This window comes from Hyla sarda, chromosome 2 (assembly GCF_029499605.1).
Source record: "Hyla sarda isolate aHylSar1 chromosome 2, aHylSar1.hap1, whole genome shotgun sequence".
NCBI classification, from domain to species: Eukaryota; Metazoa; Chordata; class Amphibia; order Anura; family Hylidae; genus Hyla; species Hyla sarda.
Genome location: NC_079190.1, coordinates 185,482,190 through 185,554,278, shown reverse-complemented (window position 1 = coordinate 185,554,278; position 72,089 = coordinate 185,482,190). Strand labels below are relative to the sequence as shown.

General features: G+C 45.1%; 2 long non-coding RNA genes across 2 annotated transcripts; one reads left to right on the top strand and one right to left on the bottom strand.

Annotated features, from left to right (window-relative positions):
• Positions 1-21,601: 21,601 nt before the first annotated feature.
• LOC130357770 (uncharacterized) lies at positions 21,602-55,858 on the bottom strand. The gene is made up of 3 exons (XR_008889254.1): positions 55,754-55,858; positions 50,495-50,541; positions 21,602-21,913 (listed from the first exon to the last, which is right to left on the bottom strand). It is a non-coding gene; the product is annotated as an uncharacterized LOC130357770 (long non-coding RNA).
• Positions 55,859-58,832: 2,974 nt separating this feature from the next.
• On the top strand, positions 58,833-71,850 carry LOC130357769 (uncharacterized). The gene is made up of 3 exons (XR_008889253.1): positions 58,833-58,907; positions 60,219-60,512; positions 71,556-71,850. It is a non-coding gene; the product is annotated as an uncharacterized LOC130357769 (long non-coding RNA).
• The last annotated feature ends 239 nt before the right edge of the window (positions 71,851-72,089 follow it).

The following is a 72,089-nucleotide window of genomic DNA, read 5'->3' as shown; positions in this document are numbered from 1 at the left end:
AGTTTTCTTTTCTAATCTAAGGCTATGTTCACATGGAGAAATGTCCCCACAGATATTTTTCATGCAGACATTTCACGGACAGTGGAACGGCGGCTGACCATGGCTTGGAAATGCACTCATAGATGGCAATGAATTTTCGAGTGCTGTGGAATTTCCATGCAGAATATTCATGTGGAATTCCGCACAGACATTCTGCTTTGCAAACATAGCTAGAGATGAGCAAATTTTCTGAAAAAATTCAGATAGATCCTAATTTATTCTCAGCGAATCACTATAAAAAAACAGCTATTTACGGGTTACAGAGAGCCTCAATAGGGGTGTAGAACACTTTGGCAGTGTCAGTGAAATAATACTGTTATTCAGTATGACATGCAGATAACAGGCGTTGCTATTAGAATCACTGAAGCAGAGCATCTGGATGTGGCGGCAGGGTTTTAATTTTTATTTAATTGAGTTGAATTTACATTTTTTAACATTTTTTAAAATCCTTTTCTGAGGATCCATTCTGGTGAGCATCGAGCTGGTGGTCTGCCACGAGGCGAGATACCACCTGTTCCAGCCCCTGCCTCAGTGCCAATCCGCCCCCTCACTGTGAAACTGCGAATGTTTCATGTAATCAGTTAGGGTTCATTGTTATCCCTCCAACCTGTTTCATTGGATTCTTGTGGTAATTCCAGAGATATAATATATGACCACGACTAGAGAGGAGTGAATTTAAAAAAAAATTGATTAGTCCGATTTGATTCGCTCATCTCTATTGAGGACCCATTGGAGGGCAAGTCTGGTGCCAGCAGCCGTGGCAATTCCAACTCCAATAGTGTATAAAGGCTGCAGTGAATAAGTTGCTGCAGTGAAAAAGCTCATTCAGCTTCTGTGCAGTTGGATAAGTGGGCTGCAGTGTATAAGTTGCTGCAGTGAAAAAGTTCGTACTTGTATCTTAAAATCAAGCTGGCGGTCCGCTGCGAGGCCAGCTACCGCCTGCCCCAGCCCCTGCCTCTCAGCGCACCCCCATGCTCATGACTGAGTGTCCACTTCAAAAAGGAGGGTCTGCAGCCCCAGCAACTTGAACAGGAGCACATTCAACTTCTGCGCCGTTGGATAAGTGGGCGCATACTGTTGTAAATTGCTGCAGTGAAAAAGCTCTACTTGTATCTTAAAATTGAGCCGGCGGTCCACCGCGAAGCGAGCTACCGCCTGTTCCAGCTCCTGCCTCTCTGCGCCCCAGGCCCCCCCCACTGTGAAACTGCAAATGTTTCCCCACAGGGCTCAAGTGGCCGTGAGATGTAGGTGCCACGTCTCCAGTGCCCTGACTGGCCATCGTTTCCACCATATGTTGTAGGAAATGAAGTAGTGGAATTACGTAGTTTATCTCATAATCCTGGCAACTGACTAATAATGTGGCTTCCTCAAAGGGCCTGAGCAAATGGCAGGTGTCACGTTTGAGCTTCCACTGGTTGACATTGAAGTTACACATGGGAGTCCCCCTATCCGCTTGGATCATCAAGAAATCATTAATGGCTTTTCTCTGTTCGTATAGTCGGTCCAACATATGGAGAGTGGAATTCCAACAGGTGGAAACGTTGAATATCAAACTATATTATGGGAATGCCGTTATGACGCTGCAGTTCAAGGAGGGTGTGTGTTGCAGTGTTCGAGTGGCTGAAGTGCATGCAAAGTTTCCTTCCCATTGTTAGGATGTCTTGCATATGTTTGGAACTCTTTAGGAACCGCTTGTCAACCAGATTGAACATGTGTGCCATGAAGTGCACATGTCTCAGGATTCTTTGTCACAGCGCAGACAAGATGTTGTTCCCATTGTTGGTCACCATGGTTCCCATTTCCAGTTTTCGTGGAGTAAGTCATGATTCGATTTCTTGATGAATCCCTTTTAGCAATCCCTCCCCTGTATGACTCCGTTTGCCAAGGCAAACCATGTGAAGAACAGCGTGACACTGCTGTGCCCTGCACACATGGTGTGCTGGGGGGGCACTGAGATTTGTCCATACAGTGGAGGCTTAGGACACGGTGGAGGAGACAGAGTCGCACACTGTCCCAGGACCAACAGCCTGAGAGCATGGCGGCGTAAGCGGCGTGACCTTTCCAAGTTGCTGTTTTGGCTGTGCAGGAACCATATTCACCCAGTGGGCTGTAAAGGACATGTATTGTTCTTGAACGCGAGTACAGTTCCACATGTCGGTGTGGCCGTACACACCGACAGGCTCAAGGACTGGCCCACCTTCTGTTCCACATAATTGTGCAGGGCTGGTACTGCCTTTTTTGCAAAGAAATTACAGCTTGGGACTCTCCAGCTTCTGAAGGACATCACGTAGGTGTACGTACAGTTTACAGTTATGAGAGGAGGACTATGCACTACACTACACTTAAAACTTTATTAGACTACAGAAACAAGTGGGTAGCTTTGGCTGGCTTTTCACAGTAACTAGGCCCAAAATAGCTTAACAGGAAAATATATAAAGGACACCACGTAGGTGTATGTACAGTTTACACTTATGAGAGGAGGACTATATGCTCCGTTACAAACTGTATAAGGCTACAAAAACAAGTGTGTAGCTTTGGCTGGCCTTTTACAGTAAATAGGCCCAAATTAGTTTAACAGTAAAAAACGTGCACCACGTAGGTTTATGTACAGTTTACACTTATGAGAGGTGGACAATAGTGTTGCTCGCGAATATTCGCAATACGAATTTTATTTGCGAATATCGCATATTCGCGAATTCACAAATATTCGCGAATTCGCGAATATTCGCGAATATAGCGCTATATATTCGTAATTACGAATGTTTTTTTTTATTTTTTTTTATTTTTTTTTTCACAGTACACATCACAGTGATCATCCCTCTCTGCTTCCAGCTTGTGTGGTGTGAAGAAGGCTCTAATACTACTGTGTGAGACTGGTGTGCGAATTTTCGCATAAGCAAATTTTTGCTTATGTTGATTTTGCATATGCTAATTTTGGCATACACAAATTTTTGCGTATGCGAAAATAAAACGAGAATGTTACGAATATGCGAATATTCGAATATGGCCTATGCCGCTCAACACTAGTGGACAATATGCTTTGCTTAAAACTGTATTTAACCCCTTAATGACCCAGCCAATTTTCACTGTAGGACACGGCCATTTTTTGCACATCTGACCACTGTCACTTTAAACATTAATAACTCTGGGATGCTTTTATCTTTCATTCTGATTCTGAGATTGGTTTTCCGTGACATATTCTGCTTTATGTTAGTGGTAAAATTTTGTCGATACTTGCATAATTTTTTGGGTGAAAAATTCCAAAATTTGATGAAAAAATTGAAAATTTTAAATTTTTTTTTACTTTGAAGCTCTCTGCTTATAAGGAAAATTAATATTCCAAATAAATTATATATTGATTCCCATATACAATATGTCTTATTTATGTTTCCATCATAAAGTTGACATGTTTTTACTTTTGGAAGAAATCAGAGGGCTTCAAAGTATAACAGCAATTTTCAATTTTTCACCAAATTTTTGAAATCGAAATTTTTCAGGGACCAGTTCTGTTTTGAAGTGGATTTGAAGCGCCTTCTTATTAGAAATACCCCACAAATGACCTAATTATAAAAACTGCACCCCCTCAAAGTATTCAAAATGACATTCAAAAGGTTTGTTAACCCTTTAGGTGTTTCACAGGAATAGCAGCAAATTAAAGGAGAAAATTCAAAATCTTCATTTTTTACACTTGCATGTTCTTGTAGACCCAGTTATTGAATTTTTACAAGGGGTAAAATGAGAGAAATCTTCCTAAAATGTGTAATCCAATTTCTCTCGAGTAAGAAAATACCTCATATGTGTATGTCAAGTGTTCGGCGGGCGCAGTAGAGGGCTCAAAAGGGAAGGAGCGACAGTGGGATTTTGGAGAGTGAGTTTTTCTGAAATGGTTTTTGGGGGGCATGTCCCATTTAGGAAGGCCCTATGGTGCCAGAACAGTAAAAAAAAAAAAAAAAAAACACATGGCATACTATTTTGGAAACTACACCCCTCAATGCACGTAACAAGGGGTCCAGTGAATCTTAACACCCCACAGGTGTTTGACGACTTTTCGTTAAAGTTGGATGTGTAAATTATTATTTTTTCCCACTAAATTGCTAGTTTTCCCTCAAATGTAAAATTTTTACAAGGGGTAATAGGACAAAATGACCCCCAAAATTTTAAACCCAGTCTCTTCTGAGTATGGAAATACCCCATGTGTGGACGTCAAGTGCTCTCCTGGCGCAATACAATGCTCAGAAGAGAAGGAGCGCCATTGAGCTTTTGGGAAAAAAATTGTTTGGAATGGAAGTCAGGGGCCATGTGCGTTTACAAAGCCCCCCGTGGTGCCAGAACAGTGGACCCCCCCACATGTGACCCTATTTTGGAAACTACACCCCTCACAGAATTTAATAAGGGGTGCAGAGAGTATTTACACCCCACTGGCGTTTGACCGATCTTTGGAGCAGTGGGCTGTGCAAATGAAAAATTACATTTTTCATTTTCACGTACCACTGTTCCAAAAATCGGTCAGACACTTGTGGGGCATAAATGCTCACTGTACCCCTTATTACATTCCGTGAGGGGTGTAGTTTCCAAAATGGGGTCACATGTGGGTATTTATTTTTTTGCGTTTAGGTCAGAACCGCTGTAAAATCGGCCACCCATGTGCAAATCACCAATTTAGGCCTCAAATGTACATGGTGCGCTCTCACTCCTGAGCCTTGTTGTGCATCCGCAGAGCATTTTACGACCACATATGGGGTATTTCCATACTTAGGAGAAATTGCGTTACAAATTTTGGGGGTCTTTTTTTCCTTTTAACGCTTGTGAAAATAAAAAGTATGGGGCAACACCAGCATGTTAGTGTAAATTTTTTTATTTTTTTACACTAACAAGCTGGTGTAGCCCCCAACTTTTCCTTTTCATAAGGGGTAAAAGGAGAAAAGCCCCCCAAAATTTGTAGTGCAATTTCTCCCGAGTACGGAGATACCCCATATGTGGCCCTATCCTGTTTCCTTGAAATACGACAGGGCTCTGAAGTGAGAGCACTATGCGCATTTGAGGACTAAATTGGGGATTGCATAGGGGTGGACATAGGGGTATTCTACATCAGTGATTCCCAAACAGGGTGCCTCCAGCTGTTGCTAAACTCCCAGCATGCCTGGACAGTCAGGAGCTGTCCAGAAATGCTGGGAGTTGTTGTTTTGCAACAGCTGGAGGCTCCGTTTTGGAAACACTGCCGTACAATACGTTTTTAATTTTTATTGGGGGGACAGTGTAAGGGGGTATATATGCAGTGTTTTACTCTTTATTATGTGTAAGTGTAGTGTTTTTAGGGTACATTTGCACTGGCGGGTTACAGTAAGTTTCCTGCTAGGAGTTTGCGCTGCAGCAAAAAATTTGCCGCAGCCCAAACTTGAAGCAAGAAACTTACTGTAAACCTGCCCGTGTGAATGTACCCTGTACGTTCACCTGGGGGGGCAAACCTCCAGCTGTTTCAAAACGACAACTCCCAGCATGTACTGACAGACCGTGCATGCTGGGAGTTGTAGTTTTGCAACAGCTGGAGGCACACTGGTTGGAAAACCTTCAGTTAGGTTCTGGTTTCTAACTCAGTATTTTCCAACCAGTGTGCCTCCAGCTGTTGCAAAACTACAACTCCCAGCATGTACTGATCACCAAAGGGCATGCTGGGAGTTATGCAACAGCTGGAGGTACGCAACTACAACTCCCAGCATGCCGAGACAGCTGTTTGGGCATTCTGGAATTTGCAGTTTTGCAACATCTGGAGGGCTACAGTTTTAGAGACCACTGCAAAGTGATCTCCAAACTGTGGTCCTCCAGCTGTTGCAAAACTACAAATCCCAGCATGCCCGGACAGCAAACAGCTGTTTGGGCATGCTAGGAGTTGTATTTTTGCAAGATCTGGAGGGCTACAGTCTAGGGACCACTATATAGTGGTCTCAAACTGTAGCCCTCCAGCTGTTGCTAAACTACATATTCCAGCATGCCCAAACAGCTGTCTGGACATGCTGGGAGTTGTAGTTTTGCAACATCTGGAGGGCTACAGTTAGAGACCACTATCTAGTGGTCTCATACTGTACCCTCCAGATGTCGTTAGGCTACTCACCGGCTTCCGTAGGATCCAGCCGCACGACGTCGCCGCCCGCCGATCTCCGTTGCCGCCCTCCGATCTCCGTCGCCCGCAGCCTCCAGATTGGTAAGTGGATCTTCGGCGCGGGTCCCTGTCGGGTTTCCCTGTCCTGCCCCGCCTATTGTGAGTGGGCAGGACGGGGAAAACGAAAGTAAACCCCTCCGCCCCCCGATCTGCTATTGGTGGTCGCATCTAAACCACCAATAGCAGGGATAGGAGGGGTGGCACTCCTGCCACCTCACTCCTGTCTCTTCAGGGGGGTTGTGGGTGTCATGGAAACCCGCGATCCCCCTTCTATTCCAGGTCACCATAGACCCGTAATGACCCGGAATCGCGCAAATCGCAAATGTGAATTCACTTGCGATTTGCCGCGATCGCCGACGTGGGGCGGTCTGATGACCCCCCTGGGCCTTTGCACGGGATGCCTGCTGAATGATTTCAGCAGGCATCCCGGTCCGATCCCCACCCGGTGCGCGGCAGGGGCCGGAATTGTCCATGACGTACGCGTACGTCATGGGTCCTTAAGTACCAGGGTGTCATGACGTACGCGTACGTCAAGGGTCGTTAAGGGGTACTCCGGTGAAAAACTTTTTTTTTTTTTTTTTTTTAGATCAACTGGTGCCAGAAAGTTAAACAGATTTGTAAATTACTTCTATTAAAAAATCTTAATCCTTCCTGTACTTATTGGCTGCTAAATACTACAGTGGAAATTCTTTTCCGTTTGAAGCAGAGAGCTGTCTGCTGACATCATGAGCACAGTGCTCTCTGCTGACATCTCTGTCCATTTTAGGAACTGTCCAGAGTAAAAGGAAATCCCCATAGCAAACATATGTTGTTCTGGACAGTTCCTAAAATGGACAGAGATGTCATCAGAAAGCCCTGTGCTCATGATGTCAGCAGACAGCTCTGTGTTTCAAAAATAAAATAATTTCTGCTGTTGTATTCAGTAGCTAATAAGTACGGGAAGGATTAAGATTTTTTAATAGAAGTAATTTACAAATCTGTTTAACTTTCTGGCACCAGTTGATTTAAAAAAAAAAAAAAAGTTTTTCACCGGAGTACCCCTTTAACCCCTTAAGGACCCGGGCTTTTTCCGTTTTTTCATTTTCAATTTTTCCTCCTTAACTTTAAAAAATCATAACTCTTAAAAATTTTCACCTAAAATTATATATAATGGCTTAATTTTTGCATCACTAATTCTACTTTGTAATGACATTAGTCATTTTACCCAAAAATCTACGGTGAAACAGGAAAAAAAATCAATGTGCGACAAAATTGATGAAAAAACACTATTTTGTAAGTTTTGGGGGCTTCTATTTTTACGCAGTACATTTTTTGTCAAAAATGATACCTTATCTTTATTCTGTAGGTCCATACGGTTAAAATGATACCCTACTTGTATAGGTTTGAATTTGTATCACTTCCGAAAAAAATCATGAATACATGCAGGAAAATTTATACGTTTAAAATGGTCATCTTTTGACCCCTATAACTTTTTTATTTTTCTGTGTTCAGGGCGCTTTGAGGACTCATTTTTTGCGCCGTCATCTGAAGTTTTTAGCAGTACCATTTTTGTTCTGATCAGAATTTTTGATCACTTTTTATTCACTTTTTTGTGGTATAAAAAGTGATCAAAAATGCGCTATTTTGGACTTTGGAATTTTTTTACGCGTACACCATTGAACGAGCGGTTTAAAAAGTGGTATATTTTTATAAATCGGACATTTCCGCACGCGGCGATACCACATATGTTTATTTTTATTATTATTTACATAATGTTTTTTTTATTTTTGGAAATGCCGGGTGATTTAAACTTTTATTAGGGGGAAGGGATAATTGAAAGGGTTAATGATTTTTTTACACTTTTTTAATGCAATATTATAGCTCCTATAGGGGGCTATAACATTGCATTTACTGATCTTTTACACTGATTGATCCATCTCCATAGGAATGGATCAATCAGTGTTTTCGGCGATTGAATGCTCAAGCCTGGATCTCAGGCTTGAAGCATTCATTCGGCGATCGGACAGCACAGGAGAAGGTAAGAAGACCTCCTCCTGTGCTACAGCTGTTCGGGATGCCGCGTTTATACCGCGGCGATCCCGAACAGCTCCCTGAGCTAGCCGGGCACTTTTACTTTCGTTTTTAGCCGCGCGGCTCAGCTTTGAGCACGCGGCTAAAGGGTTAATAGCGCGCGGCACAGTGATCAGTGCCGCGCGCTATTAGAGGCGGGTCCCGGCTTCACTATGACGCCGGGCCCGCCGCGATATGATGCGGGGTCACCGTGTGACCCCGCGTTATATCGCAGGACCGGGACCCATGACGTATGCATACGTCATGGGTCCTTAAGAGGTTAAGATACAAAAACAAGTGTGTAGCTTTTGCTGGCCTTTCACAGTAACTAGGCCCAAAACTTACCCACCTATGTACGCACAAGTTACAAATCAGCAGGTGACAATGGCTTTTATTGCTCAGCCTAACTGGCTCCTATGAGCTTTAGAGTTGTTGTACACCCCACTGCAGCAGTAGAGAGTCACTGTGTAGTACACCCAAAAATTTTCTATTTCTCTCTCTTTCTCTCTCTTTCTCTCTTTCTTTCTCTCTTTCTTTCTCTCTTTCTTTCTCTCTTTCTTTCTCTCTCTTTCTCTCTTCTCAGTGCTTTTATGCAGTGATTTGGGCTTTTGGCGAATCGCTGCTGTGAAGCTGTTTTTCTGTGCAACACACAGATGGCTGCCAATTATATAGGGTTGTGGCATCATTGGGCTGGCTGGCTGCATGCAGTATGTGATCCCGGGTCATCCTGCCTACGCACCATCCCAGAGTTCCTTGTCCCATGTCCTCACATGTGGATCTGCCATTTTAGATGCCCTGGAGCCTGGACCGCACTAAATGGAGTATAATGAAGCAATTAGTTTCATCGAATCCCAGCACTATTCGGATTTGCTATGAATCGAATTTTTCCTGAAGTTCGTAACAAATTCAGATTCGTTAGATTGGTTTTGCTTATCCATAAACATAGCCTTACAGCTATTCAACAAGGCTGTGGCTCTTACCAGAAAACACAGCTGACAGATTCACTTTAAATATTTTAAAGGGTTTATCATTTTCCCTGTTGCCCAAACTGATGACTTTTAAACTGAAATTGATTTAACATATCCATCCATCTCTGTCTGCAGGTATAAAATTATATACATTTGTCACGATGCCGGCTGGCAGGTAGTGGATCCTCTGTGCCAGAGAGGGATTGGCGTGGACCGTGCTAGTGGACCGGTTCTAAGCCACTACTGGTTTTCACCAGAGCCCGCCGCAAAGCGGGATGGTCTTGCTGCGGCGGTAGTGACCAGGTCGTATCCACTAGCAACGGCTCACCTCTCTGGCTGCTGAAGATAGGCGCGGTACAAGGGAGTAGGCAAAAGCAAGGTCGGACGTAGCAGAAGGTCGGGGCAGGCAGCAAGGATCGTAGTCAGGGGCAACGGCAGAAGGTCTGGAAACACAGGCAAGGAACACACAAGGAACGCTTTCACTGGCACTAAGGCAACAAGATCCGGCAAGGGAGTGCAGGGGAAGTGAGGTGATATAGGGAAGTGCACAGGTGAACACACTAATTGGGACCACTGCGCCAATCAGCGGCGCAGTGGCCCTTTAAATCGCAGAGACCCGGCGCGCGCGCGCCCTAGGGAGCGGGGCCGCGCGCGCCGGGACAGAACAGACGGAGAGCGAGTCAGGTAGGGGAGCCGGGGTGCGCATCGCGAGCGGGCGCTACCCGCATCGCGAATCGCATCCCGGCTGGCAGCGGAATCGCAGCGCCCCGGGTCAGAGGACGTGACCGGAGCGCTGCCGCGGGGAGAGTGAAGCGAGCGCTCCGGGGAGGAGCGGGGACCCGGAGCGCTCGGCGTAACAGTACCCCCCCCCTTGGGTCTCCCCCTCTTCTTAGAGCCTGAGAACCTGAGGAGCAGACTTTTGTCTAGGATGTTGTCCTCAGGTTCCCAGGATCTCTCTTCAGGACCACAACCCTCCCAGTCCACTAAAAAAAAATTTTTCCCTCTGACCTTTTTGGCAGCTAAAATTTCTTTGACCGAGAAGATGTCCGAGGAGCCAGAAACAGGAGTGGGAGGAACAGATTTGGGAGAAAAACGGTTGAGGATGAGTGGTTTGAGAAGAGAGACGTGAAAGGCATTAGGGATACGAAGAGAGGGAGGAAGAAGAAGTTTATAAGAGACAGGATTAATTTGACACAAAATTTTGAAAGGGCCAAGATAGCGTGGTCCCAACTTGTAGCTAGGGACACGGAAGCGGACATATTTAGCGGAGAGCCATACCTTGTCTCCAGGGGAAAAAACGGGGGGAGCTCTTCTTTTCTTATCCGCGAACTTCTTCATGCGTGATGAAGCCTGTAAGAGAGAATTTTGGGTCTCTCTCCATATGATGGAAAGGTCACGAGAAATTTCATCCACAGCGGGCAGACCAGAGGGCAAGGGAGTAGGGAGGGGGGGAAGGGGGTGACGGCCGTACACCACGAAAAATGGGGATTTGGAGGAAGACTCAGAGACCCTGAAGTTATACGAGAATTCGGCCCATGGGAGGAGATCTGCCCAGTCATCCTGGCGGGAGGAAACAAAATGTCGCAAATAATCACCCAAGATCTGGTTAATCCTTTCTACTTGTCCATTGGACTGGGGATGATATGCAGAAGAAAAATTTAATTTAATCTTGAGTTGTTTACAGAGAGCCCTCCAGAATTTAGACACGAATTGGACGCCTCTATCCGAGACAATCTGCGTAGGCAACCCGTGAAGACGAAAAATGTGTACAAAAAATTGTTTTGCCAACTGAGGCGCAGAAGGAAGACCAGGAAGAGGGATGAAATGTGCCATTTTGGAGAATCGATCAACGACCACCCAAATAACAGTGTTGCCACGGGAAGGGGGTAAATCAGTAATAAAATCCATACCAATCAGAGACCAAGGCTGTTCGGGGACAGGCAGAGGATGAAGAAAACCAGCGGGCTTCTGGCGAGGAGTCTTATCCCGGGCACAGATAGTGCAGGCTCGCACAAAGTCCACAACATCCGTCTCCAGTGTCGGCCACCAATAGAAGCGGGAGATGAGTTGCACAGATTTCTTGATACCCGCATGACCTGCGAGATGGGAGGAGTGACCCCATTTGAGGATTCCGAGGCGTTGGCGAGGAGAAACAAAGGTCTTTCCTGGAGGAGTCTGCCTGATGGAGGCAGGAGAAGTGGAGATCAGGCAGTCAGGTGGAATGATGTGTTGCGGAGAGAGTTCAACTTCTGAGGCATCCGAGGAACGAGAGAGAGCATCGGCCCTAATGTTCTTATCGGCAGGACGAAAGTGAATCTCAAAATTAAATCGGGCAAAGAACAGAGACCACCGGGCCTGGCGAGGATTCAGCCGTTGGGCAGACTGGAGGTAGGAGAGGTTCTTGTGGTCGGTGTAGATAATAACAGGAGAACTTGATCCCTCCAGCAGATGCCTCCATTCCTCAAGTGCTAATTTAATGGCTAGAAGCTCTCGATCCCCGATGGAGTAGTTCCTCTCCGCTGGAGAGAAGGTCCTAGAGAAAAAACCACAAGTGACAGCATGCCCGGAAGAATTTTTTTGTAGAAGAACAGCTCCAGCTCCCACTGAGGAGGCATCAACCTCCAATAGGAAGGGTTTGGAAGGGTCAGGTCTGGAGAGGACGGGAGCCGAAGAAAAGGCAGACTTGAGTCGTTTAAAGGCGTCTTCTGCTTGAGGAGGCCAGGACTTGGGATCAGCATTTTTTTTGGTTAAAGCCACGATAGGAGCCACAATGGTAGAAAAATGTGGAATAAATTGCCTGTAATAATTGGCGAACCCCAAAAAGCGTTGGATAGCACGGAGTCCGGAGGGGCGTGGCCAATCTAAGACGGCAGAGAGTTTGTCTGGATCCATCTGTAGTCCCTGGCCAGAGACCAAATATCCTAGAAAAGGAAGAGATTGGCATTCAAACAGACATTTCTCAATTTTGGCATAGAGTTGGTTGTCACGAAGTCTCTGAAGAACCATACGGACATGCTGGCGGTGTTCTTCTAGATTGGCAGAAAAAATTAGGATATCGTCCAGATAAACAACAACACAGGAGTATAACAGATCACGAAAAATTTCATTGACAAAGTCTTGGAAGACGGCAGGGGCGTTGCACAGTCCAAAGGGCATGACCAGATACTCAAAGTGTCCATCTCTGGTGTTAAATGCCGTTTTCCACTCGTCCCCCTCTCTGATGCGGATGAGGTTATAGGCGCCTCTTAAGTCCAATTTAGTGAAGATGTGGGCACCTTGGAGGCGATCAAAGAGTTCAGAGATGAGGGGTAAGGGGTAGCGGTTCTTAACCGTGATTTTATTAAGACCGCGGTAGTCAATGCAAGGACGTAGGGAGCCATCTTTTTTGGACACAAAGAAAAATCCGGCTCCGGCAGGAGAGGAGGATTTACGGATAAAGCCCTTTTTTAGATTCTCCTGGACGTATTCGGACATGGCAAGAGTCTCTGGGGCAGAGAGAGGATAAATTCTGCCCCGGGGTGGAGTAGTGCCCGGGAGGAGGTCGATAGGGCAATCATAAGGCCTGTGAGGAGGTAGAGTCTCAGCTTGTTTTTTGCAGAAAACATCCGCGAAGTCCATATAGGCCTTAGGGAGACCGGTTACTGGAGGAACCACAGAGTTACGGCAAGGGTTACTGGGAACCGGTTTTAGACAGTTCTTGGAACAAGAGGACCCCCAACTCTTGATCTCCCCAGTGGACCAATCCAGGGTAGGGGAATGAAGTTGAAGCCAGGGAAGTCCAAGGAGAATTTCCGAGGTGCAATTGGGGAGGACCAAAAGTTCAATCCTCTCATGATGAGATCCGATGCTCATAAGAAGGGGCTCCGTGCGGAAACGTATGGTACAGTCCAATCTTTCATTATTTACACAATTGATGTAGAGGGGTCTGGCGAGACTGGTCACCGGGATGTTGAACCTGTTGACGAGAGAGGCCAAAATAAAATTTCCTGCAGATCCTGAGTCCAAGAAGGCCACTGTAGAGAAGGAGAAGGCAGAGGCAGACATCCGCACAGGCACAGTAAGACGTGGAGAAGCAGAGTAGACATCAAGGACTGTCTCACCTTTGTGCGGAGTCAGCGTACGTCTTTCCAGGCGGGGAGGACGGATAGGACAATCTCTTAGGAAGTGTTCGGTACTAGCACAGTACAGGCAGAGGTTCTCCATACGGCGTCGTGTCCTCTCTTGAGGTGTCAGGCGAGACCGGTCGACCTGCATAGCCTCCACGGCGGGAGGCACAGGAACAGATTGCAGGGGACCAGAGGAGAGAGGAGCCGAGGAGGAGAAACGCCTCGTGCGAACAGAGTCCATATCTTGGCGGAGTTCCTGACGCCTTTCGGAAAAACGCATGTCAATGCGAGTGGCTAGGTGAATAAGTTCATGTAGATTAGCAGGAATTTCTCGTGCGGCCAGAACATCTTTAATGTTGCTGGATAGGCCTTTTTTGAAGGTCGCGCAGAGGGCCTCATTATTCCAGGACAATTCTGAAGCAAGAGTACGGAATTGTACGGCATACTCGCCAACGGAAGAATTACCCTGGACCAGGTTCAACAGGGCAGTCTCAGCAGAAGAGGCTCGGGCAGGTTCCTCAAAGACACTTCGGATTTCCGAGAAGAAGGAGTGTACAGAGGCAGTGACGGGGTCATTGCGGTCCCAGAGCGGTGTGGCCCATGACAGGGCTTTTCCGGACAGAAGGCTGACTACGAAAGCCACCTTAGACCTTTCAGTGGGAAACAGGTCCGACATCATCTCCAGATGCAGGGAACATTGGGAAAGAAAGCCACGGCAAAACTTAGAGTCCCCATCAAATTTATCCGGCAAGGATAAGCGTATCCCAGGAGCGGCCACTCGCTGCGGAGGAGGTGCAGGAGCTGGCGGAGGAGATGACTGCTGAAGCTGTGGTAGTAACTGTTGTAGCATAACGGTCAGTTGAGACAGCTGTTGGCCTTGTTGCGCTATCTGTTGTGACTGCTGGGCGACCACCGTGGTGAGGTCAGCGACAACTGGCAGAGGAACTTCAGCGGGATCCATGGCCGGATCTACTGTCACGATGCCGGCTGGCAGGTAGTGGATCCTCTGTGCCAGAGAGGGATTGGCGTGGACCGTGCTAGTGGACCGGTTCTAAGCCACTACTGGTTTTCACCAGAGCCCGCCGCAAAGCGGGATGGTCTTGCTGCGGCGGTAGTGACCAGGTCGTATCCACTAGCAATGGCTCACCTCTCTGGCTGCTGAAGATAGGCGCGGTACAAGGGAGTAGGCAAAAGCAAGGTCGGACGTAGCAGAAGGTCGGGGCAGGCAGCAAGGATCGTAGTCAGGGGCAACGGCAGAAGGTCTGGAAACACAGGCAAGGAACACACAAGGAACGCTTTCACTGGCACTAAGGCAACAAGATCCGGCAAGGGAGTGCAGGGGAAGTGAGGTGATATAGGGAAGTGCACAGGTGAACACACTAATTGGGACCACTGCGCCAATCAGCGGCGCAGTGGCCCTTTAAATCGCAGAGACCCGGCGCGCGCGCGCCCTAGGGAGCGGGGCCGCGCGCGCCGGGACAGAACAGACGGAGAGCGAGTCAGGTAGGGGAGCCGGGGTGCGCATCGCGAGCGGGCGCTACCCGCATCGCGAATCGCATCCCGGCTGGCAGCGGAATCGCAGCGCCCCGGGTCAGAGGACGTGACCGGAGCGCTGCCGCGGGGAGAGTGAAGCGAGCGCTCCGGGGAGGAGCGGGGACCCGGAGCGCTCGGCGTAACAACATTTATATATACTAACAACATATGGATAAAGCTGAGTTCAAACTGCAGATTTGTGTCTGTATCTTTGTTTCTGTTACATTTTGTTTAATGTTGATGTATGCAAAAATGTAGTTAATTATGTTATTGTGTTTGCCAAAAAACGTATATCTTAAAATCTGTTTATATTATCATTTATGTTAGTGGGAAATGGATAATACTTTTTGGCATACAGCAACATCCATTTTTAGCACTTGTTAAAGTATATGTTTTTACCTATAAAGCATACACTTCTCAAAAAAACATTAAAGGGAACACTAAGATAACACATCCTAGATCTGAATGAATAAACTAATCGTATGAAATACTTCCATCTTTACATTGTTAAATGTGCTGACAACAAAATCACACAAAAATTATCAATGGAAATCAAATTTATCAACCCATGGAGGTCTGGATTTGGAGTCACACTCAAAATCAAAGTGGAAAACCCCACTACAGGCTGATCCAACTTTGATGCAATGTCTTAAAACAAGTCAAAATGAGGCTCGGTAGTGTGTGTGGCCTCCACGTGTCCGTATGGCATCCCTACAATGCCCGGGCATGCTCCTGATGAGGTGGCGGATGGTCTCCTGAGGGATGTCCTCCCAGACCTGGACTAAAGCATCTGCCAACTCCTGGACAGTCTGTGGTGCAATGTGGCATTGGTGGATGGAGCGAGACATGATGTCCACAATGTGCTTCATTGGATTAAGGTCTGGGGAACGGGTGGGCCAGTCCATAACATGAATGCCTTCCTCTTGCAGGAACTGCTGACACTCCAGCCACATGAGGTCTAGCATTGTCTTGCATTAGGAGGAACCCAGGTCCAACCGCACCAGTATATGGACTCACAAGGGGTCTGAGGATCTCATCTCGGTACCTTATGGCAGTCAGGCTACCTCTGGCAAGCACATGGAGGGCTGTGCGGCCCCCCAAAGAAATGCCACCAACACCATTACTGACCCACCGCCAAACTGGTCATGCTGGAGGATGTTGCAGGCAGCAGAACATTCTCCACAGTGTCTCCAGACTCTGTCACGTCTGTCACATGTGCTCAGTGTGAACCTGCTTTCATCTGTGAAGAGCACAGGGAGCCAGTGGCGAATTTGCGATTCTTGGTGTTCTCTGACAAATGCCAAACGTCCTGCACGGTGTTGGGCTATAAGCACAACCCCCACCTGTGGATTTTGGGTCCTCATGGAGTCTGTTTCTGACCGTAGGAGTGAACACATGTGCATTTGTGGCCTGCTGGAGGTCATTTTGCAGGGTTCTGGCAGTGCTCCTCCTGCTTCTCCTTGCACAAAGGCAGAGGTAGCGGTCCTGCTGCTGGGTTGTTGCCCTCCCACGGCCTCCTCCCTGTCTTCTGATATACTGGCTTGTCTCCAGGTAGCGCCTCCATGCTATGGACACTACGCTGACAGACACAGCAAACCTTATTCCCACAGCTCGCATTCATGTGCCATCCTGGATGAGTTGCACTACCTGAGCCACTTGTGTGGATTGTAAATGTCGTCTCATGCTACCACTAGAGTGAAAGCACCGTCAGCATTCAAAAGTGACCAAAACATCAGCCAGGAAGCATAGGAACTGGCTGAGAACCACTTCTTTATTGGGGTGTCTTGCTAATTGCCTATAATTTCAACCTGTTGTCTGTTCCATTTGCACAACAGCATTTGAAATTGATTGTCAATCAGTGTCGCTTCCTGAGTGGACAGTGTGATTTCACAGAAATGTGATTGACTTGGAGTTACATTGTGTTGCTTAAGTGTTCCCCTTATTTTTTTGAGCAGTGTATATGTTAAATGGACAGCAAAAACACACAAAATGTATAATTTCCCTTGCTGCCCAAACTGATGAATTTTAAACTGAAATTGATTTAACACATTCATTCATCTCTGTCTGCAGGTATAAATTTATATATATTTATGTATACTAACCACATATGGATAAAACTGAGTTCAAACGGCGTATTTGTGTCTGTTTCTTTGTATTTGTTACATTATGTTTAATGTTGATGTATGCAAAATTGTAGTTAAGTACGTTTTGTGTTTGCCAAAAAGTTTATGTTAAAATCCATTTTTATTATAATTTAAGTTAGTAAGAACACTTCACAGCAGCATCCATTTTTTGCACTTGTTAAGTGATATGTTTTTACCTATAAAACATATGTTAAATGGAAAGCAAAAGCACAATGTAAACACACACTAAAAACATAGCCTATAGTAATGTAAAGAAGATATATATATATATATATATATATATATATATATATATACTTTTGTCTAGAACATACAAGGAAGCAAGAACTCATTTCCAACTTTCTGACGTTGTAATTTATTCATGATATCCTGGACTTTGCAGCATAATGATCTCGCTTTGTCACTGCTACGCAGAGCGGTTTTTAGTCTACACATTTTCAACATGATGAGAATTTTAAATGCCAAAAGTGAAGTGTAAAATACTGAAAAAAATGTTCTTTTAAAACATGACATAAGCAACTACACTAGAATAAAGCTTATTCATAACATACTGAATAATACATGAAATAAGTATTGTATGCAAATAAGTATCCTACTAGGTTTACTGGCAATGTTTACCCAAGTTGAGAAATTTTCCTAATATTGATAAAGTTGGGATATCTATATCTTGTAATTTAGATAGACACTTGGGTCCTTTACACATGGACCATGGGAATAACTGTGGATCTAAGATGTAACACAAAAAAGAAAAACCCACAACTGTAAGTTTTTACAGCAGTTAAAAGTTTTTTTTTTTTTTTTTTAAATAGTTCTGCAGTAGGTGAGATCTTTGCCATGAAAGTTGCATTTGTAGTAGGGCATATGACATTGATCTTATTCACCTTTGTATTTTTGCCAAACAGGACCCCTTATTGTTTTACAACATTGACATTCGAAAGAATCGTTAGAGGGTTTGTTCTTTGCAGGACCAATTGAACTTTTGAATAGCACCCTTCCTTCTTAAAAACAAATTTAGTCCCCTATTATGTTTACATTTTTTTTTCTCTAAGGACTAATTTTAGAGCAGTGATCTGTAATTTAAACCGGTACCATTTTGGGGTAGATGGGACTTTTTGGTCACTTTCTATTCCACGCTTTTGAGTTGAGCAAAGATTGGAATTCTGGCATTGAGTATCCTTTTTTTGTTTAAAACTTTCAGCATAAAGCAATACAAATAATGTAATTTGAATGTTTATTATAGAGCATTTTTATGTTTTTTTAATTACATGTACATATTTTATTTATTTAGTCTCTCTGTGGGACCTCACCCTGTGATTACATGAATACTTGTACAGTACACAGCAATACTTGTAATAATTATTTGGTGTGCTGTCATTTGGTGATCTTTTATTACATTTTCTCTATGGCAGCCAAAGAGGCCTTCTTTGCACTATGTTATCACATTTAGTTTATGTTTACATTTAGTCCACTAATTTTTTGATCACTTGTTCTTCTTTACATGCATTGAGGCATGTGATGGGTCATGTGATGAATTAATCTTTCTGTTTACTTGGACCATGTGACTTCACTGCGTATTAGGTTAAGCCATTAGAGAATATATTTTTTTTGTATTACAAACTGTATCATGATATAACTTATTTTATGCCATAAAGCTGTACACTAACATTTTATTATCCATGAAAATCACATTGGGTTGTGGGTGGGGGGATTGGAATTGACTGGCATGTGGCTTCTAACCACCTAGGTGACACTGGCACTATTGGTCATCTAGGTACCAGGGCCACCAGGGGAAGGAAGAATGGAGCATGTAAACACAGGAGAGTTCCATGCTATTATTTTACTTCTTGCTGGATGGAATTACAGTGAAGTCTCTTTGAGTCAACCTCCCACATTTGCGCAAAAAAAGTTGGCTTTTATGGGGGTAGTCCTCTCAAAGAAAAATGTATGCATAATGCTGGCTAAAGTGTAAGTCAGCAAACTAGTACTGTGCACAAATATAAATGCCCAAAACAAAAGAAAAAAAAAGTACACCCTATCATTTCTTGTCCCGCATGTCTTCCTGTCTTACTAATTGTCCACAGCAAGGTTACCTATCTCATTCCTGGCAACCAGTCTGTCTTGTTATCTCATTCTTAGTCCCCAGCATGGCTCCCCATCTTATTCCTAATCCCCAACATTGCTTCTTATGTTAAAGGGGCATTCCAGGCCAAAACTCTTTTTTTATATATCAACTGGCTCCGGAAAGTTAAACAGATTTGTAAATTACTTCTATTAAAAAATCTTAATCCTTCCAATAGTTATTAGCTTCTGAAGTTGAGTTGTTGTTTTCTGTCTAACTGCTCTCTGATGACTCACGTCTCGAGAGCTGTGCAGTTCCTATGGGGATATTCTCCCATCATGCACAGCTCCCGGGACGTGACATCATCATTGAGCAGTTAGACAGAAAACTTCAGAAGCTAATAACTATTGGAAGGATTAAGATTTTTTAATAGAAGTAATTTACAAATCTGTTTAACTTTCCAGAGCCAGTTGATATATATATAAAAAAAGGTTTTGCCTGGAATACCCCTTTAATCCTGGCCCCAGCATGGTTCTCCTCTTATCCCTCATTCACATCATGACTCTCTATCTTGTTTGTGGTCCTTTAGTATGTTTTCCTTTTTTTTTCTGGCCCCAGAATAGCTCCCTCACTTATTCACAGTTTACAGCATGGTTCCCTCTCCCATTCCTGGCCCCAATCATGGGTCTCCAGCATGAATTGGGCTGCACCTTCCCTTCCCCTGTCCAGTTGTGCTTGTTAGTGCTGGAAATGCTCTTCCTCAAACTTATGCTGGCAGGATCTCTCCCTTGATGTTTCTTGTTCCAGTTTGGTTATGTAGCACAGCACAAATTATCAAAAGTCAGATATGTGATCTTATCAAAGAAGTTTTCACAAAAAGAAATTGTTAAAAATGGTCTTTGGTTGCATAAGGAGGGGGGTTACTTATAAAGGAGCAGCTTCCATAGACTATAATATGAATCAATTCTGAAAAAAGTGGTCTAGATAGGAGGGGGTGCTCTCATGGTGAAAAAACCACTTGATCACATCTTAGAGTGCTGCCCTTTGCTATTTTAATAAAAAGCTTAGTGACTTCTATGAACACATTATCAGCATTTGCTATGAACTGCAAAACAATTGTTACAATCACAATAAGCTACACTGGCACCTCATGTTGTATTTTTTTTTACATTATGGATTCAAGCAAAAGTTTTCTATTTTTACAACTTTCATTGTACAATGTTACATGTAGTTAGCTGACTTTTAGGATTTGAGATAACAATGTAGCTTATACTAAAATTAACACAAAATCACAGCGGGAAAAACATCAAAGAATACTTCAAGCTAACACAACTGTCACGCTCTCGTCGTGCTCTTAGCTGCCACTGTGGCTTTTTGATCATTTACGAGTTTCTCCTGCTCTGACATTCTCTACTAATTTTCATCAAACTGCCTGACCTCACCCCCGACTCCTGGAAGAAGGACATAGTCCGAAACGGTCGCAGGGGTGGATGTCTCCTCACTGCACTTTTTGCTCTTACATGTGGGTATTCGGCTGATTGCACTTTGGTCTGTTGCCATGTAAGTTGTATATGTACACAATTCAACTAGCACTTTATTCATAGTGCAATGTGTGATCCGCCAATTATTTATTTACATAGCTATACTTTACCTGTGCTACTATAGCACTTTGGGTGTTTACATTTATGTGAGCACCATTTTGGTGTATATATTTTCTACTGTTGTTCTTGAGACGTCCAATTTGTCAGTCGCTACATCTCTGGTTTTTATCATGTGTGTTTCCTATGTGATATGTTTTTCAATCAATAATGATTGCTATTTTTGCATACCATGTGTGTCTGCCGCAGCATACGTTTCATATTGCATCAGAAGATTGGAATTTGTCCTTTCTTATATGCCCTTAGGGTAGAATTATATGTCCCCCTCCTATACTGGGCTTCTGTATCTGTGTATTCGGTGTATTCTGACCTGATTCTCTCATAAGATTATTCTTATTTTCTGTTTGACTGTTATGTTTGAAATCTTCAGTTGTCAACTGTTGCTTATGATGAGGGTAGTAACCTGGGGATTCCCTAAAGTTGAGTCCAGATCCCTATCAAAGGGTGAAAATCTGGAAATCTCTCAAACTCCACTATTCAGTTTAGCTTAAAACCAAGTCTAGTGTTGATAGCAAAACACTGAAAAAAATAAATAAAGAAAGAAAACTGCATGCTTAGATGGTCAATACTTAAAATGGGCTATAGGCATTAAACTAAGACATTTTCTCATTTAAAAAAAAGGCACTGTCATTCTAAAAAACATTTTATATTTTGCAGAACACGTGATAAAATATATATTTTTTTAATATAAAGTTATTAAAAAAAACAGTCTATTTTACCCAAATTAAAAAAATTAATTAAACAATGAATAAACAAGGTAACAAAGTTTTCAGTAAATCCCAGAACCAACAAAAAAATAAAGTCAACAATGTACAAAATCTATGGAACATATATTTTATGAATCGTTTTGGCAATGCCATTCAGAAATAGCTGCAAGGGTTAACTGCGATTTGCTTCATTGTTGAAAAAAAACACACACAAGAGGCACAAGTCATATAATAGCATATTTGTAGTACAGGATTTAGGATGCTTTGATCAAAGCTAAAGAAATCCAAGCTTGATCATCCATGAAGTAGAGCATACACCAGTTACTTTAACAGAGCAATGGGAGAGAGCCTTTAAGCCCTTATTATATAACAAAACCCATCTTGTACTAGGCACTTGACTGCCCATGCATCAGGTTTCTTTTGGACAAAACTAGCCTGAAGGCCACTTATACTCAGCTCTGTCCATGTTTGCAGTCAGTACTCTTCTTTTACTCTAAAAAAAAAAAAAAGCTATTTTATTCTGGGATCTTTGTTACAAACTGAAAAAACGAAAAACGAAATGATGTAGCATAAAAATAGCCAATATCAGTGTCAGCTATTGAAATCCTAATATATCACAAAATATAAAGAATATATGTTGCTTAATATAGGTTGTTTAGTATTTTTCTGAAGGTGGGATGTAAAGCTGTGTGTAAAGATGGTAGTGACAATAATAATTATAATAATTAGAGATGGGCGAATCGAAGCTGACAAAGTCAGATTAGTTCAGAATTTCATGAAAAATGTAATTCTGAACGATTCCGAACTTCCTTCCGCTTGTGGTAACGAATCCCTTCATTCACTACATTTTGTGTGGGCCGGGAGGCTAAAATGGCGGCTACACGTGTGAAGACATGGGGCAAGGAAGTCTGGGAAGGTGGGTAGGCAGGATTACCCTGAATCACATGGCGGCAGGCAGCCTATCAGCAGCCAGTCTGCCCTGTGATGTCATAGCCCATATATTCAGCAGTCATTGCCATAGACGTTTTGCTGAAAGAGCAGAGACTGTCTGTGCGCACTAATAACCTTTTACTGACAATACAGATATCTACAGTGTCGAATCCTTTCACCTCAAGCACGCATTCTTTCTGTCTAGAGAGAGAGCAGATACTGCGTGGTCACTAATCAGCGTTACTGACAATACAGATCAGCACAGGGGAAATCCATTGACCTCAAGCCTGCATCACTGCAGGCAGGCAGGGAGAGTTTAGAAGTTATTTCATAGTCTGCAAATGAGATCATAACAGGAAGCACTTCCCATTCAAAGACTGCAAGCAACCATAGTGCAGGCAGGGACAGTTCAGAAGTTGTTCCAGAGTCTGCCAATTGAGTTCAGAACTGGGAGCAATGCCCATTCAAAGACTACAAGCAACCATAGGGCAGACAGGGACAGTTCAGAGAGAGAGAGAGAGAGAGTACACTTTTTTTCTGTAAGAACCGTACTGGGGCATATTACTGTAAAAAAAGAGAAAAATATATGCACTCTGCAGTTCTATGTTTTTTTTTGTTAAAGCTAATAGGGGGTAGTAAGTGTAAAAGCTTTAAAAGACTTATGCACACCTAGGGGGGAATTTATCATTGCATATAGAGCTTTTTTTCCTATTTTTAAAGGAAAAATTTGCGCAAGAGTTTTTTTGCGTTTTTTTGGTGCAAAATCTGATATAATTCTTCATAGCTATGTCTATGGTTAAGTTTACCATAGAGCACACTCTACTCTAGAATCAAATTTATTAACTGAATGTTTTTTTTAAATGCAAAGAAAATGCGCAAAGGCAATTTTCTTGCACAAATATACACCACCTTGGAGGACACGTACCAAAGTGTTCTAAAGCATCTGATAATTAAATTAACTATTTTCAGACAGTTAGGACTACTACTCCCATCATGACAGACTCTGCCCATGATGGGAGTTGTAGTCCTGGGGCTAAGGTGCAGATCCCACCGGGTCATTTTCCAATCCGCATTTATTAACTGTAAAAGCCAGTGGCACATGCAGCTTCACTATGCTGCCTGCTGGCTCCTGTATACTGTATCACATTTCATAATCCTCGCCTGGGAGATGGGAGCTCTGATCGGTGAAAAGCTATTCCCCAATCAGAGCTCCTGTCTCCCGGGGGATTATGATTTATGAGCGGTGTATACAGGAGCCGGCACCCAGCACAGTGGAGCCGCATGTTCCTCCGGTTTTTACAGTTAATAAATGCGGATCACAGCGGGTCTCTGGAGAATGACCTGCTGCGATCTGCACCTCAGTCCCTGTACTATAACTCCCATCATGAATGTAGTCTGTCCATTATGGGAATAGTAGTCCTAAAAGTGCCGCAGGCGGGGGATGTGCAAGTGCCATCCCTCAGCGCTGCGGTACTACAACTACTCCCATCATGGGACAGACTCGGTCCCATGATGGGAGTAGTAGTCCAGGGGCTGAGGGGCAGATCGCACTGGGTCATTCTCCAGAGACCCATATTTATTAACTGTAAAAGCCGGCAGAACATGCGGCTACACTGCGCTGGCCGCCGGCTCCTTTATGCATCTCTTATAATTCATAATCCGTACTGCTGGGAGACAGGAGCACTCATTGGTGAATAGCTATTCACCAATCAGAGCTCCCTTCTCCCGAACGGGGATTATGAAATGTGATACAGTATACAGGAGCCGGGGGAAGCGCAGTGAAGCCGCATGTGCCGCCGGCTTTTACAGTTAATAAATGCAGATCGCAGCGGGTCTCTGGAGAATGACCTGGTGCGATCTGCCCCTCAGCCCCTGGACTATAACTCCCATCATGGACGGAGTCTTTCCATGATGGGAGTAGTAGTCCTAAAAGTCCTGCAGCCGGGGGATGTGCAAGTGCCATCCCTCAGCACTGCGGTACTACAACTACTCCCATCATGGGACAGACTCGGTCCCATGATGGGAGTAGTAGTCCAGGGGCTGAGGGGCAGATCGCACTGGGTCATTCTCCAGAGACCCATATTTATTAACTGTAAAAGCCGGCAGAACATGCGGCTACACTGCGCTGGCCGCCGGCTCCTTTATGCATCTCTCATGATTCATAATCCGTACTGCTGGGAGACAGGAGCACTCATTGGTGAATAGCTATTCACCAATCAGAGCTCCCTTCTCCCGAACGGGGATTATGAAATGTGATACAGTATACAGGAGCCGGGGGAAGCTCAGTGAAGCCGCATGTGCCGCCGGCTTTTACAGTTAATAAATTCAGATCGCAGCGGGTCTCTGGAGAATGACCTGGTGCTATCTGCCCCTCAGCCCCTGGACTATAACTCCCATCATGGACGGAGTCTTTCCATGATGGGAGTAGTAGTCCTAAAAGTCCTGCAGCCGGGGGATGTGCAAGTGCCATCCCTCAGCGCTGCGGTACTACAACTACTCACATCATGGGACAGACTCTGTCCCATGATGAGAGTAGTAGTCCAAGGGCAGAGGGACAGATAGAGCTACACAGTCCAGGCCTGACTCTGTTCTCATTATGCGTTTTTCATAATAGGAACAGAGCCTTTCGGGCAGTGTGTTCCCAAATATGGAGACTCCAGCTGTTGCTTAACTACAGCCCCAATGATGAGAGTAGTAGTTTAGCAATAATTGGAGGCTCCCTGTGGACTGCGACAATGACCAGTGTTTTTTTTAAATTTCAATTAAATTGTTAACGAGGGCTGTGGGGGAGTGTTTTTTATAATTGAATTTTCAGGCTTAGAAGTGGAAGCCGTCTTATACACGAAATCCGCTACTATGCCAGGGCTTAGCGTTAGCCCCAAATCAGCTAACGCTAACCTCTAATTATTGCCCCGATACCCACCGCCAAAGGGGTGTCGGGAAGAGCCGGTACCAACAGGCTCGGAGCATCAAAAATGGCGCTCCTGGGCCTAGGCGGTAACAGGCTTAAGTTATTTAGGCTGGGGAGGGCCAGTAACCTCACCCACCCTTGTAACGTCAGGCTGTTGCTGCTTGGTTTGTATCTGGTTGATGCTGAAAATAGGGGGAACCCTTTGTGTGTTTTTTTATTATTTAAAAAAAAAAGAAAAAAACGTGTGTTTCCCCATTTTTTCATTATCAGCCAGATACCAACCAAGCAGCAACAGCCTGAAGTTACCAGGGTGGGTGAGGACCAATGCTACTGCCCCTCCCCAGCCTAAATAAAGCAAGCCTGTTACCGCCTAGGCCCAGAAGCACCTTTTTTGATGCTCCTGGCCTGTTTGTACTGGCTCTTCCTGGCATCCCTGTGGCAGTGGGTAATGGGAAACAATAATTGGGGGTTAGCACTAACTGATTTTGGGGCTAAGGCTAAGCCCTGGCTTAGTAATGGATTTGGTCTACAAGAGGGTTTCCACTACTAAGCCTGAAAATTCAATTATAAAAAACACAACACATTGAAAAACATGCTTAAAAAAAAAACACTCCCCTACAGCCCTCGTTAACCCTTTTATTGACATTTTAAACAACACTGTTCATCATCGCAATCCGCGGAATCTGACATAGTCCTCCGCATTCACATACCTAAAATGAGAAGAAAACAAAAACAATAAAACTACAACCATTTCTGTGATTTCTACATCAAAAAGCTGGTGTGAAATTTTTGATGTAAACTGGATTCTCACCCCTTCGAAAATATCATGTAAAGCAGACAATATACGTGGACACGCTCACTTTTACAAAACTAACGTGAACAGTGTAAACCGCGGCACAAAGCTCTTTGAATATGTGGTCGATACTTTTCGTGCCAAAATAGATTTTTTTTTTGGTGCAAAGTTCTTTGAGAATCTCCCCCTCTGTGTACTTTATAAAGATTTATGATTTTACTATTGTGCAGAGTTTTGTTCGACACACACTGCTGCTCTAGCACTTCTAGCTATGTATGCCGTGTACAGCGGGAAAATGCCACAGCTCTGTGAAGTGTGAGGTAGAGAAGGAGTGCATGGTAGAGCGAGGGGGGTGTTTCTATATTTGCACAAAATTTATCAAAGGAGTGCACAACTTTAGTAAATCTTGAGCAAGTGTGTAAATTAGACAAGCAGTGTAAAGGGGTAGATCTGCGTCTACAATAGACACCTAAAGATAAATCTCCCCCTAGATGGTTACACTTATATCTGGTGCAACCATACTGGGGCGTAATACTCTAAAAAACAAGTCATACGCACTCCACAGTTCTACATTTTTTTTCTGGTTAAAGCTAATAGGGAGCAGTAAGTGTAAACGCACTAAAAGACTTACGCACTAGATTGTTAAACTTATTTCTGGGGCAACCGTATTGGGGCGCATTACTCAAAAAATTTTAAATATATAGGCACTCCGCTGTTGTATGTGTTTTCTGTTTCAAGTGTATAGTGGCCTGTTTGTGTAAAAGCAGGGATATATATACACACATTGTGTGTTCCACAAGTTTCTGTTGCAGCCATTTAGGGGCGTGTTGCTCTATAAAAAGTAAAATATATACGCACAACACTGTTCTGCAAGTATGTCAGGCAGAGAAGTGCCAGGCCGTGCACAGAGGAGTGGCAGAGGCCTAAATTTATCAGGCGCAGGCAGATGTCACAGCAGAGTAGGGGCGCATGGCAGCAGGAGTCGCAGCGAGAGGTCTGAGCTCCCGGTGTCAGCTGCCAGCAACCCAGCAGCCGTCATGAATTGGTTAACTCAGTAATCCACTTCATCCCAACTGACATCTGACACCCCTGTCAACAGTCGGTGGGTTCCTCAGACTCAACCCTCAATTGGCATGGCCCAGGAGCAGTCCCTGTCCTCCAACTGCCTCTGTCCTATGCTGTTTCCTCTCGCAGAGAAGTACTGTATGCTGTGGGCTCAGCTCCACTATACAGCGAGGATAATCAACTAAGGAGGACAGTCAGCAGCTACTGCCCAGCCAAGATGGGAAGGCGACATCCGCCGCTTTCTCTGCTAGGCGGGCAAGTAGAGATGAGGAGAGTGGTGTGGGAGGTGGTGTTGCGAGTGCTCAGGCTCCTGAAACAGACACAGTTGAGAAACTTGAGGATGACATCAGTAACGTGCAGACACACCTCGATGATGATTAAGCCGATCTCACTTGGGAGCTGGGTGCAGAAGGGGCTTCATCATCATCAGGAGAAGAGGATGGCAGGTTGCCCGTAAGGAAGCAGCTGAGCCAGCAAGGTGGTAGCATGGTTGGAAGTCAGCAGGGTGGCAGCAGTGGGAAGTCTCGAGCCAAACATGCCGGGGGTAGACCATCTAATTCGCGGCAGCCTATCTTCCCGGGAGGTAGTGGAGCAGGGGTTCCCAGAGTCGATGATGTGGCAGTTTTTCATAAAGCATCTGGAGGATGTTAACCTGGCCACATGCAAGATGTGTCTGCAGAAGGTGAAGCGTGGGCAGGGTCCCAATATTGGCACCACGGCCCTGCGTCAACATTTGCAGTGTCACCATAAAGCGGCCTGGGAGAACCATGGCTCTGAAGTGGTTGTCCAGCATGCTGCAGCAACCACTGCCTCACCCAGTGGCATGCCGCTCCCTGTTTCAGCCAAGGCTCCACCACCTCAGCCGAAGGGAGCTGTCTGTCATTCCCATCTTCTGTTGGTCCAGATGCTCCTGTTACTCTTATTTCTCATCAGTCATTCTGACAGCAATCCATCACTGAAGCGATTTCCAATAGATGGCAGAATGTGCTCCTGTCCAAGTTGCTGGTGCTGCAGTCCCTCCCTTTTCAAGTGGTGGACTTTGCACCTTTCAGAGAACTGATGGCTTGTGCCGAGCCGAGGTGGAGAGTCCAAAGCCCTCATTTCTTTTCAAAAAAGGCAGTACCTGTCCTGCACAAATATGTAGAACAGAAGGTGGGCCAGTCCTTGAGCCTGTCAGTGTGTACCAAAGTGCATGGCAGCGCCGAAGTGTGGAGCTGTAACAACGGTCAGGGACAATACACATCCTTTATGGCCCACTGGGTGAATGTGGTTCATGCACAGCCACAACAGAAACTTGGACAGGTCACGCCACTTCCGCCACCATGCTCTCATGCCGTTGGTCCTGTGACAGTGTGTGACTCAGCTTCCTCATCCTTCACCATGTCCTCAGCCTCAACTGCATGGACAAGTCACAGTGTCCTTTTAGCATACCAAGTGTGCAGGGCATGGCGGTGTCAGGCTGTTCTTCACCTGGTTTGCCTTGGTGAACAGGGTCACAAAGGGGAGGAACTGCTCAAAGTGATTCATCAAGAAATCAAATCATGGTTTTCTCTGCAACAACTGAAAATGGGAACCGTGGTGACCGACAACGGAAAGAACATCTTGTCTGCGCTGCTTCAAAGAAGCCTGAGCCATGCGCTCTGCAAGGCACACATATTCATTCTGGTTGTCAAGCGGTTCCTAAAGTGTTCCACCCATCTGCAAGACATCCTAACAATGGCCCGGAAACTTTGCATGCACTTCAGCCACTCGTACACCGCAAAGCACACCATCCTTGAGCTGCAGCGTCAGAACGGCATCCCGAAACATGATATGCAATATTTCCACACGTTGGAATTCCACCCTCCATTTATTGGACTAACTATATGAATAGAGAGAGGCCATCAACGATTACTTGATGATCCAATCGGATAGGGGTACTCCCCTGTGCAACTTTCAAGTCAACCAGTGGCAGCTCCTACGAGACACCTGTCATTTGCTTAGGCCCTTTGAGGAAGCCACATTATTTGTCAGTCGCCAGGATTACGCAATGAACGTCATTCCACTGCTTCATTTCCTTCAACAGATGGTGGAAACAATGGCTTGTCAGACTTGGCACCTACATATCAGCCACATGAGCCCCATGGGGGCTGAACTGGAAGAGGAGGAGGAGGAGGAGCGGGAGGGAGACAGTGGAGCACAGGCATTGTGTGGCAAAATGGGTGGTTTTTATACTCAACTGACAGGAGAGGAGAAGCAGGAGCAGCCAAAGGAGCTACAGGGGGATAAGGAAGACAAGACATAGGACCTAGACACACTGTGGCACTATGCAGTGGAGATGGAGGCAGGGGGTCCCTCCAAGTCACTTGCACAAATGGCACGAGGCATGCTCACTTGCTTGCGTATTGTCACCATTCGGTAGCAAGATGATTTTTGGCTCTCCACCTTGTTGGACCCTCGATACCGGCACAAAATGGGGGCATTTTTTACACCCACTGAGAGGGAGGACAAATTGACCTACTACAGAGACATCCTACTTAATCAGTTGACCGATTCCTATCTGTGCCATTGTCCATCCTCTCACATGTTCCACTGCCATGGCTGCTGGAGAGGGGTGGGATTGCAGGAGCAGTACCAGCTCCATTAGCAGCAGCTACAGTCGATGATGAGTTGCTTTCTTCTCCTGCATAGTGAAGCCACTAATGAGCAGCAGCCGGTAGATCTTGAGCCGGACCTGAACTAGCAGGTAGTGGCATATTTGGACATGACCCTCCCAACCCACATTGAACATCCGCTGGACTTCTGGGCAGCCAAACTGGATTTGTGGCCACAACTAGCAGAGTTTGCCCTGGAAAAGCTGTCCTGCCAGGCCAGTTGTGTGGCATCAGAGTGGGTGTTTAGTGTGATAGGGGCCATAGTAACTCCAAGGAGAACTCGCCAGTCAACCAAAAATGTAGAGAGACCTTTGTCAGGATGAATCAGGCTTGGATCAACCAGGATTTCCACCCACCAATGCCTGATGCATCAGACTTGATGTCACACCAACACTTTGAAAAACGAGACCGGTTTCTTCTACCTACCTGCCTCAGCTACTATTGTGATCCTGCCACCCGCCCGATACCACACATCTGATGCAAAGTGCTCCTTCTTTCACCTACCTTTGTCAACGGGTACTGGTATTGCCACCCACCGTCCCACTCTGTCTCCGGGTCACTTTCAGGACTCGTGATGCTGCTTCCACCTCCAAGCTCTGCAATTGTGCCGACCTATGGTCTCTTTATGCTTCTGCCACCTCCAGGCTCTGTCATTGTGCCGATCTTTGGCCTACATAGGCTTGAGCTACCTCCAGGCTGTGTCATTGTGCCGCCATGTGATCTCCTCATGTTTCTGGCACATTAAACTTGTTAAAATCTTCAATTGACATTTAAAAAATCTCTTTAATCTCTTCAATTGTGAGGCCCTATGGTCTCGTCAGGCTCCTGCCACATCCAGGCTCCAAGGAAATGGGTTGGAGCGATAAAAATAAACCATAACATGGCACACATGTTCAGTCTGGATGTCAAGCAGTTCCTTAAGTCTTCCACCCATTTGCAAGACATCCTAAAAATGGCCAGGAAACTTTGCATGCACTTCAGCAACTGGTACACTTCAAAGCACACCCTCCTTAAGCTGCTAGTCATCATATATTAGCTCTGGAATTACCACAAGAATCCAAGGAAACAGGTTGGAGTGATAAAAATAAATCATAATTGATTAAATGACACATTCACTGTTTCATATGCAGTTTTACAGTACCAGCCGTGTTTACTTACACATGTATGGCTTAACATTTTAGACAAGCAAATGATACTGGCAGGATCTACCCAGGAGCCCTCCTGGGTCAGGCCTGCACCACTGAGAGGGAGGACAAACTGACACTCTACTCTGTCATTGTGCCACTCTGCGGCCTACATAGGCTGCCACCACCTCCAGACTGTGTCATTGTGCCGCCATATGATCTCATGCTGCTGGTGGCACATTAAACTCATTAATCTCTTTAAACTCTTCAACTGACATCTCAAAAATCTATTCAATCTCTTCAAATGTGACGCCATATGGTCATCCAACCCTGCTGCCAAATCAAGACTCTATCATTGTGCCTTTCTGCTGCAGTAATTCTAATAGCAATAACTGTAATTTGCACATCATACTGAATAACAATATTATTTCAGTTACGTTATGCACTCCGGCCACACATGGTCCCGTTACCTGCTGCTGCTGGCAGGGCTGGGATTCGCATATCATGGGACACGCCCACATGCAAGTCCCAGTCCGTCACTCACCGGGTGCGTCTCCTGCCCCCGCCTCTGCCTCTGTGCTCTGGCGCGTGTGTCTCCGTCCCCTAGGGCGCGCACGCGCCAGGGCTTTAAGATTTAAAGGGCCAGTGCACCCATTAGTGTAGTACAAATGCGGCTCATTGATAAATTCCTCCTCCCACACTTCCCTGACGGATTTTTGTTGACTTGTGCCTGAGAGAAAGCATTCCTGAGAGGTCTGTTGCCTTGTATCTGATCATTTGCACTGTGACCTGACCTTGCTCCTCTGCCACCTGCCTACTGACCTCCTACTCTGTCCTGACGATGCTACTGTGCTGCCTGCCCTGACCTTCTGCTATCCTGACTAGGAGCTGCAATATCCCTCCTGTGCCTCGCATCTCCTCAGCCGCCAGTGTGGTTGAGCCGTGCCAGAGGTAGCGACCTTGGTGCCACCTGCCGGAGCAAGCCCATTGTCACGATGCCGGCTGGCAGGTAGTGGATCCTCTGTGCCAGAGAGGGATTGGCGTGGACCGTGCTAGTGGATCGGTTCTAAGTCACTACTGGTTTTCACCAGAGCCCGCCGCAAAGCGGGATGGTCTTGCTGCGGCGGTAGTGACCAGGTCGTATCCACTAGCAACGGCTCAACCTCTCTGGCTGCTGAAGATAGGCGCGGTACAAGGGAGTAGACAGAAGCAAGGTCGGACGTAGCAGAAGGTCGGGGCAGGCAGCAAGGATCGTAGTCAGGGGCAACGGCAGGAGGTCTGGAACACAGGCTAGGAACACACAAGGAACGCTTTCACTGGCACGATGGCAACAAGATCCGGCAAGGGAGTGCAGGGGAAGTGAGGTGATATAGGGAAGTGCACAGGTGAACACACTAATTGGAATCACTGCGCCAATCAGCGGCGCAGTGGCCCTTTAAATCGCAAAGACCCGGCGCGCGCGCGCCCTAGGGAGCGGGGCCGCGCGCGCCGGGACAGGACCGACGGAGAGCGAGTCAGGTACGGGAGCCGGGGTGCGCATCGCGAGCGGGCGCTACCCGCATCGCGAATCGCATCCCGGCTGGAGGCGGTATCGCAGCGCCCCGGGTCAGTGGATCTGACCGGAGCGCTGCAGTGAGGAGAGTGTAGCGAGCGCTCCGGGGAGGAGCGGGGACCCGGAGCGCTCGGCGTAACAGTACCCCCCCCCTTGGGTCTCCCCCTCTTCTTAGAGCCTGAGAACCTGAGGAGCAGACTTTTGTCTAGGATATTGTCCTCAGGTTCCCAGGATCTCTCTTCTGGACCACAACCCTCCCAATCAACTAAAAAAAAAATTTTCCCTCTGACCTTTTTAGATGCCAGAATCTCTTTGACGGAGAAGATGTCCGAGGAGCCGGAAACAGGAGTGGGGGGAACAGATTTGGGAGAGAAACGGTTGATGATAAGTGGTTTAAGAAGCGAAACGTGAAAGGCATTAGGAATACGAAGAGAAGGAGGAAGAAGAAGTTTGTAGGAGACAGGATTAATCTGGCACAAAATTTTGAAAGGACCAAGATAGCGTGGTCCCAACTTGTAGCTAGGGACACGGAAGCGGACATATTTAGCGGAGAGCCATACCTTGTCTCCAGGAGAAAAAATGGGAGGAGCTCTTCTTTTCTTATCCGCGAACCTCTTCATGCGTGATGAAGCCTGTAAGAGAGAATTTTGGGTCTCTCTCCATATGATGGAAAGATCACGAGAAATTTCATCCACAGCGGGCAGACCAGAGGGCAAGGGGGTAGGGAGGGGGGGAAGAGGGTGACGGCCGTACACCACAAAAAATGGGGATTTGGAGGAAGATTCAGAGACTCTGAAGTTATACGAGAATTCGGCCCATGGTAGAAGATCTGCCCAGTCATCCTGGCGGGAGGAAACAAAATGTCGTAAATAATCACCCAAGACCTGGTTAATTCTTTCTACTTGTCCATTGGATTGAGGATGATATGCAGAAGAAAAGTTTAATTTAATCTTGAGTTGTTTACAGAGAGCCCTCCAGAATTTAGACACGAATTGGACGCCTCTATCCGAGACGATCTGCGTAGGCAACCCGTGAAGACGAAAAATGTGTACAAAAAATTGTTTAGCCAACTGAGGCGCTGAAGGAAGACCAGGAAGAGGGATGAAATGTGCCATTTTGGAGAATCGATCAACGACCACCCAAATAACAGTGTTGCCACGGGAAGGGGGTAAGTCAGTAATAAAATCCATACCAATCAGAGACCAAGGCTGTTCGGGGACAGGCAGATGATGAAGAAAACCAGCGGGCTTCTGGCGAGGAGTCTTATCCCGGGCACAGATAGTGCAGGCTCGCACAAAGTCCACAACATCCGTCTCCAGAGTCGGCCACCAATAGAAGCGAGAGATGAGTTGTACAGATTTCTTGATGCCTGCATGACCTGCGAGATGGGAGGAGTGACCCCATTTGAGGATTCCGAGGCGTTGGCGTGGAGAAACGAAGGTCTTTCCTGGAGGAGTTTGCCTGATGGAGGCTGGAGAAGTGGAAATCAGGCAGTCAGGAGGAATGATGTGTTGCGGAGCAAGTTCAACTTCAGAAGCATCCGAGGAACGAGAGAGAGCATCGGCCCTAATGTTCTTATCGGCAGGCCGAAAGTGAATTTCAAAATTAAATCGGGCAAAGAACAGAGACCACCTGGCCTGGCGAGGATTCAGCCGTTGGGCAGACTGGAGGTAGGAGAGGTTCTTGTGATCGGTGTAAATAATAACTGGAAATCTTGATCCCTCCAGCAGATGCCTCCATTCCTCAAGTGCTAATTTAATGGCTAGAAGCTCTCGATCCCCGATGGAGTAGTTCCTCTCCGCCGGAGAGAAGGTCCTAGAAAAAAAACCACAAGTAACAGCATGCCCGGAAGAATTTTTTTGTAGAAGGACAGCTCCAGCTCCCACTGAGGAGGCATCAACCTCCAATAGAAAGGGTTTAGATGGGTCAGGTCTGGAGAGCACAGGAGCCGAAGAAAAGGCAGACTTGAGCCGTTTAAAGGCGTCTTCCGCTTGAGGAGGCCAAGACTTGGGATCGGCATTTTTTTTGGTTAAAGCCACGATAGGAGCCACAACGGTAGAAAAATGTGGAATAAATTGCCTGTAATAATTGGCGAACCCCAAAAAACGTTGGATAGCACGGAGTCCTGAGGGGCGTGGCCAATCTAGAACGGCAGAGAGTTTGTCTGGATCCATTTGTAGTCCCTGGCCAGAGACCAAGTATCCTAAGAAAGGAAGAGATTGGCATTCAAACAGACATTTCTCTATTTTGGCATAGAGTTGATTGTCACGAAGTCTCTGAAGAACCATACGGACATGGTGGCGGTGTTCTTCTAGATTGGCAGAAAAAATCAGAATATCGTCCAGGTATACAACAACACAGGAGTATAAGAGATCACGAAAAATTTCATTAACAAAGTCTTGGAAGACGGCAGGGGCGTTGCACAGGCCGAAGGGCATGACCAAATACTCAAAGTGTCCATCTCTAGTATTAAATGCCGTTTTCCATTCATCCCCCTCTCTGATGCGGATGAGATTATAAGCACCTCTTAAGTCCAGTTTGGTAAAGATGTGGGCACCTTGGAGGCGATCAAAGAGTTCAGAGATGAGGGGTAGGGGGTAGCGTTTTTTTACCGTGATTTTATTAAGACCGCGGTAGTCAATGCAAGGACGTAGAGAGCCATCTTTTTTGGACACAAAGAAAAATCCGGCTCCGGCAGGAGAGGAGGATTTACGGATAAAGCCCTTTTTTAAATTTTCCTGGACGTATTCAGACATGGCAAGAGTCTCTGGGGCGGATAGAGGATAAATTCTGCCCCGGGGTGGAGTAGTGCCCGGGAGGAGGTCAATAGGACAATCATAAGGCCTGTGGGGAGGTAGAGTCTCAGCTTGTTTTTTGCAAAAAACATCCGCAAAGTCCATATAGGCCTTAGGGAGACCGGTTACAGGAGGAACCACAGAGTCACGGCAAGGGTTACTGGGAACCGGTTTTAGGCAGTCCTTGGAACAAGAGGACCCCCAACTCTTGATCTCCCCAGTGGACCAATCCAGGGTTGGAGAATGAAGTTGAAGCCAGGGAAGTCCTAGGAGAATTTCGGAAGTGCAATTGGGGAGGACCAAAAGTTCAATGTTCTCGTGATGAGATCCGATGCACATTAGAAGGGGCTCCGTGCGGAAACGTATGGTACAGTCCAATCTTTCATTATTTACACAATTGATGTAGAGGGGTCTGGCGAGACTGGTCACCGGGATGTTGAACCTGTTGACGAGAGAGGCCAAAATAAAATTTCCTGCAGATCCGGAATCCAAGAAGGCCATAGTAGAGAAGGAGAAGGCAGAGGCAGATATCCGCACAGGCACAGTAAGACGTGGAGAAGCAGAGTAGACATCAAGGCCTGTCTCACCTTTGTGCGGAGTCAGCGTACGTCTTTCCAGGCGGGGAGGACGGATAGGACAATCCTTCAGGAAGTGTTCAGTACTGGCACAGTACAGGCAGAGATTCTCCATGCGGCGTCGTGTCCTCTCTTGAGGTGTCAGGCGAGACCGGTCGACCTGCATAGCCTCCACGGCGGGAGGCACAGGAACAGATTGCAGGGGACCAGAGGAGAGAGGAGCCGGGGAGAAAAAACGCCTCGTGCGAACAGAGTCCATATCCTGGCGGAGCTCCTGACGCCTTTCGGAAAAACGCATGTCAATGCGAGTGGCTAGGTGAATGAGTTCATGTAGGTTAGCAGGAATTTCTCGTGCGGCCAGAACATCTTTAATGTTGCTGGATAGGCCTTTTTTAAAGGTCGCGCAGAGGGCCTCATTATTCCAGGATAATTCTGAAGCAAGAGTACGGAATTGTACGGCATACTCGCCAACGGAAGAATTACCCTGGACCAGGTTCAACAGGGCAGACTCAGCAGAAGAGGCTCGGGCAGGTTCCTCAAAGACACTTCGAATTTCCGAGAAGAAGGAGTGTACAGAGGCAGTGACGGGGTCATTGCGGTCCCAGAGCGGTGTGGCCCAAGACAGGGCTTTTCCAGACAGAAGGCTGACTACGAAAGCCACCTTAGACCTTTCAGTGGGAAACTGGTCCGACATCATCTCCAAGTGCAGGGAACATTGGGAAAGAAAGCCACGGCAAAACTTAGAGTCCCCATCAAATTTATCCGGCAAGGATAGTCGAAGACCAGAAGCGGCCACTCGCTGCGGAGGAGGTGCAGGAGCTGGCGGAGGAGATGATTGCTGAAGCTGTGGTAGTAGCTGCTGTAGCATCACGGTCAGTTGAGACAGCTGTTGGCCTTGTTGCGCTATCTGTTGTGACTGCTGGGCGACCACCGTGGTGAGGTCAGCGACAACTGGCAGAGGAACTTCAGCGGGATCCATGGCCGGATCTACTGTCACGATGCCGGCTGGCAGGTAGTGGATCCTCTGTGCCAGAGAGGGATTGGCGTGGACCGTGCTAGTGGATCAGTTCTAAGTCACTACTGGTTTTCACCAGAGCCCGCCGCAAAGCGGGATGGTCTTGCTGCGGCAGTAGTGACCAGGTCGTATCCACTAGCAACGGCTCAACCTCTCTGGCTGCTGAAGATAGGCGCGGTACAAGGGAGTAGACAGAAGCAAGGTCGGACGTAGCAGAAGGTCGGGGCAGGCAGCAAGGATCGTAGTCAGGGGCAACGGCAGGAGGTCTGGAACACAGGCTAGGAACACACAAGGAACGCTTTCACTGGCACGATGGCAACAAGAGCCGGCAAGGGAGTGCAGGGGAAGTGAGGTGATATAGGGAAGTGCACAGGTGAACACACTAATTGGAATCACTGCGCCAATCAGCGGCGCAGTGGCCCTTTAAATCGCAAAGACCCGGCGCGCGCGCGCCCTAGGGAGCGGGGCCGCGCGCGCCGGGACAGGACTGACGGAGAGCGAGTCAGGTACGGGAGCCGGGGTGCGCATCGCGAGCGGGCGCTACCCGCATCGCGAATCGCATCCCGGCTGGAAGCGGAATCGCAGCACCCCGGGTCAGTGGATCTGACCGGAGCGCTGCAGTGAGGAGAGTGTAGCGAGCGCTCCGGGGAGGAGCGGGGACCCGGAGCGCTCGGCGTAACACCCATCTCTAATAATAATAATTGCCAGCTGCTTATTAGCATTTTTGGCATATTTATTTGTTGTTGATAACTATTTTTCTGTGGTATATCAGTACTTACATTGTTGAGCTGCAGCATCTGTTTACTAGTCTGTTTATTAAAAAAAAAATGTAGGTAAAGAAAATAAATATCCAGTGAAGGAAAAAAATTATTTGATCCCCTGCTGTTTTTGTATGTTTGTTCACTGACAAAGAAATGATCAGTCAATAATTTTATTGATAGGCTTATTTGAACAGTGAGAGACAGAATAACAACAAAAATCCAGAAAAAACAATTCAAACAAGTTTAATTGATTTGCAGTTTCCTCAGTGAAATAGGTGTTTAATGCCCTTTGGAGCCCTACTGTGTCACCATACAGGTGTTTATGTGAACATAGGCAAACCAGTATTGGTGCCTAAAAAAATACCCAAAGAAAAGGAGACCTGACCCCTGTGTCAAGTTAAACACTAGAGTCCCATATGGGTAAATTCTAAAAACTACAGAACCAACCAGGAAATTATTGAGATGTGCTTCCCTGTAGACACATTCGATGTTACAGTTTATGTGTGTGTTTGTTTTAAATCATCTGCAAAATTTTACATCCAAGTTAAACAGATTTGTTAATTAATTTTAAAAATCTTACTCCTTCCAGTACTTATCAGCTGCTGTATACTACAGAGGAAGTTGAGTTGTTCTTTTCTGTCTGGCCACAGTGCTCTCTGCTGACACCTCTTTCCATGTCAGGAACTGTCCAGAGCAGGAGAGATTTGCTATGGGGATTTTCTCCAACTTCGGACAGTTCATATTTAACTTTCTGGCACTAGTTGATTTTACAAAAATTGTTTTCCATCAAAGTATCCCTTTTAATACAAACTTTTAAAGTATTTACAAATAATATAGCGATGTGCGGTATTAACCCTTTAGAAGCGGTGGTCAAAGCTGATCGCCGCTTCGAAAGTGAAAGTATCCCGGCTAGTCAGTCGGGCTGTTCAGGACCGCCGCGGTGAAATCGCGACGTCCCGAACAGCTTGCAGGACACCGGGAGGGCCCTTACCTGCCTCCTCGGTGTCCGATCGACGAATGACTGCTCCGTGCCTGAGATCCAGGGAGGAGCAGTCAAGCGCCGATAACGCTGATCACAGGCGTGTTAATACACGCCAGTGATCAGCATAGGAGATCAGTTTGTGCAGTGTTATAGGTCCCTATGGGACCTATAACACTGCAAAAAAAAAGTAAAAAAATGTGTTAATAAAGATCATTTAACCCCTTCCCTAATAAAAGTTTGAATCACCCCCCTTTTCCCATAAAAAATAAATAAAACAGTGTAAATAAAAAAAAATAAACATATGTGGTATTGCCGCGTGCGTAAATGTCTGAACTATAAAAATATATTGTTAATTAAACCGCACAGTCAATTGCGTAAAAAATTCCCAAAAAATTCCAAAGTCCAAAAAAGCGTATTTTGGTCACTTTTTATACCATTAAAAAATGAATAAAAAGTGATCAAAAAGTCCGATCAAAACAAAAATCATACCAATAAAAACTTCAGATACCGGCGCAAAAAATGAGTCCTCATACCGCCCGGTTCATGGAAAAATAAAAAAGTTATAGGGGTCAGAAGATAACATTTTTAAACGTATAAATTTTCCTGCATGTAGTTATGATTTTTTCCAGAAGTACGACAAAATCCAACCTATATAAGTAGGGTATCATTTTAACCGTATGGACCTACAGAATAATGATAAGGTCTCATTTTTACCGAAATATGCACTTCGTAGAAACGGAAGCCCCCAAAATTTACAAAACGGCGTTTTTTCTTCGATTTTGTCGCACAATGATTTTTTTTTCCGTTTCATCATGAATTTTTGGGTGAAATGACTGATGTCACTGCAAAGTAGAATTGGTGACGCAAAAAATAAGCCATAATATGGATTTTTAGGTGGAAAATTGAAAGGGTTATGATTTTTAAAAGGTAAGGAGGAAAAAACGAAAGTGCAGAAACGGAAAAACCCTGAGTCCATAAGGGGTTAAACAGATATTTTAAAAATGAAAGAAGCAATCTGCTTGGTTGCTATGGGCAACTAGTCAACTTTTCCTCTGCACAGGTTTGAATTGCATATACTTTTACAGTAAAAAAATACTTACATTTCCTGGAAAGAAACATTGAGAGTAAAACTGAAGTAACATGGTAACTCTCATTAAAACTAAATTTTGCTATTGCACTCCTTATGGTAAATACAAAATATATCTAATATTCTTTTTTTTTTTTTTCTCGTGCTGCCTCGTGTAGGCCTATGCTATAGTTTGTTTGTATATAATTATCAGTAAACTGAGGAAATAAAGACCACTTTTGTTCATTCAATTTAAAAAATCATCCCCATCTTTGTGTCCGCTATACAATATATATGTATAGGCATTGGCTGTCTGGGCATGCTGGGAGTTGTAGTTTAGCAACATCTGGAGCACCACTGTTTGGAGACCACTGTGTAGTGGTAGCCAAACTGTGATCCTCCAGATGTTACAAAACTACAACTCCCAGCATGCCCAGACAGCCATGGGCATGCCGGGAGTTGTAGTTTTGCAAGATCTGGAAGATCACAGTTTGGAGACCACTACCCAGTGGTCTCCAAACAGTGGTTCTCCAGATGTTGCAAAACTACAACTCTCAGCATGCCTGGCTGCATACGGCTGTCTGGGCATGCTAGGAGTTGTAGTTGTGTGCCTCCAGCTGTTGCAAAACTACATCTCCCAGCATGCCCAGACAGCCAATTGCCAATTTTGCAACATCTGCAGGCCACAGTTTGGAGATCAGTGTGCAGTAGTCTCTAAACTGTAGCCCTCCAGATGTTGCAAAACTGCAAATCCCAGCATGCCAAAACAGCTGTCTCGGCATGCTGGGAGTTGTAGTTGCGTACCTCCAGCTGTTGCATAACTACATCTCCCAGCATGCCCTTCGGCAATCAGTACATGCTGGGAGTTGTAGTTTTGCAACAGCTGGAGGCACCCTGGTTGGAAAATACTGAATTAGGTAAAAGAACCTAACTGAAGGTTTTCCAACCAGTGTGCCTCCAGCTGTTGCAAAAGTAGTTTTGAAACAGCTGGAGGTTTGCACCCCCCCCCCATGTGAATGTACAGGGTAAGTTTCCTGCTTCAAGTTTGAGCTGCGGCAAATTTTCTGCCGCGGCGCAAACTCCTAGCGGGAAACTCACTGTAAACCCGTCAGTGTGAATGTACCCTAAAAACACTACAATACACTAACACATAATAAAGGGTAAAAACAACATATACACCCCTTACACTGTCCCCCCAATAAAAATTAAAAACATATCGTAAGGCAGTGTCTCCAAAACAGAGCCCCCAGCTGTTGCAAAACAACAACTCCCAGCATTTCTGGACAGCCACTGACTGTCCAGGCATGCTGGGAGTTTAGCAACAGCTGGAGGCACCCTGTTTGGGAATCACTGGCATAGAATACCCATATGTCCACCCCTATGCAATCCCTAATTTAGTCCTCAAATGCGCATGGCGCTCTCTCACTTCAGAGCCCTGTCGTATTTCAAGGTAACAGTTTAGGGACACATATGGGGTATTTCCGTACTCGGGAGAAATTGCACTACAAATTTTGGGGGGCTATTTCTCCTTTTACCCCTTATGAAAAGGAAAAGTTTGGAGCTACACCAGCTTGTTAGTGTAAAAAAATAAAAAATAAATTACACTAACATACTGGTGTTGCCCCTTTTTTTTTATTTTCACAAGAGGTAAAAGGAAAAAAAGACCCTGAAAATTTGTAACGCAATTTCTCCTGAGTAGGGAAATGCCCCATATGTGGATGTAAAATGCTCTGCGGGTGCACAACATGGCTCAGGAGTGAGAGCGCACTAAGTAGATTTGAGGCCTAAATTGGTGATTTGCACAGGGGTGGCTGATTTTACAGCAGTTCTGACAAACGCAAAAGAATAAATACCCACATGTGACCCCATTTTGGAAACTACACCCCTCACGGAACGTAACAAGGGGTATAGTGAGCTTTAACACCCCACAGGTGTTTTACGAATTTACGTTAAAGTTTGATGGGAAAATGAAGAAAAACCTTTTTTTTCACAAAAATGCTGGTGTTACCCTAAATTTTTCATTTTCACAAGGGAAAATAGGAAAAAAGCCCCCCAAAATGTGTAACCCCATTTCTTCTGAGTAAGAACATACCCCATATGTGGATGTTAAGTGCTCTGCGGGTGCACTACAATGCTTAGAAGAGAGGAAGCGCCATTGGGCTTTTGGAGAGAAAATTTGTCTGGAATTGAAGGCCACATGTGTTTACAAAGCTGCGTTAGTGCCAGAACAATGGACCCCCCCCCCCCACATGTGACCCCATTTTGGAAACTACACCCCTCACGGAATGTAAAAAGAGGTGCAGTGAGCTTTTACGCCACACAGGTGTCTGACAGATTTTTGGAACAGTGGTCCGTGAAAAGGAAAAAATTAATTTTTCATTTGCACAGCCCACTGTTCCAAGGATCTGTCAAAAGCCAGTGGAGTGTAAATGCTCACTGCACCCCTTATTAAATTCTGTGGGGGGTGTAGTTTCCAAAATGGGGTCACATGTGGCGGAGTCCACTGTTCTGGTCCCACGGTGGGCTGTTTAAATGCACAAGGCCCCCGACTTCTATTCCATCCAAATTCTATCTCCATTAGCTCAATGGCGCTCCTTCTCTTCTGAGCATTGTAATGCGCCAGCAGAGCACTTTTAGTCCACACATGGGGTATTTCCATACTCAGAAGAAACGGGGTTACAAATTTTGGGGGGCATTTTCCCCTATTACCCCTTGTAGAAATGTAAAATTTGGGGAAAAAACTGCATTTTAGCGAGAATAAAAAATAAATTCATGTACATGTCCAACTTTAACGAAAAGTCGTCAAACACCTGTGGGGTGTTAAGGCTCATTGGACCCCTTGTTATGTTCCCTGAGGGGTGTAGTTTCCAAAATAATATGCCATGTGGGGGTTTTCTTGCTGTTCTGGCACCATAGTGGCTTCCTAAATGTGACATGCCCCCCAAAAACCATTTCAGAAAAATTCACTCTCCAAAATCCTATTGTCGCTCCTTCCCTTCTGAGCCCTCTAGTGCACCCACAGAACACTTGACATACACATATGAGGTATTTCCTTACTCAAGAGAAATTGGGTTACAAATTTTAGGAAGATTTTTCTCCTTTTACCCCTTGTAAAAATTCAAAAACTGGGTCTACAAGAACATGCGAGTGGAAAAAAGGAAGATTTTGAATTTTCTCCTTCCCTTTGCTGCTATTCCTGGGAAACACCTAAAGGGTTAACACCCTTACTGAATATCATTTTGAATACTTTGATGGGTGCAGTTTTTATAATGGGGTCATTTGTGGGGTATTTCTAATATGAAGACCCCTCAAATCCACTTCAAATCTGAACTGGTCCCTTAAAAATTCCGATTTTGAAAATGTGAAAAATTGGAAAATTGGTGCTATAATTTGAAGCCCTCTGATGTCTTCCAAAAGTAACAACATGTCAACTTAATGATGCAACCACAAAGTAGACATATTGTATATGTGAATAAATATATAATTTATTTGGGATTTCCATTTTCCTTATAAGTAGAGAGTTTCAAAGTTAAAAAAAATGCAAAATTTTTCATGAAATTTTGGAATTTTTCACCAAGAAATTATGCAAGTATCGACGAAATTTTACCACTAACAAAGTAGAATATGTCACGAAAAAACTATCTCGGAATCAGAATGAAAGGTAAAAGTATCCCTGAGTTATTCATGTTTAAAGTGACAGTGGTCAGATTTACAAAAAAGGCCTGTGTCCTTAAGGTGAAAATGAGCTGTGTCCTTAAGGGGTTAAATCTGTTTGGCACTATCCATATTTGTAAAGTGTTGGTGTGGCACCATGGTCAATTTACTCTGATGCAACAGGCATTGGGGGTTGATAATCCTGCCTGATCCATGCCTGATTCATCTTCACAAAGGTCAGTCTCTCCCCATTTTTGGACAGTCGAGTTCTCCTTGGGGTGACTATGGCCCCCGCCATACTAAACCCCCGCTCTGATGGCACACTGCTTGCCGGGCAGGACAGCTTTTCTATTGCAAACTCTGCCAGTCACGGCCACAAATCAAGTTTGGCTGCCCAGAAGTCCAGCGGATCTTCAAGGTGTGTTGGCATGGGCATGTCAAGGTATGCCACCACCTGCTGATTCAGGTCCTGCTCCAGGTGTACCAGCTACTACTGATGAGTTGCCTCACTATGCGGATGAAGAAAGCTACTCATCAGTGACTGTTGACTCAGGCTGCTGCCGATGCAACTGGTACTGCTCCTGCTACTCTTCCCCTCCCCAGCAGCCATGGCATTGGAAGGTGAGCGCAGGGGGCCCCCAATTCAGGACCTGTGAGAGGAAGGACGATGGCGCCGATAGGCATCGGCCAACTGACTACATAGGATGCCTCTGTAGTAGGTCACTTTGTCCTCCATCTCAGTGGGTGTAAAAAAGGCCCCTATTTTGTGGCGGTAGCGAGGGTCCAATAAGGTGGAGATTCAGAAGTCATCCCGATGCCGAATGGTGACAATTCGGCTGTCACTACGCAAGCAAGTGTGCATGCATTGTGTCATTTGTGCAAGTGACTCGGAGGGACTCCCTGCCTTCATCTCCATTGCATACTGCCACGGTGCGTCTGGGTCCTCTGTCTCGCCTTTCTCATAATTATCTAGCTCCTCTGGCTGCTCCTGCTCCTCCTCTCCTGTCAGATGACTAGAAAAACTGCCCATTTGGCGAAACCTAAACTGTGCTCCATTGTGCCCCTCCCCTTCCTCCTCCTCCAGTTCAGTCCCCACTGGGCTAATGTGGCCATGAGATGTAGGCGCCACATCTCCAGTGCCCTGACCAGCAATCGTTTCCAACACGTGTTGTAAGAAATGAAGCAGTGGAATGACGTTGTTAATCCTGTAATCCTGGCGACTGACAAATAATGTGGCTTCCTCAAAGGGCCTGAGCAAACGGCAGGTGTCAAGTATGAGCTGCCACTGGTTCACATTGAAGTTACACAGGAAAGTACCCCTATCCACTTGGATCATCAAAAAATTGGTGATGGCTTTTCTCTGTCCGTACAGTCGGTCCAACATGTGGAGAGTGGAATTCCAACGTGTGGCAACGTCACAAATCCGACTATGTTGGGGGATACCATTCTGAAGCTGCAGCTCAAGGAGGGTGTGCTTTGTGGTGTACAAGTGGCTGAAGTGCATGCACAGTTTTATTGCCATTGTTAGGATGTCTTGCAAATGGGGGAAACACTTCAGAAACTGCTTCACAACCAGATTGAACATATGCACCATGCAGGGCACATGGCTCAGCCTTCCCAGTTGCAGCGCAGCCAAGATGTTCTTCCCGTTGTCGGTCACCATGGTTCACATTTCCAGTTTTTGTGAAGTAAGTCATGCTCTGATTTCTTTACAAAGGACTTTCAGCAGTTCCTCCCCTGTGTGACTCCGTGCACCAAGGCAAACCATGTGAAGAACAGCGTAATTATGGACCTGTAATTCTGCCAACATCATGTGACCAGTCACATGTTGGAACCTCTGCTGAGCAGGATAGAAGAAATGATGAAGGGCCTGTGTAATGCTGTGGAGGAGACGGTGCTGAGCTGCGTTGGAGTGGAGGTCGCATGTCACCCCAGTAGTATGTAGATTACATGAGGAGGGGATTTGTTACAGTGTGTCACCCCAGTAGTAAGACAATTATATGAGGAGGAGGTTTGTTACAGTGTGTCACCCCGGTAGTAAGGAGATTACATGAGGAGAATGTTTGTTACAGTGTGTCACCCCAGAAGTAAGGCGATTACATGAGAAGGATGTTTGTTACAGTGTGTCACCCCAGTAGTAAGGAGATTACATGAGGAGGGGGTTTGTTATAGTGTGTCACCCCAGCAGTAAGGTAATTACATGAGGAGGAGGTTTGTTACAGTGTGCCACCTCAGTAGTAAGGAGATCACATGAGGAGTAGGTTTGTTACAGTGTGTGACCCCAGTAGTAAAAGATTACATGAGGTGGAGGTTTGTTACAGTGTGTCAGTCCAGTAGTAAGGAGATTACATGAGGAGAGGTTTTGGTACAGGGTGTCACCCCAGTTGTAAGGTGATTACAGGAGGAGGTTTGTTACAGTGCATCACCCCAGTAATAAGGAGTTTACATGCGGAGGAGGTTTGTTACAGTGTGTTATGTCACCCCAGTAGTAAGGTAGGGCATGTTAAAGGGTGGAGCCAATAGGCAGAGTCAAGGGGGCGGCACAATTTGCCTAGGGTGGCAAAAACCCTTGCACCAGCCCTGTGTATGTGTGTGTGTATAGAGGTATGATATGTGTATGTATGATGTGTGTGTAATGATTGTATGTATAATGTGTGTCTCAAAGTAAGTTCAGCCATACACGCAGTGCAAAGTGAGTGTAGTCAAGAAGTTAAAGGGGTACTCCACAGGAAAACATTTTTGTAATCAACTGGTGCCAGAATTTAAACAGATTTGTAAATGATATACCAAGTGAGAAAAAGGTTTCCGGCACTGCTAGCTGGTAGCTAGTGAGATCAATAGGTCGGTATACACCGCACTGGTGTCCTGTGAGGCTGCGGTATCTGCAGTATACGGGGGTGCTGGTGAAGGTGCACAAATCGCTGTTTCCAATATAAGTATATGAGAAAAAAATGCACTCACCCGTAGTTCTTCGTGCAGGATACAAATTTATTCCAAAGAGGTGACAGAAATGTCCATGGAACACAGTGACTGCAGGTCGGCTAGGACTCTCAGGAGCGTTCCATTAGGTGTGACAGCTGTTTCACTGGTCTCAGCCCGCTTCATCAGACCACACCTTTCCGGTGGCGTCAGGTGTATTTTATACACACCTTTCACTGACGTCATCGGGAAGGGCGTTTACAAAGTGACGTTAAAAACATGTATAACAATAATGTGAATTAAAACCAATATTCTCTGCAAACTGTTAGATAAGATAGATTTATAAGAATACACTAAAGTCTAATTTGTCATTCATGCCGAGATTACCCTGCAGGATTAATTCGGCCTCTGTCCGAAGGAAGACTTTTTTTTCTGTCTTGTCCTTCTTTCGGCATGATTCTCTTTATGCCAAAAAACCGCAGTGCTGTGGGATCATTGTTATATGCTGTGTGCATATGTTCCAATATGCGGGGGCAGCCCTTTCCTGATTTGATTGAGTAGAGGTGTTCGCGGAATCTTATGTTGAGAGACCTGGTGGTGCTTCCAACATAATAACCTCCGCAATCACATACCATTCCGTATACAATATAAATAGATTTACAGTTTATTAATTCTCTTACTTTCATTTTCTCACCGCCGATGTTAAATTATTTCCCCTGTTTTAATTGTGGACACCACTTACAACTATTGCAGCGAAAATTGCCGCAAACACTAGGATCTCTCAGCCAGTCTGAATTGTTTCTTGAAGTCTATCTACTGTTGATAAGTATATCCGATACATTTTTCACTCTTTTGAAGGTGATAAGTGGTTTACCCTGTAATTGTTTATTTAATATTGGATCATGTTGGATAAGGTACCAGTTTTTATGTATACTACGTTTAATTATTTCTGACATTGGGCTGTGTTTGAAAGCGAAGCAAAAGCGGGTTATTTTATTGTTTTTATTATTTACCTTTTTTTTAGTAAACGTACTGCTATTTTTTAGTAATGATTTTCTATCTTGTTTATTGGCTCTATCAAATTCTGTTTTTAATACTGAGAGGGTGTAGCCTCTGTTTTGCAACCTAAGGGATAATTCGCTACATTGTTTTTCAAAACTTTCTTGTGTATCATTTATACGTCGTAGACGCAAAAATTGGCCATATGGTATGGCCGTTTTTACATGATGCTGGTGATAACTTGTACAGTGTAATAGAGAGTTTCCGGCAGTCAGTTTACGGAAACCTTCTGTCCGTAATCTTTCATCAGTGATGATAATTTTTACATCAAGAAGTGCAGCCAATTTATATTTTGGCATTCCCGCTTCTGCAAAGAAGTGCATGCCTGCTCTATACTGCTCTCCCACTATGCTAAACATGGAATATTAAGGAAAAAAAATATATATATATTGGCAATCCTAAGCAGATGGCAAGTTACAACTCTACAAATCAGGCTAAGCTGAAGTGTACAATAAAAGAATAGAAGCTTGCACTCCCCGCTCCTGTAGACTTATGCATACGGTCAGTCCGTTCTGGTGGGGAGACCTAATTGATGTGGGGTGCTCAGAGGCAAACATCCTAGTAAATACTTTCAAATGTTGGCAACTATGATGAGCAGCGATTACGTAGCCTCATTGGACTCATTGTATAGTTTGTACATTACAGTGTGATGATTATACTATATTTATACCTGCATTCAGTCGCATATCTGAGGCCTCCGCGGGGGGGGGGGGGTCTAGGTAGGGGCCCCCAGAAGTGGCGTTGCTAGGAGGGCTCGGCGCTGGCAACCGTCTTTCTTCTAGGTACAGCCCATGGGCACGTCTGTTACCAGGAAGGAGGGCATTAGTGTGGAGGCCCTGATTATTTATAAGGAGAAGTGGCAGCCAGACCTGCTGTGAATGTTTAAGTTACAGGTTAGTTACAGGTATATGAGTTGTAGTTTTGGTTCACCAGCATAGCCATAGGCTGCATCAGGGAATACTGGGTGTTGTAGTTTGTAACTACAACTCCCAGCATTCTTTGACACAGTATATGGCTCTGCAGATAACTCAAAACTGCAACTCCCAGCATGTTGCACAATATGGTAGTATAGGTTATGGTGCAACATGCTTGGAGTTGTAGTTTTGGGTCAGCCGCAGAGCCATAGGCTGTATCAGGGCATGCTGGGCATTATAGTCAGCCGTATTATATTGAGAGGGTGCAGTGTGTGGCTGTATTATATTCAGAGGGTGCAGTGTGTGGCTGTATTATATTCAGAGGGAGCAGCATCTTGCAGTTTTATATTCAGAGGGTGTAGTATCTTGCAGTATTATATTCAGAGGGTGCAGCGTGTGGCTGTTATTTTATCCAGATGGTGTGTGGCAGTCCTCACTTATTTATTCACTGAGGTTGTAAAACATAGATAATTGTCATATTTTATCTACGCTATATATTGTACACTACAGTGACATATAAAAAACAAATGTAAGTATTACTTACAAATGCTCTTCATATGTCCATAGAAAATGCCTATGGGTGGTGCATATCAGTATGGGTGGAGCAATTTGTGGGAGAGGAGCTTAGGGGCCTCCTCAGTAGGTCTCGCAGGGGGCCCCCAAATTTATTGTTACCCCACTAGGCACCAGGAGTGCTTTTCCTGCCTCAAAATTTTCAGCAAGTATATCATGTGTGCAAGTATATCATGTAGTGTTCTATGGCTAGGTCATATTCCTAGGGTAGATATTATATTTAACTAGCTTTGTATATATTCTTTATATGCTTTTTTTTTTTTTTTTTTTTACTGTAATTAATATGTTAAATATCATAATGATTATGTTAACTTAATGAAGTCAATGAACCGAATCTTATAACAAAGGACACTGTATATGTATCTTATACTTCACATTTTACACAGTTACTGTAAATTAGTCTACCAATCTTGGTTGATAATAAAAATGAGTAATGGTTTTCTAATTTCAGTCTTAGGATGAAGTAACAGTACAGTAGCTCTATTAACCTGATATTATTCTTCACATCATCTTTTATTCATAATCAAGGTTCACCTCAGAATTAGCATATGAAAATGAATGTTAAAGTTTTATACAATGGCCATTCCTAATACATGAATGGATTAATTTTTTATAGTTCATAAAATGTCATTAACTCATACTATGTAGTAGTACAGAGCAATAAGAGTAGTACGCATTTCTAATGCACTGTTGTTTGTAACATAATTTCTGTTGGTGCATTTTAATCATCTCTACTACCAAATGGTAACAAGCAAAAAAAAAAAATTGGTAGAAGGAAACATGTCTGCAGGACAAGACTATGCAAGTAGTGTTTGAGGTGTAGTCTGTAACTATGTAGACAAATAGTTCTGAATAGGTGCTCACACCTTCTAAATGGCGAGACATTTAAACTGGTGTCTGCTTGTCACAGACACCTTTGAATTCAGTATTTACCCTTAGTAGCTTAGTTTATTGTGTATCTGCATTCCTGGACCCTGATCAATGCCTGTTTCCTGACCTTGCTCCTGCCTACCATTTTGAACCTGATCCTGCTGTGACCCTTGCTTCTTATTCTTTGTTTCTGGTTCTAATTTGATGCTGCAGTGTCCTTCTGGTTCTGACCTTCTGGCTTATAACTGGTTTACCCTCTTTGTTTGCTGATTTTGTCATTCGTAATTGATCTGGTCTGCCTTACCCTCTCTTTAACACCCTGTGCACATAGTGAGTGTAGGGACTGCCACCTAGTTGAGGGCTGCTATTACGAGCGGTTCATTCAAGTAGGTCGAAACAGTGGCTGCAATGCAAGTAGGGCTGCACTGTTCCCTACCTATCATGAGACAGAACTCATTGGATTATTTTTTAAATGCTTATTTTTTATGCTAGAATAAAGGACAGCAATAGTATCATTAAATGAGTTATCCAGGAATAGAAAAACACAGGTAATTTCTTTCCAAAACCACTCCCTGTCTGACTCCAGGTTGGGTGTGGTTCTGCAGCTCAATTCCGTTGAAGTGAATGGAGCCAAGCAATAAAACAATACCCAAACTGGAAACAGACAGGGAGAGGTTTCGGAAAGAAATTGCCAGTATTTTTCTATTCCTGGATAACCCCTTTAACCACCTACTATTCTCAGCATAATCCAGACATCTGGCAAGTAAAATAAACTTAATAATTGAATAGTAGTTTATTTCTAAACATTGCATCAAAAAGTTAGTTTATATGTAAGATGAGTTGAGAATTTTGTATTTACTTATAAAAGTCAGGATGAATTCACCTGATACCATCTTTTGAAACTTTTTCTCCATTTTCTCATTGGGGAAACTGCAAAATAAAATCAATTTGTGATGGTTGGGTATCTTAAGATGAGGTACTTTTTCCCAGAATTGATACAATTTATGAAGGCCTTTCATTTATAAAGGTTCTCGAAATTCCTTGAATTTGTATTCTGCTACAGACATTATACAAAATAAATCACAGTCCTAACATTGCTTGAGATGTTTTTAATTCACTTGACTTATCTCTGACTGTTTATCACAAGGCAGTGTTATATATCACAAAAATACCATAGCATTTTATCAAAAACCATAGTAACAGAATCTGTGGGACAATATTTACAGCCATGCATCACTATAGAACAGTATAGCACCAGCTTGGAAATTGTAAAGTAATAGGCTCACATAGTGCTTGGTATCTTACAAGTATGGATGAGCGATTAGAATCTGACGAATCTGAATTCGTTATGAATTTCAGGAAAAATTTGATTCATAACGAATGCGAATATCGCCACAATATAACGCAAATCACTTCATGAAACTCCATTTAGTGCGGTCCAGGCTTCAGGGGACAGGCATCTTAAATGGTGGATCCACATGTGAGGACATGGGGCAAGGAATCCTGGGAAGGCAGGAACAAGGGTCGTCAGGATGACCCTGAATCACATCAGCAGCTAGCCACCCCTGTGATGTCACAGCCATATATAATCGGCAGCCATTTTGCAGCCAGTCACATCAGCATTTTATTAGCGAGAGAGGGGGACAGATAGCAATGGGTGTTGCACAGAAAAGCATTTTTACAGCAGCGATTCACCTCCCAGTCACATGAGCGTTCCATTGCAGAGAGGGACTGAGAGCAGTGTGTTGCACAGAAAAGCTTTTTTGCAGCAGAGATTCACCTCAACCCCACATCCAGCCTAGAAGAACTGAAAGGGAAGGGATTGAGATTGAGAGACAAAGTGCAATTTTAGGTGTAGTAGACAGCTACTGTGTGCTGCAGCACTGGTGTGTACAACAACTGAAAAGCTAAAAGTAGCCAGCCAGTTAGGTTGAGCAGAGCACTAAAAGCGTATTGTCCTTTCTTAAGTGTAACCTGTGTGTACATCTAAGTGTTGTATGATTTTGTTCCTGTTAAAGTCTTAAAGCCTAGATACTGTGAAAGGCCAGCCAAAAGTACACACATGCTGGTGTTGTAGACAAATACTGTTTGAAGCGTAGTGGAGCGTATTGTACTCCCCTCATATATGCACTAAGTATGTCAGGCAGAGAAGTGCCAGGACATGCACAGAGGAGTGGCAGAGGCCTAAATTTATCAGGCAGAGGTCGCAGAAGACTAGGGGCGAGTGGCAGCAGGAGGCCTGATCTCCCGGTATCAGCTAGCGGTCGTGTCTCGACCAGCAACCCATCTGCCATCATCAATTTGTTGACATGGTCATCCACTTCATCGCAAGTGACATCTGACACCCCCAGTACACAGTCAGTGGGTTACTCAGACACAACCCTCAGTTGCCATGGCCCGGTAGCAGTCCCTGTCTTCCCATTGCCTCTGTCCTATGCTGTTCCCTCCTCCACAGAAGTATCTTATGCTGTGGGTTCAGCTCCACTATTTAGTGTGGACAATCTACTAAAGGACAGTCAGCAGCTACTGCCTAGCCAAGAAGTGGAAGAGACATCTGCCACTTCCTCCGCTAGGCGGGCAAGTAGTGATGAGGAGAGTGGTATGGGAGGTGGTGTTGCGAGTGTTCAGGCTCCTGAAGCAGACACTGTTGAAGAATCTGAAGAGGACATCAGTGACGTGCAGACACAACTCATTCATGATGAAGCCAATCACACTTGGGAGCCGAGTGCAGAAGGGGCATAATCATCAGGAGAAGAGGGTTGCAGGTTACCCATGAGGCAGCATCTAAGCTAGCAAGGTGGTAGCATGGTTGGCAGTCAGCATGGTGGCAGAAGTGAAAAGTCTGGATCCAAACGTGCCCGGGGTAGACCACCTGCTTCGCAGCAGCCTACCTTCCCGGGAGGAAGTGGAGTCGGCAGCAGTAGAAGTCAACCAGTGCTGACTGTTGGTGGGAAAATCAGCTATTCGGCAGTGTGGCAGTTTTTCATAAGGCATCCAGAGGATGTTAACCTGGCCACATGTAAGATGTGTCAGCAGAAGGTAAAGCATGGGCAGGGTCCCAATGTTGGCGCAGTGACCCTGCATCAAATTATGCAGCGTCACCATAAAGCGGCCTGGGAGACCCGTGGTCCACCCTTCTGCATCACCCCGTAGCACGCCGCTCCCTGTTTCAGCCAGCCGAAGCTGCCCTGGAAAAGCTGTCCTGCCTGGCCAGTAGTGTGGCATCAGAGCAGGGGTTTAGTGCGGCGGGGGCCATAATAACCCCAAGGAGAACTCATCTTTCCACGAAAAATGTGGAGGGACTCACCTTTGTGAAGATGAATCAGGCATGGATCAGCCAGGATTTGCACCCACAAATGCCTGATGCATTAGAGTAGACTGACCATGGTGCCACACCAACACTTCCCAAATATTGATAGTGCAAAACATATTTAAGGTGCTACTCCCCAGTAACAGACATTCCTCCGCATCAGACCACAAGTAACTATTGAGGATATGCATTAGCTAAACTGTAACTTTTCTTAGGATAAAATATACTTACCCAATTTTTTTTTTAAATCAAACAAAAGGAAAATACACAAAAAACACCATGTATTGATGTGATACAAAGACCTCTAAAAGGTCAACGTATGGTCCATTGTACCCGGTGGGGGTAAAAACTTCCCCTGTAAGGCCCTACTCTTGCATTATTAATTCCCTTCTTGGCAAGTGTTACTCGCCCTAAAAAGGGCAGCCCGCACAGGAACCTCTCCCTATTTCCACCTACAAACACTGCAATTTCACAGGTTTTTTAGGTGGAAATAGGGAGAGTTTCCTGTGTGGGGCCGCGAGTAACACGTGCTAAGAAGAGAATTAATAGGGCGAGAGTAGGGCCTTACAGGATAATTTTTTACCCCTACCTGCTACAATGGACAATACGTTGTTCCCTTCCACCTTTTAAAGGAAAGTGTTACTTGTCTTAAAAAGGGTGGCCCCACACAGGAACCTAACCCTATTTCCACCAAAAAACCCTGGAAAATGGCAGTGTTTGTAGGAGGAAATAGGGAGAGGTTCCTGTGTGGGGCCACCCTTTTTAGGGCGAGTAACACTTGCCAAGAAGGGAATTAATAATGCGAGAGTAGGGCTCAGGCCCGTTGCTAAAGGACAGGCAAACCAAGCAATTGCTTGGGGCCCGAGCTGGCACGGGGCGCCAAGCAGAGCCAGTGCTTGTTGTGCTTCCTATAAGGCTGCAGCTGCCTGAGCTCTCTATAGAGAGCCTCAAGCGGCTGCATCACTCCTGGTCACCTCCCGAGTTCCTCCCCTTCCCAGTAGCGTGGTCCTCTTCCTCCTGGCTGTCAGTCCGGCCAGGTACCGCACGGTACAGGAGCAGGGCCAGACTGGGCATCGGGCACACCGGCGTTTGCCCAGTGGGCTGTCCTCCTGCCCCTATCTCAGTTCGGCAGCTCGCTCGCCCAGCCGGCCGGCCAGCAGTGCGAGAGTCTGGAGCGGGAGGCAGAGACTAAAGCTGCTCGGCCTCCAGCTCCTATTTTGTGCCGGGATCACCTGTAGTTGCCTCACTCAGGAGGTCCCTGCCCCCAGTTAAGTGCCTTACAGCTACACACGTCGGCCTAGTATTGACGTTCGCTCCCAAAATTCAAGGGCCAGAGTTACTACGTCCTGACGCCGGCCCTAGGTATTATGAGAGTGTGACGTGAGTGACCATCATTACCGAGCGTAGCTGTGCAAGCCCTTATCTGGGGATGGTTCTGCCCTGAATTCCCGGCAACAGCAGAGGTACCAGCTGGGGGGGTGTCTAATCTAGGGGTACTACCTGCCTACTGGGGGAGGGGGCTGATCTGGGGATACTACCTGCCTACTGGGGGGAGGGGGTTAATCTGGGGATATTTCCTGCCTACTGGGGGGGAGGGGGTTAATCTGGGGGTACTTCCTGCCAACTGGTGGGAGGGGCTTAATTTGGGGGTACTACCTGGTCTTATCTGGGTCTACGGGGGGTCTAATCTGGGATACTAGCTGTCTACTGGGGGGGGGGGGGTCTAATCTGGCGGTACTACCTGCCTACTGGGGGGGAGGGGGTTAAACTGGGGGTACATACACATTAAATGCAACAATGGTATTTGCACTGTAAACCTCCTTTTTTATTTATATAAAGTGTAGGTGAACTTAAACTGTGTGGCTATGCTGTGGTTCCTGTAGGCTTTGCGTGCGTAAGATGGGGAGGGGCCTCCATGTAGGGCTGGGCGGTATCACTGTTCATAACGAACACCGACATTTTTGTGCTGCACGATATGAATTTTAACCAATACCGCAATACCGGTTTGACCCCTCCCCCATGGAAATGAATGAATGAATAAATTAGCCCAGCGCTGCTCTGTCCCCACATCGGTGAACCAATCATATGTTGCCTGCGACCGCTATTCTGCCCCCCCCCCCCCCAATTAATTATCAGCCCAGCGCAGTCCCCATCGGGGTAAATACTCATATGTCACCTGCAAGTGCTGCCCTCTTCATCCTCCTGTTTGTTGCGGCCGCTGGCGCTGACCCTCTATACCAGTGGTCTTCAAACTGCTGACCTCCAGATGTTGCAAAACTACAACTTTCAGCATGCATGCTGGGAGTTGTAGTTCTGCAACATCTGCAGGTCCGCAGGTTGAAGAACACTGCTCTGTACTGTGCGGTATCCCTATGCCGGGGCTGCAAAAAATAAACACAATAAACTTTAACTCACCTCCCGTTAGTCCGGTACCAGCCTTACGCTCTTCCTGGGAACGGGAACGTTTGACAGCTGTCAGCCTATCACCGGTGATAGGCTGAGCCCACTGTCATGTAAGAAGCCGGCCATAGCTCCTTACATCCCCGGCCGAGGCGGAACATCACTGCGGGCATAGGGATACCGCACAGTATAGTGTCAGTGCCGGCAAAAAACAGCACGAGGAGGGCAGCGCATGCGGGTGACATGTGAGTATTTACCCAGATGGGGGCAGTGCTGGGCTGATAATTAATTGGGTGGGGGTCAGGACAGCGCAGCGCTGGACTGATAATTAATTGGGGGGGAGGAGGAGGAAATACCGTTATATACCGTGGAACCGCCAAAAGGTACAAAAGTACCATGATACACACATTTGGTAATACAGCCCAGCCCTACCTCCATGTTTTGCTTGGGGCCCCCAAATTCCTTCAAACGGTCCTGTGTCCGATATACACGAGTTAAGTTAACATATAGGGGGAGATTTCTCAAAACTTATGCAGAGGAAAAGCTGACTAGTTGCCTATAGCAACCAATCAGTGCTATGGTTGCTATGGGCAACTGGTCTGCTTATCCTCTGCACAGGTTTTGATAAATCTCCACCATAGTATGTATGTGTGTATGTATTTGTGTGTATAAATGCAGTGTGTATGTCAGTGTTTTGAAACCAGAGTGCCTTCAGCTGTTGCAAAACTACAACTCCCAGCATGCCTGGACAGACTTCTTGGGAGTAGTAGTTTTGCCAGAGCTGGAGGCATGCTGATTGAGAAATGCAGCTCTACAAAATCAGGGTCCAGTCTGATAGACCATTCAGGAGTCTAGGAGAGTTGGGTAGTAGCCGTCGGCTGTCCAGGCATGCTGGAATTTGTAGTTTTGAAACAGCTGGAGGCACCCTGGTTGGGAAACACTGACCTATATTCTATCTATTGCTGTATTCACCATTGCCACTGTGGAAGCCGGTCTGCAGGTTATTTGCAGAATATAGATAACCATATTAAAATATTCCTAATTTCTCCCATAAACCAGGTCATTGTGTAATAATAATCCGAGCTGTGCTCCCCTTCACATACATCATCACCCTGAAGGCTACAACATACTACAATATGTTGCTCACTAGAGGAACACTTTAAAGCTCTTAAATACATACAAAAGAAATCAAATCCAGACAGGTATTGTAAGTTTTGTTTAATGAAGAAAACCTCCAGCACAATTACTACTAGGTGTAAGGCAATCGACTGAAACCTTTCCTTGTAGCCACCAGCTGGTGTAGTCTACTGATCCAGTCGTCCATCAGCAGATTGGTCTTTTCTTCCACCTTCCGCTACAAGGTCTTCAAGCGTCTGGTTGTAAAAATTGTCGTCTATGTTAAATTGCATCATTTTTTTGCTCATTTGACTGAGGATGTTCAGGCATTGGGTCCAGAAGGCTTCCTGTGTGGTATCTTCTAGGAAGGGTTTTAGCGGGTAAGAGATACTGGGGGAGATTTATCAAAGTTGTCTATGTCCCGCATCAATATAGACCAAACTACAGAGGGTTAGTCTGGTCTATTGTCCACCTAATTTATCAAATGGCGCACAGCTCTTGATAAATTCTGTGCACAGACTGCATGATCTATGCTTTAGTCTATATTTAAACCTGCTCCAACATGGTCTGACATTTCGGCGTACTTTCAGCCTATGCGACTTGTCGCTGAAAAGTCGCACTTGATAAATTCAGCACCAATGCATTTTTCAATGCATTTCAGTCTAAAATAGACTAGCATGCATCATGTTCTAAAAATCCTCTAGAGCAAAAGTCGCAGAAAAGTCGTACAGATTTAGACTGCGACTTTCTGTGCGACAAATTTAGACAAGAAAAAACAGTCTAAATCCTTTGATAAAACTCCCCCACTGTGTCCTATGTAGCAGTAGGAGATGTACAGGCAGGATAACAAGATGGCCTTTAGTTCTGTTACACTGATGAGCTGGAAGGAATGATGTCTCTACATAACATAAATAGGAATCCCACGCTGCCAGATATTAGAAATTCTTCCCGCTGCCACCCTACCATTAGAATCTATCTGTCTATGCTGGTAATCCACATCACAGGTTCTATTGGGGAAAAGTCGAGTATGGAGCATCTCTGGCACAGGAAGTTCCCCAAGTAGATCAGCATTTCCTTTGTGGACGCCTGTCCGTCTTGAGTAGAGGAGGCCTGTCCCTCTTGAGTAGAGGAGGCCTGTCCGTCTTGAGTAGAGGAGGCCTGTCCCTCTTGAGTAGAGGAGGCCTGTCCCTCTTGAGTAGAGGAGGCCTGTCCATCTTGAGTAGAAGAGGCCTGTCCATCTTGAGTAGAGGAGGCCTGTCCGTCTTGAGTAGAGGAGGCCTGTCCGTCTTGAGTAGAGGAGGCCTGTCCCTCTTGAGTAGAGGAGGCCTGTCCGTCTTGAGTAGAGGAGGCCTGTCCCTCTTGAGTAGAGGAGGCCTGTCCCTCTTGAGTAGAGGAGGCCTGTCCATCTTGAGTAGAAGAGGCCTGTCCGTCTTGAGTAGAGGAGGCCTGTCTGTCTTGAGTAGAGGAGGCCTGTCCCTCTTGAGTAGGGGAGGCCTGTCCGTCTTCAGTAGAGAAGGCCTGTCCGTCTTCAGTAGAGGAGGCCTGTCCATCTTGAGTAGAGGAGGCCTGTCCCTCTTGAGTAGAGGAGGCCTGTTTGGTTCACTTAGGGTTAACATCTGCTCTCAGCATGTTTGACAGCCTGTGCTCTCCCGATTCTGAAACACTGCCTCGCACACAGTGTTGACAGTTGCCGGGACAACGGGTCATGTGACCAGACTGGTCTCATGACAGGGATCTCATATCTGGAAATGCTTTCAGCCTGCTCACGCAGGCGCAGTAACTAATTACCCACGCTTGCAGCACCATTACATGGATCAGGTGAATGCCTCCCCTTCATTGTTCAGTATGTATGTATTTCTATGAATCGTTTTGTGTACACATGTGTTGCATATCTTCTTGTTATATGTAATTTAACTATGAATTGTATTTTTCAAGCTGTGTTTTTAATATTTTTACTATTACTCTGCACAGTATGCACTAGCGCACTTTATATACCAGTATGCACTATTTTCTACATGAATTTATATTTGCACTTATGTAGTTCTTTATTTTATTTGTATTAATGATCACTTTATGAAATTGTTTGGCACTAATGATTTGTATGGGCATAAAAACCCTCATAGGTTTGTGTATCACTATGCTTGAAAAAGGCTCCAGGAGGAGCTGAAACGTTGTAATGCTGACATGAGATATTAAATCACTTTTTTGTTGGAGTGCTGCGCCTGTATCTGGTTCTTATATATATATATATATATATATATATATATATATATATATATACATATACACACATATATATATATATATATATATATATATATATATATATACTGTAAAAGTATTGGACATGTCAACATTTTTATATTTCAGAAGTTTCTATGGACATGAGATTTTCCCCAGATGTTGGTAACCTTCATTTCCTCTTCATTATCCTGGTAGATGGTCGCAGAGTTTAGTCCAGAATATCTTGGTAAATTTGCCCATTTATTCTTCCTTCATTAATGTGCAGTTTGCCAGAACCATTGGCATTGATGTGCGGGGCCATTTCAAACATGGTGTGTATTATGGCACCAAACAGTTCCATTTTGCTCTCATCTGACCGCACTATATTCTCCCAGTATTTCACTGGATTTTGCACGTTGTGCAGTGAACTTTATACGGCTTCACCATGCTTTATATCCACAATGGAGTCTTGTGTGGTGAGCGTGCATACAGTACAAGAACAAGTCTGATGCTGTGCGTAGCCAAAGATATTCCACGTTATGATGCCTATCTAGAGTCTGCAGGGTATTGTTAGATACATTTTGAGTGTATCTAATCAAAGTTCAAATATGGGGAAACCCTTTTTGTCTGGAATATGGCAAAAAAATAAACATAGCAAAGACTTGAGCAGACGGCAGGTCTATGTCCTCAACTAAATAAACCAAAATGACTTCTTTCTTGTTCTCAAACATTTCTGTTTAACTATTCTTTGTTTTATCCACAAAGATTCACATCGGTAGTACCATGGCTTTCACAGAATCATACTGATCCATTTATTTAGGGGCTATAAGCAGGGTACATAGAGGTGGTGGATCCTCCCTACATACAGGGACCCCCTTCTGGTACAGGCTGACACCACCTAACCCCCTGAGACAGGAGAACTTGGAGCTTATATGCCCCCTTCTTCTAACCAGGGACGTAGCTAAAGGTTCAATGCAAAATTACAGCTTGAGCCCCCATATACGTCCTGATCATGGGGAGAAAAGCTGATCTCGGAGGTGTCTGGCAGTAGCTTTTCCCTTCTGTCTCTCTCTCTCTTCTAATACCTGAACACTTCAGGTCCAGGAGGTGTAAATGTGTATATAACAAATAATTAAAAAATGATTCATTTTAACCCTTCTTTGTGAACAATCTAGGCAGATACTATATTTGGTAATAAGAAGGACAGGATTAAAAAAGAAGCTGATGGAGCTGCAGCTCCAGGTCCCTCCCTAAAATAGGCCCAGCCGGACTTTCATAAATATATATTTTTTCTCATGGGGATTCCAGGACACGTGAATTGTATGCGCACATACAGTTGACTGCTGCCTGTCAGTCAGAGGAGGCCGTGAACTGAATAAGTGAGGGCCTCTAGTGTGGAGGAGAAAGGACACGACCAGGCTAAACTGCGCAAGACAAGGTGAGTATGTCATTTTATTATTTTTAATTTATCCAGACACAATATTTATACCTGCTATTTAAAAAGGGGTCTCCCCGAAAAATTTCTAGCACTCTACCCTACCATATTAACCACCCATAGGATCCAATTCAAGTTATCCAGGCTTGCAACAGCTGGAACCCCCCGCAATAGGGACCACCATTTGAAACAAACCAGGCAGTCCTCACTCCACCAAGTGAACGCCGTCCATACACGGTATTTGGATCATCACTGCCTGCGTCTACTCACCACAGCTGCTTGCCACAAAACTCTCCACACCATCGAAGGAACCCTTAGACTTTACCGCACAGACGCACCGGGCCAGCCGCCGAGCAGAGCCAGTCCGTGCCACGGAGCCCAGCACATCAGGGGCTACCATCTCAGGGATACGGAGCGGTGAGTGGTGCAGAAGCACCAACAACTATCTACCTACAACTATTAACTTTTGTTGCAACTTAAGATAATAACTATGACACCATCTGTTACAATCATTGCGATCAGAACACTCGCTATACTAATCTGCCAAAAGCTATGGCCAATGTCTACTGACATACGTCAGTGCAGGGGACCATAGAAGAGCAGCCACATCTTTACATTATACAGAAGGATTGCAATGGGCGATCTGTCAATTAGTACAGGTACTACTACTCTCATCATGGAACAGTGTGTTCCATGCTGGGAGTAGTAGTACTACCTAAAAAAATTTAAAAAAATACAAAAATAAAATAAAGTGAAAAACACACACACTACATTTTTATTATTGTCTGCTACATTTTTAGGTCCCCGCCCGCCCACATAAATTGATCCCTGTTTAAAAATTAATAAAAATTTTGTAATAAAAAAAGATACATTTCATTAGATACAATTTTTTCCTTCACTAATGTATCTTTTTTTATTTTTAATGGTACCATACGAAATGTTATTAAAAAAGGTATCTCCATCACTTTTCTGGATCGCTTAAGTCCAAAAATGAATAAAAACAGCCTGCAAAAACTCCAAAGTTAAAATCCACATATCGTTTTTCTTGGGAGAAAAACGCCACAATTTTGACTAAAAAAACGTCAGTGGCTCAACATGTTGCGATTACCAACGATTTCAAAAACGCAAGAAAAGAGTGAAAAAACGCCAAAAAGATTTTAAAAAACGCCAAACTGAAAAACGCCAAGAATTTTGTGATTTACAGCTAACATCTGGCCGCAGCGTTTTGTTGGCCAAAAAAACACCATAACTAACGTTTTTCTTGTAGAAACTTAGCCTACTACTGGCAGGAAATACCAGTAGTCTCAGCATGCCCATAGAAAGAAATCTCTATTAGGCTAGGTTTCCACTTGTTTTTTTTTTTTTATCACCTAAAAAAATGCCAGCAAAAACGCCAGAAAAACTGCCACAGTTTTTCTGGTGTTTTTTCTGGCATTTTTCCTGGTGTGTGGAAACAGCCAAATTTGTACCTTGTGGCAGTTTTTTCACAGCCTTCTGGGTACCACTCTGTGGGTCGGATGCTGAGCGCCACAGAGTGTAAGGAGATGAGGAGTAATGTATAACATCACTATTCACTTCCCCTGACCGTATAGTTTACGGGGGGGGGGGGGGGGTGGATATAGTGTACCAGTGTATGCTATACAGGAGCTGGGAATCCAGTCAGCATACTTCCAGGACTCCCTGCTCCTATAGCCCCTTTGGGCAGTATACAGTATATACAGCTATCTATAGATAGCTGTATATAGTGTATGCAGAAGAGGAGGTCCACTCACCTTCCTCGCTCCTTGTCCCCGCCAGGTCCGTGTAGCCCCGCCCCTAGTGATGACATCATTAGGGGGAAGAGCTAAAAAGGGAGACTAGTAAGGCTCTGTGAGGCTTTGTTCACATTGTCCGTTTTGTATAATGTGAACAGACCCTTCTTAATAAAATAGTTAACAAGGGCTGTTTTTTTTATTGAATTTTCAGGCTTAGTAGTGGAAGATGTCTTATTGAAGGAATCCATTCCTAAGCCAGGGCTTAGCGCTAGCCCCAAAAACAGCTAGCGCTAACCCCCAATTATTACCCCGGTACCCACCGTCACAGGGGTGCCGGGAAGAGCCAGAGCCAACAGGCCCGGAGCATCAAACATGGCGCTCCTGGGCCTAGGCAGTAACAGGCTGGTGTTATTTAGGCTGGGGAGGGCCAGTAACTATGGTCCTCGCCCACCCTGGTAACATCAGGCTGTTGCTGCTTGGTTGGTATCTGGCTGGTTCTGAAAATACGTTTTTTTTAAATTAATTTATATTAAAAAAAATGCATAGGGTTCCCCGTATTTTCAGTACCAGCAAGATACCAACCAAGCAGCAACAGCCTGACGTTACCAGGGTGGGCGAGGACCATTGTTACTGGCCCTCCCCAGCCTAAATAACACCAGCCTGTTACCGCCTAGACCCAGGAGCTCCATTTTAGACGCTTCGGGCCTGTTGGTACCGATTCTTCCTGGCACCCCTGTGGTGGTGGGTACTGGGGTAATAATTGGGGGTTAGTGCTAGCTGTTTTGGGGGCTAACGCTAAGCCCTGGCTTAGTAATGGATTGCATCAATAGGACAGCTTTCACTACTTGGCCTTAAAATTAAATAAAAAAAAAAAACACATTGGAATTTTTATTTTATTTTAAACAACACTCCCCCACAAGCCCTCGTCAACCATTTTATTAAAAGAAAAAAAATCTAGCTCATCCGCCATAATCCGCCGTAATCCTCTGCATGCACGGATCTGAAACGAGAAGAAGAAAAAAACAGAAAATATTGGTTAGTACATTTTTGGCGCTGTCTGCTGGGAAGAGCACCCATAATGCAATGTCTTTCCAAACAGGGAGCCTCCAATGGTGCAAAACTACAACTCCCAGCATGCCCAGACAGCCTTTGGCTGTCTGGGCATGCTGGTAGTTGTAGTTTAGCAACAGCTGCAGTCTTTCTATCTGGGAAGACACTGCCAGAAGGGTCTGTTCACATTATACAAAACGTACAATGTGAACAGAGCCTCACAGATCCTTACTAGCCTGTCTCCCATCTGAAGCTCTGCCCCATAATGATGTCATCACTAGGGGGCGGAGCAACACGGACCTGTCCGGGACTGGAGGGAAGTATGCATACTTTGTATTCTGTATATACTATATACAGCTATCTATAGATAGCTGTATATAGTGTATACCACCCAAAGGGTTAACATACACTGTCCAGCAGTGTAAATTAACTCTTTCCTTGCTGGGCTTGCACATAGCGCACAGCTCAGCATGGGGTTAAGTGAGCCAGCAATGTGCATACTGTACACACAATGCAGGCTCACTGTAAGTTCTTGCTGGGCAATGGATATACGATGTATATCTACTGCTCAGCATTAGCTGTTCTCCCGGCTCTGTAGCCCTGAGTACAGCTGATCCCGACATTCACATCAGGAGGATCGCAGCGGGTGTCAGGAGGAGTGACATCCGCTGTGATTTGTCCTTAACAGCAGGTACTACTACTCCAAACATGGAGCACACTCGGCTCACTGCTGGGAGCTGTAGTACCTGCATTAATAGGCCGATCACAGCAAGTGTCACTTCTCCTGACACCTGCTGTGGTCCTCCTGTATAATGTATAGATGTAGGTGGCTGCTCTTCTATGATCCCCTGCACTGACGTATATATACACATATTCATATTTCCCACAGAGAGTTGTGATTGGCTGGAACCATCTGGCCAATCACAGCTCTGCGGGAAATCTGAATAGGTGTATATATACGTCAGTGCAGGGGACCATAGAAGAGCAGCCGCCCGCATCTATACATTATACAGAAGGATCGCAAGGAACCCCGGCGATCTTTCAATTAGTACAGGTACTACTACTCCCATCATGGAACAGTGTGTAAAAAATGTGTGGTGTCCCGGTACTGTATTGCATACTGTACCTTGTGTCAGGGGTCCCCAAAGTCAGAGTTCCTAGGTACTGTTGGGGTCTGCCTGCTGAGCAAGTCCCCAGTCACCTCTTCGTTCTCTAATTTTGTGTGAAATATATGTAAATAATATATATAAATTGAATTACCTGTATAGTGTCACAGGACCTTCGGTCATGTGACCAGTGTTAATTCTTTAGGGTAGGTTGAAGGACATTCCGAGGTCACATGGTGTGGTAACATGTCAGACCATAATCTTTTGTAAGGAGAATTGACAGATGGTATCGACCAATCAGCTTAAGGCCAGCCCCTGCCCATATAAGGGAGCTGCTAGCTAATCCTTGCTCTCTTGGGTTCCGAATCATCAGAGAGGAGAGATCTGCGCAACTTACAAAGACAAGACCAGGCCTGAAGCCTGAGAATACCGCAACTTGCAAAACCGTGAGTTTGATTCTAATCCCCGCTAAAGCTAGAGTGACTGCTGGACCTAAACTAAATCCCCTAAATCCAGCGGAACAGCGCATATCAGTCTCTGGACTTTAAACTGCTCAAGGTCCCAATCAACTGTCAAAATCCTAAAAGACTTTGCTTGTAAAAAGTCTGTTCCTGTTTTAACTCTGCATAAAACCTGCAGTTAAAGTTCCCACAGTTTTCTGAGAATCTCCGGTTGTGGACAATCATTTATTTAATATCTTCCTATCGCTCTTGGGATGGGTGGCGGTAGGACAAGCATACAGAGGAGCTCTCACCCTGGTGTCACGAATAGTAAGGGTTAACCAAGCACCCTTTAGTTACCGCACAGCTACACCCCATCTACCCTACGCCACCAAGCTACCACAAATGTAAAAAAAAAAAAAAAAACACACACACTACATTTTTATTATTGTTGGCTACATTTTTAGTGCCCTACCCACACACATTAATTGATCCCTGTTTAAAAATGAATTAAAATTTTATTATAAAAAAGGAAAATGTCATTAAATACAATTTTTTCCATCACTACTGTATCTTTTCTATTATTATTTTTTAATGGTACCCTACGAAATTTTAATAAAAAAAAGGTATCTCCATCCCTTTTTGGATCGCTAAAGTCCAAAAAAGAATAAAAACCGCCTGCAAAAAACGCCAAAGTTAAAACCCACATGGCATTTTTCTTGACATTTTTTCACTCCCATAGGAAAACGCCAAGATATTCCCGAAAAAACGTCAAAGTCTCAACAAGAGGTTGTTATTTTAAAAACTACCAAGGAGTCCAAAAACACCAAAAGGATAAAAAAAAATGCCAAACTGAAAAATAACAAGTGGATGTCGCATTTTGCAGTTAACTATTGACTTGCAGCTAACATCTGGCCGCAGCGTTTTTTCACCCAAAAAATGCAATGCGGCAGAATGGGCGTTTTTATTGTTGTTTTTGCACAAAAAAAAAAAAAACAAGTGGAAACCTAGCCTTAAGGACTTCTAACTACTGCACTCCCAGACTGGTGAGTCTCTGAACTTTGACAACACATTATAGACATTAGGACATTATTACAGATGGCAGCGCAATCCTCCTTACAGAGTGGAAGCAAACCTAATAAATAAGAACTGCTATATATTATAGGTCACATTGACTGTGGATACTTTTATTTATATTTTTATATCCTTTGATATGGACTGCATATAACCTAGTGCGTGGTTTATTTTAACTAATATATTAATTTTTACTGACCTATTTGGCACACAAGGACCCTGTGGAACGCAGGTCACATCATATTATGGTTATATTATTTTATGGTGATTTTATTGTTTTGCTATGTTGTATATTGAGGAGAATAAATATTCAACAACAATGACCTTGAGCCCCGAATTTTACATTATATTCATCCTATTTTTAGACACCATGGGTATAGGTGTCCGTCTGGCAGCTCAGGGGTTTATTGGTGCTTAGTTTGATAAGAGCCTCTTCAATTTTTTTTGTATTTATTGCTTCTTACTGATGTGTGTATAGTTAAAAGCAGTTTGACAGAGAGAAGAACCATTGTCTCCTCAACTCTGTTAATCCCTGTTGTAGCTCCCCACATGCTGCCGATCGCCGCCGGTAAGTGACCATCTGTCACACCACAGTTCCGCCATTCTGCTCGGACCACCATGGGTGGGCAAATTGGGGGAACCAAACTTTAACCTCCCCGCCCCCGATCTGCTATTGGTCGGTCGCTTCTGACTACCCCGATCCACCTTATTTTCTGGGTCACCGGAGACCTGTATGACCCGGAATTAATTGATCGGCGATTTGCATCTCAGGACCCAACCCCCCCAGGGGTTTTGCTTGGGGTATCTGCTGAATGATTTCAGCAGGCATCCCTGTCCGGTCCCTGCCTGGCGCGTGGCAGGGACCGGAATTCCCATGGAATTCCCATGGAATTCCCATGGTGTACCCATCCCTGGGTACTTAAGTGGTTAATAGCGGCATCAGCCCAATCACTGATGTCCGCGATTATCAGTGGATCCCTGGCTGCTCGTAGCAGCCGGGACCTGCCATGCATGAGGCGAGCACAGCTCCTGTGCTCGCTTTACGTACAGGACGTAAATGTGCATCCCAGTGAGTTAAAGGGGTACTCCTGTGGAAATTTTTTTTTCAAAATCAACTGGTGCTCGAAAGTTATATAGATTTAGAAATTACTATTAACATTACTATTTAAAAATCTTAATCCTTCAATGAACTTATCAGCTGCTGTATGTTCCAGAGGAATTTATTTTCTGCCTGACCACAGTGCTTTCTGCTGACACCTCTGTCCATGTCAGGAACTGTCCAGAGCAGGAGCAAATCCCCATAGCAAACCTCTCCTGCTCTGGACAGTTCCTGATACGGACAGAGGTGTCAGCAGAGAGCACTGTGGTCAGGGAGAAAGAATATTAAAAAAATAAAAGAACTTCCTCTGTAGTATACAGCAGCTGATAAGTACTGGAAGGATTAAGATTTTTAAATAGAAGTTATTTACAAATCTGTTTCACTTTCTGGCACCAGATGATTTAAAATATTGTTTTCCACCGGTGTACCCCTTTAAGTTCCAGGGCACGAGGACGTACATTTATGTCTTATGTTAATAGCATCCTTCCTTTTATGACAAACTGCTCTGTTCTAGAACTAGAAGAAAACTATTTGTGGGGTGAAATTCTGCAGTTATTGTTAGTTTTGTGTTCGCCAAAGGTTTATCGGGGGCGCTGACACCTGGCGGCTCCCATTGGAGTATATAGGAGCTGCGCTGCAATAACCCAGCTACACCGCTACAGCTGCTCAGGCTGTGCAGGTAGCCAATGGCGTTGCTAGGGGGGTTTGACCCACACCGCGTGACGCCCTCAGGTGGGGTAACACCACCAAGCATGGGCAGTTTCCTGTTGGACCGTTCTATTAGCTCCCTCAGTGTTGGCAGCAGCAGAAGGTGAGATACCAAGCTCAGGGGTGTGGAAATTTTGTAAAAAACTACTTGTCCATGGGACTAAAACGGAGCAAAATCTACTTGTCCCTCATGATGATCCACTTGTCCTGGCCAATGTTTGCTCTTACACTCTCGTTTTTTCATCCTCGTCCTATAATAGCCATAACTACCTACTACAGTATAATGATACCTTTTAATTGTTCCATAACATATGCTCCGAACCAAAAACAAAAACATATTGGTGAAGTGAAATTGAAACAGTAAAAGATAATTTAGCAAATTTGATGATTTTCTTTTTTTACACCATTTACCTTGTGTTTGAGATAACATGTTATTTTGATACTTTAGGTTGTGCTGATTACAGCAATATCAGATTTGCATAGTTTCTGTCATGTTTTACTAATTAAAAAATATTCAGAACTTTTTTGAAATTTTTTTTTTTGCCATTTTCTGACCCCTGTAGCTTGACCCCACCCCCCACCCCCCGCATACCAGGCTGTATGAGGACTAATTTTTTGCGGTGATCTAAAGGGTTAATAGCCAGCCGCAGCGGCCCCCGGCTACTGAAAACAGCCGGGGGCTGCAGAGTACGGAGCGGGCAGGAGTCGCGAGCCCGCTCCATACTCCCCTGTGAGCGCCGCTGTGAGGTGCACGGCTGTGCTTATCGGTAGCTTTCAGGTCCGGCCCTGCTTGCCTGAAGCAGGACTAAGGTCCTAAAAAATTCACATGCCCGGCGCCCGGAACTGCATGTCCCGGGTGTCGGGCGATAGGAATTCCACATCCCTGCAGGCTTATGTAAGTAACAACTTAAAGGAGAGCAACTGTGTCGTGTGTGTGTGCAGGTTTTACTGTGTTGCTATGGAAAACTGGTCACCTCTTCCTCTACACAGGTTTTGATAAATCTCCCCCTATGTGTGTGTGGTGTCCCGGTACTGGACTTGGTCCCGTACCTTTGTCGTAAGTCCCCACAGTCAGAGTTTCTCCATGCTGTCAGGGCTCTCCTGGTGGGTTAACCGCTAGTCGCCTCATGATGCTATTGAAAAATGTATATATTTAAAATATTTTGTTGTAATGTAATTAATGTATAGGACCTTAGGTCATGTGATCACTAGAGAATTGGGTTATGCCAGGTTTAAGGACCTTTGGGTTATGTGATTGGGTCATGTGATGTGACCATAATGCTTTGGATCAGGACCGACAGGTTTGGGAACCAATAAGCTTTGATCCTGCCCCTTCAGTATATAAGGGCGCTGTAGCCAATAATCGCTCTCTTAGTTCCGGACTACCAAACTTAGCAGATCTGTGATTACAGCTACCAGACAATCAGGCCTGAAGCCTTCCACTTCAGCCGCTTTCTAAACCGTGAGTTAATCCAACTCCAATCCTACCAATCCTACGTGCCTACTGAACCTAAACATACCCCTAAATTCAGTGGAACAGCGTACAGCAAAATCAAGGGTTAATGCTACACCCTTCATCACTACTCTGCAACACCCCTGTTCACCCTACACCCCCCAAGCTCACCACATGTGCATATGGATTTGCATGTGTTCAGCATGTAATTATATGTACAGTTTGGTAAATGTGTTTGTGGTGTCTGTATACATTAGGTCTGTGTATAAATGCAGTGTATGTATATACAGTATGGGGGGACATTTATCAAAACCCGTCCAGAGGAAAAGTTGCTGAGTTGCCCATAGCAACCAATCAGATCGCTTCTTTCACTGTTCAGAGGCCTTTTCAAAAGTGAAAGAAGCCATCTGATTGGTTGCTATGGGCAACTCAGTAACTTTTCCTTTGAACCGGTTTTGATAAATCTCCCCCTATGTTTGTGCTGTCCGATCAGGCCCATCACTAAAGGACAGGCAAACCAACCAATTGCTTGGGGCCCCGAGCTGGCCCAGGGCCCCAAGCAGAGCCAGTGCTTGTTGTGCTTCCTATAAGGCTACAGCTGCCTGAGCGCTCTATAGAGAGCCTCAGGCGGCTGCAGCACTCCTGGTCACCTCCCGAGTTCCTCCCCTTCCCTGTAGTGTGGCCGAGCTCCTCTTCCTCCTGGCTGTCAGTCAGGCCGGGTACCGCGCAATACAGGAGCAGGGCCAGACTGGCCATCGGGCACACCAGACAAACTGCCGGCTGGGCCAGCAGTGCGAGAGTCTGGAGCGGGAGACAGAGACTAAAGCTGGCTGTCCTCCAGCTCCTATTTTTGTGCCCGGCTTACCTGTAGTTGCCTAACTCAGGACGTCCCCGCCCCCAGTTAAGTGCTGTACAGCTACACGTGTCGGCCTCATATTGACGTTCGCTCCCTCGTGACATGAGCAAACATCATTACCGCTCGTAGCTGTGCAAGCCCTTATCTGGGGAAGGTTCTGCCCTGAATTCCCAGCAACTGCAGAGGTACCAGCTGGGGGGGTGTCTAATCTAGGGGTACTACTTGCCTACTGGGGGTAGGGGGTTAATCTGGGGATACTACCTGCCTACTGGGGGGAGGGGGTTAATCTGGGGATATTACCTGCCTACTGGGGGGAGGGGGTTAATTCGGGGGTACTACCTGCCTACTGCGGGGAGGGGCTTAATATGGGGGTACTACCTGCCTACTGGGGGGAGTGGGTTAATTTGGGGGTACTACCTGTCTACGGGGAGGGGGTGTCTTATCTGGGTCTACTGGGGAGGTCTAATCTGGGATACTACTTGTTTACTGGGGGGGTCTAATCTGGCAGTACTACCTGCTTACTGGGGGGGGGTAATCTGGGGGTACTACCTGCCTACTGGGAGGAGGGCGTTAATCTGGGGGTACATACACATTAAATGCAACAACAGTATTTGCACCACAAACCTCCTTTTTTATTTATATAAAGTGTGGGTGAACTTAAACTGTATGGCTATGCTGTGGTTCCTGTAGGCTTTGCGTGCGTAAGGTGGTTCGGTTCATACCGAATACTGTCATTTTTGTGCTGCACGATGTGAATTTTAACCCATACCGCAATACCGGTAACAGTAACTAAGGGTAACATCCCATCAAATCTAGAGACAAAGAATAGGAATGCAGGTAGTATGAATAATAAAAATAAAAACAATAAAAAAAGTTTTTTGTTACACCCTATAGTGCACAATTTAAACAAATCACACAGATAATTAAAAAATATACTCCGGTTCTAAAAACTGATCACATATTAAAAGAATAAGTGGCAGAAGGCATAGCCACTGTTTCTAAAAGGGGTCCAACTATAGGCTCCTCTGTGTCCCCTAGCTTATTCTTGAGTGACAAAAAGGGCAATGGTAACCACACTTGGCTGAAAGAAATAGGAAATTGGAAATGTGGACATACAAGAGGTTTAACCCATGACATACAGGAATATATTAATTGTAATTCTAAATATGTTGTCTATGTGGCTACCTGTACGGCATGCAATGTACAATATGTAGGTTGTACGAGTAATACCCTTAAAACTAGGTTCAGGAAACATGTGTCAGATGTTAAAAATAACACAGTAGGTGTCTCCATGTTGTCTAGACATTTCCGAGAAACACATTTGGGGGATCTCCAAACTTTGAAAGTCTCGGGGAGTGAAAAAGTAAAACTTGGCCCTAGAGGCGGGAACCTAAGAAGAAAACTTTATAATAGAGAGACATATTGGATGTTTATGTTGGACACAAGACAGCCTAAAGGTTTGAACAAAAGGTTAGACTTGATAGTCTCTTGCCCTTAATATTAAAATAATATTAAAAAATTAATGATTGCATGTAAGGCATTTTGTTATAAGTATTCCAATATTTACGTACCCAACAAGTTTTTTAAAGTCTGAAATGTAATCTTTAGAACAAAATAATTTTAACTCACAGTTTTGTTACCTCACTCTTTGACATGTGATAATGTATTACATAAGTATCGGGTGTATTTGTAATATGTCTATACTTTTTCCCACCATTTCCCTACCTGAATATATCCTGTGTAATTCCGATCCGAAGAGAGAGCGATGTGTTCTCTGGACTCCACGGGTGATTTTTGTCTCCCCTAGCAACATGACACAAAATGGGTTTCGATGAAAACGGGTGAATGTTTCATACAAAACCTGGATTTGCGGAGTGAGAGGGAGAGGTATATTCATTTCTTGTCTTCTTTTTCCCACAGCATAAATTTCTAATACATCGGAAAAGGCATAAAGTTATGCTGGACACCTTAAAGAATCACCCGTGTGAATACAGAAGACACATCTGCTCCCAACTGGATCGATGATTTTCCGGATTTTCCATTTTGCTTTGTAAAATATTGATAATGCAATAAGTCATGTGATCCTTTTGTTATGTATTTTAATGTGTGTGTAACGTTGTTTAGTCAGTCTATGATTAAGCACGCAAGTGCGAAACGCATCAGACAATTTGCTCTGTCGTGACGACTGTCTGAGGATTATTAAATAAAGCATATCGTTTTTACCGCAACTCCTAGAGCTGGACGATCCTTCACTCTTATAGCGCAATACCGGTTTGGCCCTTCCCCCACGGGAATGAATGAATTAGCCCAGTGCTGCGCTGTCCCCACATCAGGGAACTAATCATATGTTGCCCGCGAGCGCTTTTCTGCCCCCCCACCCCCCCACAATTAATTATCAGCCTAGCGCAGTCCCCATTGGGGTAAATACTCAAATGTCACCTGCAAGCGCTGCCC